The sequence below is a fragment of the Coffea arabica genome, chromosome 6e (genome assembly GCF_036785885.1).
Source record: "Coffea arabica cultivar ET-39 chromosome 6e, Coffea Arabica ET-39 HiFi, whole genome shotgun sequence".
NCBI lineage: Eukaryota > Viridiplantae > Streptophyta > Magnoliopsida > Gentianales > Rubiaceae > Coffea > Coffea arabica.
The window spans coordinates 10096229-10161868 of record NC_092321.1 but is presented as its reverse complement, the minus strand read 5'-3'; the positions used below and the strand labels follow the sequence as shown (position 1 = coordinate 10161868).

Below are 65640 nucleotides of genomic sequence, written 5' to 3'. Positions count from 1 at the left end.
GGAGCTTCCGTGACCAATCGAGCTGCCCAGGTGGGACTATAGCACTACCAATGTCACTTCGTTACTTTTGAAATACAAAGCTAGTTATGGATACAAATTTCAAATAATGACTACTACCAATCCAATGTGTATCACGCTTGGTTACCATCAAAACCAAGGTTTATCACACTTCGTTACAAATATATTGTCGACCTAAATTTAATTAGTTAATTAGTTAGTTGTCACTTATTTCCATATTTCTTTTAAAATTACGTTTAACAAAGTTCTTTCAGACATCTGTATATTGTCGACCTAAATTTAATTAGTTAGTTAGTTAGTTGTCACTTATTTCCATATTTCTTTTAAAATTACGTTTAACAAAGTTCTTTCAAACATCTGTACAAATTTTTTTTTATAAAAAAAATAGAACAAATAAAATAGTACTACCACATCCAATCTATTTGCAGTTACTTAGTTAATTAGTTAGTTAGTTATCACTTATTTGTAGGTTGCTTTTAAAATTACGTTCACCAAAGTTCTATCACATATTTCTACAAACTTTACATGTACAAATTTTTTCACATCATTGAAAATATCAAGGACAATGACATAAAGGATATGTAGTATGAGTAATGCACCATATGACAATTTGGAAGTACTTACATGTTATGGAAAAATGGTGTGCATTAATTACAATGATGTCATAAACACAATGTCCAGGCAAAATGGATTACTATTGTAGAATATTTTGAATATTAATTTAACAATTAATATTTATTATATCTCATAGAAATAATAACTTTTATATTTTTATAACAAAATTTGGATCAACATTACTATTAGGGATTCAATTGGCCACATACAACTTAACCTTTATGATAAATAAGCAGAAATGATCCTCTGTTGCTTTTCAGCTTATTTAAAAGAGCTGAAACTAAAGATAATTTCTATCATACAAAAATCAATTGTCACTATTTTACAGCATAAATCTTACATTTTTACACTTTTTCTTTTTTACTTCAGGAAAAGTACTGTTGCATGATATTACTTCAATACATGCAATCATGCAAAGATCGTGTTTTCATGTTTACTATCCAACTCCGTCCTCAAAGTACAATTCGATCACTAGATCCTCCCCCGTCAACGCGACATGTTTGAAGATTAAATGGTGCGAAGGAAGAATGCTTGAATCTTTTGATAAGAATCACAAATTCCGACAATAATTAATTTTTGTATATCTTTCCCAAGCCTCACAATCCATTTCATAGGGAATTGCATTTAATTCTACACAATCGAGATAACTTTTCATTAATAATATAATGTTAAATACTTTATTCCAAAATTATAATTATTTGCACAGCACGGGGATTAATGGTAGCATGCAGAAAAAGACTCCCATACTATACATAATAAAAAAAAAATAATGTCTATCAATTTAGATACAACCATTGAGGTACTGGGAGGATTGAGAAAGCGAAATAACAAGCATCAAACTGGTGTGTTATTAATTGCTTAAGTACTTGAGATATCTTCACAGAAAACCTGCCGGGAGAAAAAATTCACCCCGAAACCTGAAATGATCGACCGACATTCCGGCCTGGCACCTGCATGCAGAGCAAGAGAATGTCTTTTACCCATTTCGACTCCCATTCGGTGCAGCTGATGGAGCAAGCTTTGTCCATTCCTCATTCTTAAATTTTGCAATTCCTCAACACCAAGAAGAACAAAGGATAAAATTGACTCTCACCAAAAAACCCAACTAAAATTTAATCCAGACTGATCTGTTGTGGGTTCGTCTACTTTTTATCCTCAGTGGCACAACAAGGTACGAGGTGAACCCCGTATTTAAAAAAACAAAAACAAAAAAAAAAGAGTGTAACAGTAGATGCTACTTTTTTTTCTAGCCTTAAGTTGGAGAGTTAAATGTTCAGTGATTAGAAGAGGATAGGGCTAACTCATGCTTCACAAAAATTGAATTGGAGCCGTCAACTCCAAGATAGAGCCATTTTCAATTGCCCATGCATGCAATTAGCGCGACTACGCATAATGCTTTTCATGTGGGTAACGTGTGTAATGTGTTCTTCTGTTGTTGTAGTGTTTCATTTGCCACTTAACCACTAGGATTAAATTAATTCAACGGTGGCTGGAGAAAGATTATTCTCAGTGCACTCTTCGCTATCAGGTTCGTGATTTCAATTATAGACTAACAGCACCCTTTTTAACTTACATATATCACACCAAAAAAAAAAAAGTGTTACGTTATTTTTTTCAAATAATCCCCTATCTAAATATTTTCTTGCCTGACTTGAAGATAATTGAACAAATCTTTGTTTGGAAAGCAATTTTTCAAAGAAAAATTGTTATTTTTTTCGTGAACACATTTTTCAATCACTTTTTTACCTCGCATTTATCAAATCGCTACAGTACAAAAAATTCAGATCCAAACAAAGCTATTAATTTATTTTTTTTGTAACAGATGTCTAATTGTTATGATATTTAAATCACACTCGACCTCTCTTATGAATACTCATACTAATAATTATTATTGTCTCTTAGATTTACATACTTTCTCTGATTTAACTTCTTTTTTTGGGTGAAAATTTTGATAGTTATTGAACTCTTAAACGTGTGTCCAATGGGTGCAAAAAAAAAAAAAACTAGTTTAAGCATAGAGGGCAGCTGTAAACCCCTTACTATTTCGTACTATCTGATTCTGGGAACCGTGTGAAGTTGAATAAGAGCCCCAGCACGTGGGGTAAAAGTGCACATGTAATCGAAATTCATGGAAATGAAAAAAACAAAGTTCGTAGAGTTTTCCCCCGCCGCAAGGAGTCTGACGCGATTCGAACAGGATTAATCGCAGACCGTAAAACGGATCCGACACCTATGATTTATATAAAAAAAAATAAAAATAAGTGCAGATGTAACGTAGTCCTAGTAAGATTCCAGAAACGGTTCTCTCTGCTATAACCATCAGATGACCTACCACAATATTTAATCAGTCTAGTACTGTTTAATTAATGGGGATGACTTGTCGTTTTAGCCCTCCACGTTTTATCCAAAGCTATTATTGTATTATTAAAATTTGCCTATTCTAAATTATGAATTATAGGACAAGTTGAACCTGGGATCGTATTTTAGCCCTTTGTTACCGTTCGGTCTTTACATTGAGGAATATGCAATTCCGATATTCTTCTTGTCAAAAAAATATTCCTCTTCACTATTTAATGTTTCGAACTAAAGAACTAAATGAGACTACCCAAAAGGATAAGATAGCTGTGACTGACTGAGTTCCCTAACCTTGCTGTGGTCAATTCCTTGTATCTCACTTTCAAAGTTTGTTGGGTCTATTCCGTTATGGCTTATGTCTTTTAAGGCCTCCAAAAATGAAAAAAAAAAAAAAATCCTATCAAATTCGACCAAACCCATCAACAAGGAGGTACCACGTAGCCTAGAACCAAAAAGGGCAACAAAAAATACCACACGAGAGACCAAAAGAACGCATGTAATTATTATAAAGATTGCATAAGACATGATGATGTTCCCTTTGATTGTTACCGTTCTGTAATAGCAATTAATGCAAAACTGAAATACGAGAAAATTTTCGGTGAGTTTCGTTTTTAAGACTCAATAGTCAATCTTGTGGACGGTAATTTTTTTTTTTTTTTTTTCGACACAGGGGTGTCCGGGCCTTCGGCCCGACTAATCCCCTGCGGCCCGAGAGCAGAGGCCCATTACCCTCGAACACGGTAACCCCAGGACTCGAACCGTGGTCGCCATACCCTAAAGAGGGGCAGCGAAACCACTCGAGCTACCCTGGGTTGGTCTTGTGGACGGTAATTACTACTACTAGTTGGTACAATCAGTGCAACGTAATTAGGGGGACCAAAAAAAAAAAAGGTGGAGTCTCGACTCTTTTTTTTGTTCGGAGAAAATAAATCTATTCTATCCTACATTAAGGGGGAGGGGACGGATCTAAGGAGGTCCAGGAATAATCCGGAGGGGATTGAACCATCACCGGATCAAACGGGTGCACAACACACCCGTCTGAATTTTTTTAGAAACAAGCCACTGAAATGTGATATTTTTGGTGGGAGGCAACGAATTTTTTTAGAAACAAGTCACTTAAATGTGGTATTTTTCGAACCCTTGCCTCCCACCTCACCAACTAGGTGGTGGCCACCAGCCTTTGGGCTGGTGGTTGGAGTCTCGACTCTCGACTGGCGAGATTTTACACCAACCAAATTGAAAAATTCTAGCAAGGAAATTGGGGTTGGTCTGTAATTGGTAGCCGCGACTCAAAGGAAGACTTTTGCAATAGTAGAAATTATTAAAATCCAAACCAAACGTACGTCCCGTCCTTCCGCAGTTTAGATGTCCCACCAAACGCATCTAACGATGGTAAGCACGAACCGATCAACACGCGAATGCCAACTCCTTTTTTTTTTTTTGTGGAGCTTAGTGTCGGTTGAAAATGTTTTTGGTTTGGTTCTCTCCAATTCCAAGTTCCAACCACTGTAGAATTTAGCAAATCGCCTTGTTTGGGTTATGATTTTTTGAAACAAAATTTTTAGTTTCTTTTTTTAAAAATATTTCTTATATAAATTTTAATCACTTTTTTATTTCATATCTATCACTGTGCCCTAAAACAAAACCATGCTACAATAAATTTTCATAGAGACGACTGAAAAATGCAATTCAAACGGGCTTGTCGTTTATCATTAATGCAACATACACGTCCAACGAGTTTTGCAGCAAATTGTTCGACAGCTTCTAAGGAATCTGGTTATTTTTTTAATATTTATGGGAGTTGTCAGACAATCCAAGCCCTGTTTGACAAATGAATTTTTTGGGTGTTTATCTAAAATTATACTGTAACTTACTGTAGAAGTTGTAAAAAAAAATTTTGAAGTGTATAAACTTTTGAATATTTTGAAATGTATTGTTTAAAAATTTTGAAAAATTTTTGAAATTACTATTATTAAAAAATTTATAACAGATAAACTTGGTCAAAAATTTATTTGACAAACAAGGCCCAAATTATTAGCGCTGCCTAGGCCGAAGATTCGGACACTGTTGAGCGAGATCAGCACAGGGGATCACCTAGACCTAGCCTAAGAGCCTCTCGCAAGCAGCCGGGCTCCATTTGATGTAAAACTTGACCTCAAAGTCCCAAGCTTTTTTATTGCACTGACGACCTCGCATGTTTAAATAATTGAAATCTATAGCTAACTCACACAAAAGCCTCTAGTGTGATTTATTATTATTATTATTTTGGTTTGAAAGTACATGGAGAGCAGGTGTGTTTGGAGAGAACCTTTAATATTCTACAGTTCCATGATTCCATACATTCCAATTTCACACCGGTGACGTCAATAGGTTTTTAAAACCCAAAATTAATAAATAAATAAAAAGGGGTAAGCCCTTAGCCTAAAAGGGAGAAAAAGAAAATTCTACCTCCACCGCTTTGCTCAAAACTCTGGAGTGCACAATATCTTCATCGGCCAAAAGGGAAGATGCAAGGCTTATGCGTCGACAATGATTAAACTAAAAGCAAAACAGTTAGGAGGAGAATAATTTAGAGAAGGCAATAATTTCATTAAGAGAGGGAGCAAGCGGTTGCAACGCAAAGATACAAGAAAGCAATTATCTACGCACTAAACTGAGAGTGCCTAACTGGGGAAAATTTCCAATAAGACGCAAGAATTTGGTAGATAAAGCAGTACGGAAAGAAAGAATACATAGCCGACTGATGAAACTCTGGTAATAGCAATTGCTGCCGCCACATAGCCAGATGATGGGAGGACACCAACCATGCAGGATTCAATGATGAAACGCAACATGTTACATAAGATCGCCATTTCCAGCAATGCAGCTCACTCTAATTCAAGTCCGCAGCACCAGTATGTATTGCCATATCCAATATTTTAGCTTTTTGAATAACTTGAGCGAGTATCATCCAGCAAAATATAGCTACACTGAGGATGTAATAATTCGGACCTACGGTAAGTGCTCTAGGCATTATAAAAACAGCAACAGCAGTTGTATCTAAAGCCTTAATTGTGGTTCCTTATTTTTATTTTATTTTTTTTCAGATAAGTGGAAGGTTTTGAATCTAAGACTCTACGTACAATCCCTTCCACTTACCACCCAACCCAACCCTCCCCCTGTAATTGTGGTTCCATAGAACTACTTCAGACTGGCAGAATTGGATCAGAAGCATCGATTTGGTTCTTTAGGCTAATTCAGAATACCAGGGCAAGACAATGGAGGGGCAGGAGAAGAGTCTAGAGGCAGCCACCCCCAGGAAGGTAAAATATGTTCAGATCTAAATCAGAAAGATTACAAAATCCCAGTGTTAATTCCTCCTTCAGATCCATCCTATTAACTTAGCCATGTGTGTAATCCGTAAATTTGAATATTCAGCGACTGATCTCTACCTTCAGAGATATTCTCCAGAAAAACATCAATGCACAAAGTAAATAAGCATAACAACTTTATATGACCACGAGCAGAGATAGAACTTTTCCTACAAACTCCCTCAATCTGAATGTTCTGCTATTTGAGAGTTTCGCCCTTCAATCAAGTGTTGAACTCTCTGCAGCCAAATCCACATACAAGATTCATCAGCAGCAGGAAATGCAAAATTCTAATTCAATCAAAGTAAAAAGACTTCAAACTTAAACACCCAACCCCTTCCCAATCCATCCCCACAAAAGAAGCAACTTTGTGTCACCTTCACTGAACTGCCAACCTCCTCCAGCTTTTGCAAAATTACCCACTCCGGAATATGAGAAGAAGAATCATGCCTGAGGAATTTTGAGGGGGACATCTGGAAACCATTCAAAAGAGCACATGAGAGACCAAAAACTCGAATATGAATGGAAAAATTAATACTTGATTAATAGTAAATGCAATAATTTCATGAGCTTTTTAAACTAACTTACCGAAGCAGTTGATGATTGAGCTAGCCTTGAATTTGTATCTTCCACAGCAGAAGCTTGTCTTGAGAATGCCTGACTTCTTATATTTGAAAGACGCATCAGAACAGCCTGAAAAAGTTTTCCTAATTAATGTAATTATCCCAATGAACACAGAAGAATTGCTCAGGGAAATCACAAAATGAAATTAAAGTATACCTTCCTAAAAGCATGAGGATTAGCAATGCCTTGGATTTGAAGATCATCGCTTGGTGGCCTTCTCACACCAACATTCTCAATTCGTATTGAGTAGACACCAAACTTAGACTGTAGATATCCTGACAATATCTCAAGGTTAGAGATGCTGCATACAGTAATAACCCTATAGTATGCATAACCAAATGCCAAATGACATCACAACTAGCATTTTCTTTTTCCTTTATCGATAAGTATAGGAAATACAACCCAAAGCTGGAACAGATACTTTAAATAAAGAATTAACGGCCAACATAAATCTTAACCAGTAACTTCTTGTAACTATTAGACTAATCAATCTTCAAGCGGCCAACATAAAATTTGAAACACCATTTTTCCGATTTTGATAAATAACAAAAAACTTACTGCACCATTTATATCTTAACCAGCTAAGTCGGCCAGGAAAAAATAAGGAATTAACGATTGCCCCTGTGCCAATGAAAGGCAATGAGATGCTTTTATCATCAGTTGCACTCATCTAACACCATGAAGCTCCTCAACCAATTAAACCATGCATTACTGCCTAGACCAAATCTTTCCAAGAAACATTCTTTATAAAATTCCAATTTTTAAGCAGTCTAAGCAACCATCTCCAATGAACAAAAACAAAGAAAAGAAAAACAACCTATTTAAGCACTTAAAGGCGAATCACAATCAGCTAGGTAATTCATCCACCCAGACCCATTTGTATCTCTTCCAAGCCAGATGTGTAGGTTATCAGCAGACTAATTCATACAATTAAAACAATGTAAGTGGGGGAGAAAAGATGCCCAAGCTTTTTACCTTGTTCAATCGCAATGTCAGCTACTGAAGGCAGTACAATATGCTTCTCTCTTTTAAAAACCCCAAAACAAGGGAATGGAACTGGCTTTATCACCTAACCCAACCCAAACCCGAAAAAAAACTGCATTAATTTGATTGCTAAACTTAATTCAAATAAAGAGTGTCAAAAAAAAGAAAAAGAAAAAAATTACTTTGTAGACAATGGCGTTAGGGGTGACGTAGAGCTTTCTGGAGCGGATATGCTTACGCAGGATATATCTCCGAAAGGGCAAATAAAGCAGCATGAAAAGCCCTATCCCCCATGCCAAAATCAACAGCAATGAGTACAATACCCACTGAACTGTCTCGTAATTTACGAAATTCTCTTCGGCCTCCTCGAACGACGCCGTATACAGCACCGGTTCTTCTTCATCAAAATGATCGGTCTCCTCCTCCTCCTCGTCGTTCGCCGATTGGGAATCCACGCTTGAGCCGCTGCTGTCGAGTAATAGCCCCCTTTCTAGCCGGTCTATTTCCTCTCCTCCGTTTCTTACTTCCATCTGAACATTAAAAATTGGAATCTAATGATCAAAATTAGTGAAGAATATATTAAGCATGCATGAATTTGGAGGAAGAAAATAAAAAAGAAAATTACGGTCAAAAGATATTATACTTCCGAAAATAAGTAAATAAATTTTGTGAAATGGAGATCGCGGATGCTAACTGCTAAGCCTCCTTTTTCGGGCTGTTCCAGGAAGGTAAATGCTGGTAGCTGGTGGTCACCTGCGCAGGCATCAAACCACTTTTCAAACTTCAGACGGTGAAATGGTAGGTTGATTGCAAAATACCCCCTTCAACTGCCTCCCTTTCATATTTGGCCCCCCAAACTATACAATCTGGGTTGATTATCTCTAAATGTTTGGATAGCAAGTTTTTCCAAAAAAATTTTTCGTTTCCATCATAAACACATTTTTCAATTCATCTTTTTATATTTTCAACTATTTTTTTATTTCACATACATCACATCACAAAAAGTGATACAGTAAGTATTTCAAATAATTATTTGGAATAATGCTCCATTCAAACAAAGCGGCAGCGCAATTTCAATTTATGTGAAAGAATAGTTGTTATTTGAAATATATACCTCTTAGTATCCTTTTATATCTTTGTTAAGTGAATTTGTACATTTTCATTTGATCCTTGTTAGTTTATTTATTTATTACACATGTTTATAATATCAAACAAGATAAGTTATAGTATTGGACATACAATTGAAAGTAATTTGTTTTCCATTAATCACTAATGTGACGGACATTGCCAATACGAAAAAGTTAATCTAATCTAATCACTTTGTAGCTCTTAAGTAGCAGCAACAAACAAAATTCTCACCAGATCAATATAGTTTGATATGTTACTCAAAAAAAGAAAAAAAAAATAGTTTCGCATGAAAATTTCTTTCAATGAAGGAAGATTACAAAGGTTCAAGGGTGCTCGACAGTCCTTTTAGAATACAATAATATTATTGAAATTAAATTCATGATTGGATATAGAATAAGAATTATTAATTATTAAATTATTTCAAAAGTTTAAATCACGAAATTATGAAATAAGACGTAAATGAATTAGAATTATAGGTACCATAGCAAAAAGAGACGGAGCATTTTCCAAAGATTTGCCGGTACTTGCGCAAATGTGATTTGGTTTAATAAGCGGTTAAGTGGCGTGCTTCTAAGACAGCCCAATTGCCCATGAGACGGGGGCTATGAAACAAACTGAAAAGCCCAAAAAAACAGCGGGACAATCACGACTGGGATAACGGGTCTTACGGCAGCAGGCTCACGACGTCGTTTAGCTTAAACCCTAGACCCTATTCGAACACCGGAAGAGTTTTCGCGGAAAATTCTCAGTAACAAAAGGCCCAAACGATCGTTAGTAAGTAGTATTTGATTTGAAACAAATTTAAGAAAATTCAGCAAGAAAAGGCCCAAACGATGGTAAGTAAGTATTTGATGTGAAACAAATTTAAAGACCAGGAAGAAGAAGCAGCAGCAGGAAGATGGAGGTCAAGAAGAGTAGCAGTAAAGTTTCTTCGGAAGAGGTGTTCGCTTCTTGCTCCTTCTCTAGCCTCGGCCTCGACCCTAAGTTATGCGACCAGCTCAAAGGTTTCTCCTTTTCTTCCCCTTTAAATCGGCCTTGAACTTACATTTATTTTTGTACATTCTACTAAAATTGAGGTATAATTGGAGTTCATATTTTAAGAAAATGTTTCATTTACGTCAACAGAGAGGCTAGGATACGAGGTCCCAACTTTGGTTCAAGCTCAGGCAATTCCTGTCATTGTTTCCGGTCGACATGTGTATTTCTCTCTGCTCCTTGGGTTCTTTTTGTTTAGCTTTTTTTTTTTTTGATGTTGTAAAATACTTTTTGTTTATAATTTTATGATTGTGAACGCGGAAAATGGGATGGTAGGCTTGTGAATGCGGCAACTGGGACTGGGAAAACTTTGGCTTACTTGGCTCCAGTTATTCATCACTTACAAAAGTATGAACCCAAGATTGATAGGTCTGATGGTACTTTTGGTAGGTCTTTTTCTTTTTAAATTTTTGGAGTTATATTATTACCTCAAAGTTTGTTGCTTATCCTTACTTTGATTTCTTGTTATTTCCATTGGTTGCGCCCTCTTTCTCACAATCCTGTGTTCGGGAGCAACCTGGCTGGTTTTTTTTTTTTTCTTTGGAGAAAATAATGCTATAAAAGGGAGGGGTTGGAAAAACGAAGCAGGGACAAAGATCCTTAACCACTAAGCTATGTCTGATTCTCAACATATGGAACTTGATTCTATGTTGTGTTTTTTTTTTTTGGGAATGCGAATTATGGATAATATGAGTTATGTCTTGAACTTTTCGTGTACGTCATTGAAGTACTTTCATTTGTAATACTGTACTTGATTTCTCTTGGATAAGTTTTAAGTAATCATTGCTTTTCTTTTGGAGTGGGAATGGGGGCAGGTTTTGATAGGCAGGGAAAGCAGGTTAATGTGCTCATGAATATAATCTTTTTGGAGCTCTTTAGGCTATTTTTTTCATAAAAATAAGTGCACACTTTGAAATGTTCTTGCAATAATTTCAAAAGCTTGTTGATTGGTAAGAGGAATGATTAGGGGGTACACTATTTCCTGTGAAAGAAAGACATATAACTGGCCATTTTGCAGGCTCCTAAAAAAAAAAATTTGTTTGCAGGCCCCTATTTTTATGAACTTTTACTACTTCTCATGGAGTGTGAATGTCTTTTCTTGTGTGGAAAAGATTATCTTGGATGCCTTACTTAACCAGCACCTTGCTGTTACGAGACATTTTCTTCTGCTTCTGCTTTCCCTTTTCCCTTTTCCTTTTTTTTTTTTGTCTCTTTTATTGTTTTCTTTTTTGCCTTTCCCCTCTTTTAAGGACTCTGTATTTTAATTTTACTGATTTCTTCACTATAGCGTTGGTTCTCGTACCAACGCGTGAATTATGCATGCAGGTGCTTGAAATCTTGCAGAAGATATTGCACCGTTTTCACTGGATTGTTCCTGGATATATAATGGGTGGGGAAAAGAGGTCAAAAGAGAAAGCTAGGTTGCGCAAAGGTAGACATATTATGTGAAAACATCTTATTTGACAGTGTCAAAATTTCTTCAGTTCTCCAGTTCAAAATCTTTTTAGTTTTCTTCAATTTACGTAGCCAACCTCCTGTGAGATCCAATATTTAAACTTTTTATTCTATTCTACCTCCATTTGTTACTTGGCATTTATACTAGTTTTTAGAATGGATTGAATGGATAAATGCCCATGCATTTCGTAATGTGATAACATGTTCATATTCAGTGAAGGGAGCTTCATAAACTCAGAAGAGTGTTAGAACTTTCAGACTGCAGTATTTAAGATTTCAGAAAGCAGTAGAAGATATTTGTTGATATGACAATCATCTTTGGCGCTTCAACTCTGTATTATGTTTGGTGTCATCTAAGCCACTAATTACTGCCAGACTAGACTATCTATTTGACTTTCTTTTGATAAGACAATATGTCCTTTAACTAGGATTGTTTGTTTTTCTTACTCTGCAGTTTTTGTAATCTTTACCACTGTTGTCGGTAGATGTTAACATGTAGTTATTCTTCTCTCTCCAGAACACTTTATGTGTACTTTAAAACTTGATGTTAACATTTTTAGGTATATCCATCCTTGTTGCTACTCCAGGACGTCTTTTGGATCACTTAAGAAATACATCATCATTCCTTTACAAGAATTTACGTTGGGTAATATTTGATGAAGCAGACAGGTATTGTTCACACTGCTCTATCATTGCGGTTATTATGTGAGTTACACATTTTTTATGATTTAGTTTATTGTTTTCAACCTGCATTTTAATTGTACACCATACAGAATTCTCGAATTGGGGTTTGGAAAAGACATTGAAGAGATACTTGATATTTTGGGTTCAAGGCAACAGAGTGCTGTAGCCAAAGATGATATTACTTCTAGGTATTCTCATTTCCAGAGGCAGAATCTACTTTTGTCAGCTACACTGAATGAAAAAGTGAACCATCTTGCCAAAATTAGTTTAGAAAACCCTGTTTTGATTGGTCTCAATGACAAGAAAGTGCAACTCAAGTCGTTTCATGAGCATGTGGGTCCTGTAGAATCTGACTTGGAGAATGAAATGGGCAATTCTGGTGAATATCTGTGTTCTTCAGACGAATTTAAACTTCCTGCTCAACTAGCTCAGAGATATGTAAAAGGTACACAAGAAAAGATATTCTTCGAATTGTTATTTACAAGCCTGGCCAGTAGAGTATTCATGATGTTCAAATTAAATTGTTTCTGCAGTACCCTGTGGTGCTCGACTTGTTGTGCTTCTTTCTATTCTAAAACATCTGTTTGAGAGGGAAGCTTCACAAAAAGTAAGTGGACTGTTACATGATTTCTCTGGTTGCTGCCTCTCATTTTCAATCTTGGTTGTCTGATTTTTCTACACCGGTATTTTTACTGTGAACAAGTTGTGTTATGCATGTGGTGGTTTTAACATTTGCAAGTTATTATAACGCAGACATGGCATTGAATAAAAAGCAAATTTTTGGTCACATACTGACTGTGGTACAGTAGTAGTTAATTTCCAATTTTCACAGCCCTGTCTACTTGTCATTTATGATTTTATTCCTTCGAAAGTTCTCAAAACTGTCTCATGTAACTTGTTTTTAGTTATTGCCATTTTTTTTACTCTTTTTAAGACTAAGAGTACCAATACTGCTCCTGCACTTTTCCACAGATTGTGGTATTCTTTTCAACATGTGATGCTGTGGATTTTCATTATTCACTTGCAACTGACTTTCAATGGCCTCCGAAGTCACAAATGGAAGCAGAATTCAGGCAGATGTTTTTGGGATGCAAAATTTTTCGCTCACACGGAAAAATGGATAATGAGAAGAGGAGAGCTACATTTCAGGCTTTTAAATCTGAAAAATCTGCTCTACTTTTGTCTACAGATGTTGCTGCTAGGGGCCTGGATTTTCCAAAGGTCAGATACATTATACAGTATGATTCTCCTGGGGAGGCAGCTGAGTATGTGCACAGGTGTGTCCTTTTTGTATTCTTATTTGGTACTTTTCACCCAAAGTTTTCTTTGCTCTGTATTCATCTATTCATCAGGTTCTGGGATACTATTCTTGGTGCTTAAGTATGTATATCTAGCAGACTCATGGTGCCATCTAATACCGCCTTTCTTAAGTATTTGGATTACCTGTTACCTCCTACCTGGTAAGACGTGCGTGTCCATAAGGAGAAGGGCAAAACCTTGAAAATTGTGAAATATTATCAATTCCTTTACCTTGAAGTTGGAATTACTTATCATCATTCAGCAATGCACAAGAACCTGCAAGCGTGTTTACTGACTTCCACTGGCAGAGTTCTGTAGAGTTCTGATGCACTGTTAATTCCTATTGCAGGGTTGGAAGAACTGCCCGTTTGGGTGAGGAGGGTGAATCTTTGTTGTTTTTGCAACTGTTAGAAATTGATTACCTGCAAGATCTGGAGAAACATGGAGTTGTGCTTGGAGAGTACCCTCTCCTCAAAATGTTGGATGGCTTTAGCGTGCATGGAGTCAAGAAACAAGTGAAGAATTTAGTTACAATAGAGAGGCACCCCTGGGTTCTTTCTTTGCAAAAGGCTCTAGAAACCTTTATTTCAACAACAGTAATGACTCTTAACTTTATTCTTTTAAATTTGTGAAGCTCCAAAACTTTAATTGCTGTGCTTGTACTTTTTTATTACTTGTCTTTTTCATTCTGCTTTCTGTTACTTACATTTTATTTTTTTGGTATCACTATTCTTTTAATTTGCGGTTCGTTAAAAGTTCCTTTTCATTTCTGTAACTGGGAAACAATGTTCTCGATTAGAGACAAGAAGTCTAGAAGTATTGTACTAGCATAAATTAATCAGGTCAATATTTGATAAGAAAGCAAAGGATGATTTTAATGTCATGTATGATTATTAATAGGTTATCCAACAGAAGCATGAAAATGGTATGTTTGTATTTCCAATGCAGAATGGATGAATGCATTTCTGTTGGGCATGACCGAAACTATGTACATTATCTTTAAATAGAAATTTTTTTTCATAAATTTTTATTTCCACCTCTCCATCTCAATAGTTGAAACCAAAAAAAAAAAAGAAAGAAAAAGTGGTAGCCTCTTATGTTTCAGTTTTACTTTCAAGTGTAAGGTCACCAATACTCGCACATGTTATTGACTTTTTAAACGATTGTAATTGAAACTTCCTTAGCAGAGAATCTATATAGCTGAACAGGTTGAGGGTTTTTGTTCTTTCTCTTGAAAGAGGGTTCAAGTCTTACCGTCTATTCCTGTTTCAGTTTCTTTTTTTCCTGGTCCCCATATTATTGGTATTGTTATCCTGTAACTCCCCCTTTTTATGCATGCAAAGCTAGGAGGTTCTATTATTTTTCGATTGAAGGACATGTCTAAAGGAGACGCTGGTAGGAAGAATGAGATATCCTTGTTAATTTAAGACACAGTAATATATGCTTGGAAAAGAAAGCATTCCAACTTGTCTGATTGTTTTATTGATCGATTGCTATTGTCAACTGCACCAATAAGATTGGGATGCTGAACATATTTGGAGGCCTTGATTTGCACTTGTACTAATCCTTTGCTGTTTGGCATAAAAAATTTTGCACCTGGCTGCATTGGATGGACTTTGTCATCTCTTTCACATATCCCATTATGTGATTGCCAATGATTTTCTCCTTTCATATAGTTCAACGTTTTAGAATTTAAAAACTGATATCTGAATCTTGAGAAATGTTGTTTGAATCCTGCCAAATTTACTCTTCTTGATCTTTCCTCCCCTTTGTTTGTTTAAAATCTAATCTGTTCTCTCTCTCATTGTTGCTAGCCAAAGATAAAGAAACTGGCCCAGAATGCGTTTTGGTCATGGGTTAAAGCATACTCAACCCATCGTGGTGAGCTGAAAAGGATTTTTGTGGTGCAAAAACTTCATTTAGGGCATGTGACAAAAAGTTTTGCATTGAAAGAACAACCCTCTCTGGTTAGTAAATCAAATCAAAAGGAATTTAAGAAAAGGAAGAGGGATGAGAAACAGAAAGGAATCTCAAAGAAGAGAAAATTTGCTAAAAAATCATGATGCTCATGTTACTGGGAAGCCGTGTGCTCTCTCCTTGAATGTGCTATGTAGACAAAGCTAAAATTGTACAGCATCCTCATTCATACAAGCTCGTGTTGACCTTGTCAAGGTATGATGTGGAAGCCTTGAGAAGCTCATGGGCTTTTCTTTCCTGCCTGTCCAGCGAGAGTTGCAAATGCTGGTGCGGATATGATTCTCTCGTCAGGTGAAGGCGTGTTTACCATTATGCCTTGAGTGCCATGATATTTTGTAGAAAATTACCTACGGCGCAGGTTTCTATAGCCATTTACATTGTCGGCACTGTAATTCCCAAAATCTAGTGCTTTCTGCCGTGTTGGTAGCTTTTTATTGCATTATATTCTTTATATTCAAATGAATACTGTCAAACCGGGACGGGACGCTCAGGTTTTTACTTTCTCAGCTAGTTATGTTCTTAGTGCGGCAGGGCTGGACTGAACAAAGTTTGTTTTCTGATTGTACTGGATCTTCACGTGGACAACTGTTAAAGGTAAAACGGTTTGTCTAACGGATGTTCACGGAGCACTTGTTAAGATATATTTTATGTGTTATATTTTTGAAAATATAAGATTAATTAAAAAAAATAAATAAATACAAGAAATGGTAGGCAAGATTAAATATGGAAAGTATATAAATGTAAGGAAGGAGAGTAATTGTTAATATCTGTATTGCATATATTTATATAATAGGTTAAGTGAGTACTAGATCGCTAGAGAAATCTAAGGTAAAATTGGTCTCTTGGCATAATGGAACCATCGATGTCCCACTGTAACTTTTTAGGTGCAAAGCCTCAGAATTCAAGTTCTGATGATGTGATACTATTCTGCTGCATTCCACCAGGATTGCGTCTTTTGACATGGTGGGCAGGCTAGTATATACCGTCGCTGTAATACGAGGAGCTTCCGGTGTTAGCTGCCAAGATTAAATTAACAATCTAAGATCCGTAATGCCAAATAAGATCACATTCACAAAATCTGTGGGCCTTGATTTTGGTTTCCATCAGCACCACCATCGTGTATGGACCCATGGGCTTTGACGAACCCTCTAGCCTCAACCAGTCACCCTCCAACAGTCAGTTTCCAACCAAAAACATACGTGGGCCCTCACAGGACCCAGAGAGACTGAGTTAGATTAGCTGCATCCACAACCACAAAGATGAGGTATGCAATCTCCCACGTCAGGTAGGTCTAGCATCTCCTGGTTGGATCTCTTCTGGGCCCGCAACAAAGACTTGTTGAGTATCGATGGTGGGCCAATGTGCATTAATTTGCAGGCCATGCACTCGTGACTAGGCCCACTTGAGGTCCTCAATGTCCGGCTGTGCCTCTTCCTTGCACACTTTTTATTCCTCCTCCCCCCACTCAAAATATATTGGCTTTCCAAGTTCCAACATGATAAAGATGACTATCATGGTTTCAATCAATTCGTTATCTGATCTGCTAAAAAAAGGAAGAATATTACTATTATACTTATGGTAATTTGATGCGTAGAAGAAATGTTGTATGGCATTAAAAGGGCATTTGGCATAGAGTGCTGGAAAAATGCAGAAGAATGATATAAATAAGGTAAAATGGTCTTAGCAAGATGATTCAGGAAACATGACTAAATCAAGTTTTTCTTTAACCAAGTTGAGAGGGGGCGGTGCTTGCATGCACCATAACTGTTTTTAGGGGGGCGGCTGGGCAGTGGCCGCTGGAAGTTGGGGTATGGAATTTTATTCACAAAAGGTTTAGAGCCTACTACTTTCAAGTACAACTGGTTCCATCTTTATTAGTATGGAGTATAATAATCCTCTGCAATGACGACTCCCACGTGGGATGACAATAATAGAACATTAATTGCTGAAAAATAAAAAGAAAACTGCTAAGAAGAGGAATATAATAGCAGCAGCAGTAGTAGTGAATTAAGAATGGAATAATTTGGCGGTGTGTCGGTGTTAAATGCATTTCTTGGTTGATTCTAATTGACAGACATATATATATATATATAGATGCATGCATTTCTTGGTTGATTCTAATTGACAGACATATATATATATATAGATGCAGCAGCAGACTTCTGCATGAAAATAGGGTTAGATGGATTGTACGAGGGTGGCTGATGATGGAAATAATAACGACCCCCAAAAAAAAAAAAGAAAAAAGAGAAGAAGGAAATCCGAAATAGTAAAGAAGAGTTAAGAAAAGCAGGTCAAGGAAGGAAGGACGTCCCTTCATCCTTTAGCATATTGTACATGGGCACTAGTCCTCAATTATTCATGCCGTGAATCTTGTTTCCTGTTTACCTTTCACTGTTTGTATAATGTTTTTCTGCCTCTTTGTACCTTCGTTGTCTGCTCAAATCATCAATTTTATAACGACGTAAAACGCAGACAACCATCCATGCATTGAAGCCGAAGATGCTTCTGTTTAAAAAAGATACTACATACTACTAGTAGTATTAAATACTACTACTATTAGTTAAGGTGGTTAGTTACCGCAACCTCTGTTTGTGCATGCAAGCAGCAAATCAAAACTTCAAGAAACTGTTAATCCTTAGAATGACCATCGACATCTCTTGATCGTCAGTTCCATGCATCTCCATCACTACTTACTTCTGCTGTTTTTGTTGTACATTACAAATGGAGTACAATCTACCTAATCAGTGATGTACATCACGCAGTTTCTCCCTGATGGAGTTCCTAAACTCTACAATTTGATCTGCTAGCTAGCAGTGTTTTATGCTTGCTTGTCTTGCCATCAAGTCGTCCGATTAACATTAGGATAGAGTAGATTATACAAATGTATCGTTGCTGACAAAAAAAAAGTGGCGATAGATTGATTTATTTTCATCAAGGAGGAGCTAAAATCCAGCACAAATAACAAATCTTTTTGATCAAGTCCAATTAACTTCGCATATAACAGGCAGAGTTTAATTAGATGGACGTTAAGCATGATTGTTAGTCACCCCACATCTGCTAATTAATGATAGACGTAACTTGTAAGGGGTCGGCAAACGTGCTGCTCAATCCGGTTAAAGTAAGAGATATTTATCGACCACGCTTCTTCAAGAGTAATCATCATCTACTCGTCTCTCCGCTTTCCCCATCTGAAAGCTGGATCACTACTGTCCAGGCAACTTCAGCTGTTCAACTGATGAGACTTCAGCTGTTCAACTTAGAATTAATGTTCATATTAATTAATCTTTCATCATTAATTAAGTTCTTTGATCCATTTGAAATTTGTGTACATCAAAATTCTAGTGATGCATATAGAAAGTCAAATATAAATGACCCGAAGTTTCAACATCGTCAGAATACCACAGTTAAAAATTATTCTTAATTACCACCATTTACAGTGGCAGAGCCACGTACAGGTAGGCCTGTCAACGGTCCGGGTCTAAATCCGGATCAGGATCGGATCCGTGAAATTATTGCGAGTACGGGTAGGGATTTAATTCCGTTATCCGGACCCGGATCCGGATCCGTTTTGTCAAACAAAAAAACGGGTCGAATACGGAATATAGTATTCCGACCCATATTAGACCCGGATCCGGATATAAATGAATTAATAATTTAAAAAATACAAATTTATCAATATAATTTGATTAGGGTGATGTATTTGAGTAAAGTCAATTTGATTTCTTTTCTTATTTGATTTTTTTTTTGTATTAGTTAGAAATTAGTTTACAAATATATTTTTTTATCATTTTTATTAGAAATTGTAAGTTTTGGTATTTTTTTTCGGGTAGACCCGACGGATCCGGATTCGGAACATAGAGTAGAAGACCCGTCAGGTAAATAGGTCCGAGTCTGCGTCCGATATGGCATGCCGGGTCCGGGTGCGGAATAATGAGTTCCAGCCCGGACCTGACCCGTTGACAGCCCTACATACAGGCCAGCGGGACATGTGCCCTGGCAGGCAAAATTTATTTATTTTTTGCATTTTTAGGTATAATAAATTTTGTAAATCTTGATTCTATCCAACTAATTTTCAACTGTGCCCCTGCTGGTCCAATGAGAATTTTTGTGTTGGAATTTAGGAAAATTTTATTTTAACCCATAATAACGTGTGAAAAGTCAATTTACATATGTGCTTATACGTAATAAATTTCATGGGAATCTTAACTAAAGAAACAAATACTAGATATATATATATATAAGTCATTATTTTAATATCGGTCACAAGTCTAATTCTATAAGGAGCTTAGTCCACTAATAAGTTTTTTATACAAGAAACTCTTCTTATATTAGTGGATTACTAACCTCTTCTTATAGTAGTACATTTAATGTGTGTATGTTTGAATATTATTGACGTGCGTATAGAATAAATGTTAATCAAAAAAATTTTTTTTTTGTATTCTTCGCTATAATACTCTTGTAATATGAACAAAATAATGATTTAAAAAAATGTATTTTAAAAATTTTCCTATCATTAGTTACGAAAAATTATCTATTTCCGAACTAAAATAATTATTTTCTTTTACTTGTGCCCTACTGAAATTTCATCCTAGCTCTGCCACTGATCATTTGTTAAGACGTTGATGTTGTATCTTTTTCCAATTGATGAAGATAACAACACATCATGTGGAACCATGCACACGTAATTATCAGTGGTGTAGTAACAATAAAATGAAAATTGTAGAAAATCACATGACTTTGGGGTCAAAGAGTCACTCGCACTCACACAACTTTCAATCACCTTCGTACATAGGTGTAGGCCAATCTGTTAAATATATCCGTATATATATAATTATGGGCTCAAGTTGAAGGCCAGAGTGGAAGATGATTGATTGAACCCCACCTTATAATGGTGCAATTAAATGCAATGTCCCACATATGAAACATATGTAAGGTGGCTTTTCTTTTCTTTCCTCAGTAGATAACCAAAAAAAAAAAAAAAAAAGGAAAAAGATTTCCAAACTTCTCCAGCATCGATCCCACAGCTAGCTCCTAAGAGATGAGATATTGTTGTATCACCTGCTGGATGTTGAGCTAAGTGCATGCATGGCTCCATTCTCTTTATTATCAAAATCTTCTCATCTCTCCCTGTAAAATCATGGACACACTCATACTAGCATATCAGCTCGTGTTTAACTAGTAGTCTCTGCACTATATCTTATATGTAGACCCTACTCGCCCTTTTCTGCTCATCTTAGGTGAAAAACTTGTAATGAATCACTACCCTCAGTTATATTCCTAAGTGTTTATAAGAGGTAGCTGAGTATAAGATGCACTGTCTGTTTCGCAAATGTTCTACTCCATGGGGGGGGGGGGAAGGGGTAGGGGGGTTTGGTTGCTTGGTATATAATTGAGGAGGAACTCCTATACAAGAGAGTGGAATAAAGTCCAACAATAAGGTGAGTAAATTGGTACAACTCCTCCTTTAAAGCCTTAGCAGTATCAATGTATCATATTATTACAGACATATACAGTAACAGTGATCTGTAACTGGATCATCTCCAGAGCAACTTTCTTGAACGCATTTAATTAATTCGGATATATATATATATGTAGGGCCTCTGATGTTTTAACAGCAAGCGGATTACTCGGAGGGATGTATATGTCCCGTCGTTGTCTTCAAATATACGAACATAAATTGCCATAGTGCATTGAACTTAAGCAAAGCTGTCCAAATTTAAGGTAGTTGAACAAAGGAATAATCTTATGATTAGCTTGTTAATTATAAAGGCACTTCATTCGAAAAGATGCCCCAATGATTTCATGCATCCTTTTTGCTTTACTTCCTTCTCTCTCTTTCTCTCCAACCAAACTTTAAATGAAACGTTGTTAAACTTTAATGGCGATGACCATGTGCTAACCTAACCAGCTGCTGAGTATCATTCAATAAGCATGTTTTGTGCCGACGGAGTCATTCCTCTGTTCTACTACCACTCATGTTCAATCTGTAACCACCTTTTGAGATGATAACAATGACAAGTAGGCCCTTGAATCGATTATTTTGACTAACATATGGAGATCATCACTCAAGGGTTTGTTCTTGATGGATTCACAGAACAGGCTAGTGATATTATTGTTTGTTTGGAAGATTTAGACAATATTCTGGATTCCTGCGTCTTTTATCTGATTTGGATCGAAGCACTGAAGCAGCTTTTGCTTTTTCTTTTGAGATGCTATAAAAAAAGATAACTTTTTGGAATACTTTTCCTACTTGAGATAAACTGCCTTGAAAATTCCCGAATTACAAATCCAGTGCAATTTCGTTGACCCCTTTAAATATCCTAATGAGTGAACATACATGATATATATAAATATTTTTATGAGATCATCAAAGGGTACCTGAGAAGTTGGGGGGAAAAAAAAAGACAAAGACTCTCCATAAGTTAGTACAAATGTTATGGCAAGGATCTTCTGCCCTCACGGCAAGATATGGTGACCAATAAGATATAATCGTGTGTTTTTTTGAAGTGAGAAATCAAAATTGCAACTTAATTTGTAATCTTGTTATGGTAGGTGATTGTACGTAAACAACTTCATATTCCCCTTTTAGGACTAGAAGACATAATCCCATGTATGTATGACTAAGCATTAGTGATGTCTTGTCTCCTTTATCCAGTTTAACGAGTGCTGTAAGTTTTGCTTTATGACTAAATACAATTGTAATCAACTGTCGCGTTTCCCAAACTTCCAATGCCATGCCTTTCATCATATATGCGATGCCAATCCCATCAGAAATTGCATATACCAAATAAAATTGCCGATGGATGATTGAGCTTCCTCATTCGCGCGTTGAGAAACAGGAAAAGAAGTTAAAGCTGCAGAGTGAAATGAGTCTGGTTTGGGCGTAATAAAACAGCTGTTCTCCCAGTGATTTTTCTCTACGTTCGTAGTCATTAATTTATTTGTTTTTCATTATGAATGTAACTAGTTAAACAATTAGCTAGTAGCTAGTGAAAAATTTTCATGAATCACATCAGTTTACGTAGTTGAACAACATTCATGATTTACTAGCTACTAGCTAGCTTTCTTCTTCCTTTTTTTTTAGGATTTTTTTTTTCATTAAAACCCTATCAGAAAAATAATAGTGCAATTTTAATGATAACCGTCAATACAAAATTCTTCCTTATGTCTTATCTTTCTTTAAAAAGAGAGAGAGAGGGAGGGAGGGACTTTCAAAAAGATTCCTGAATCCGGAGTTGATCTTTTCATACAGCAAATTAAACCCTAGAAGATTTTGCAATAGAGGAGATAGATACCACTGGAGCCGAAGTAGGCGACATGCCTGGACTGATCGTGGAAGGGGAAAGTGGTAAAGGAATCTCCAATTCTCTCTGGATTCGATCCTAAAAAACCTGTGAAAATCTCTCAACATGCATGCATGGTTTTACTGATAGGTTTTAAGCATATAAAAAACTGCACCATCCAGAAGAACCTCAGTACATGCTGCTGCATAGCAACTTACGCCAATTAAAGAAAGAACGACAATAATAAAATATTACTCCGATGCATTGGCAAATACCAAAACTACAAACTAGTACTACTGTAACTAGAGCACACTGCACCTTGTCATCATTGTCAGCAGTGATTAAAGAAATTCCGTATTCCGTACAGCCAAAGCAGCCAGAGCTAGCCCAGTTGACGATGTCCGTCAGGTTGAATTTTTTTTTTTTTGGTTTTAATTTCCATTTTTCTCTTTTCAATAAAAGTACTGGGTTTTTGGGTCAGAAAGAAAGAAACTGGGGTGAGATAGAGGAGTAAATGGACGAACCAGTGATTAAAAAACAATAAATATATTTGACAAAAAGGAGTAGAAATTGAACCTTACATCCTGGTCGGAGGTAAGGCGGTAGTTGGCCCGACAAAAGCTGCAAACCCTCACATGCTCCCCTTCTTGGATCATCGATTCTTGGGACTTCTGCATGCTGCTGTTGCTGCTGCTGCTGCTGCTGCTGCTGGTGGGGTGGGGGAGCTCCTTCTTCGTCCTGCGGCTTCAAACTTGAAACTGCAGCCGACTGCAATGTGCAGTTTGCATGAGCACAATTGCCGTTTGAAAAATTCCTAGGCGGTGGTGAAGATACAGGATCTATCGCCACTGTACTCCACTGTAGTAAGTAATTTATGAATCACATTTTGGAACAAAATAATTACAAGACGGGTTTTCGATTTTATTAGTCACCAAATGAAGAGGATTAATTTTAATCATTTAGTAATAAATTGCGACTAATAAATATGTGAAATCACATCATACCATAGTATCACGTAATAATATATATGCACAATACCTTCCACGATGAAATCTCTATTTACACGCACCTCCTCGTACCATTTCGACCACATGCATCATGGAGTAATCTTGATAAAGATAACAAAGATGAGGAAGAATCGTGCATCATGGATTAATCTGCATCGATCTCTTTCATCTTAGACGATGCATCATGGATTTTCCCTTACTTTCAAGGATTGACGGCTTCCTTGTGATGCAGACATGGGCCATTACAGTAATTCAATTTCTGATCATCATCTGGTGTATTAATTGACGAAGCTTATTTAATCATCTGATTTCAAGGTAAACTATATCCATCAAACAATGACGAAATTTGACATGCATACTAACGTTGCTTAGCTACATGGTCCACAAGTTCTTCTTTTTCTTTTTTCTTTTTTGAGGAAAAGAATAAAGTTTTTTTTCCCCTTCTCATTACTTTAAGAGAAACTTTTTCTTGTTTATTTAACAATCGAATACAGCCCAAAACCTATCAATTGTCAAAACACACTGCATCAAAAAAAAATAAGTTTTTATCTATTTTTATGCAAAGTACTGCTAACTTTTCTAAGTTGATGCTCGAACAACTTCTTTTTGTGTACTTTAATTGCGTTGAAATATTATTATTATTATTATTATAATGTCCAAACTCCATAATTTAAGGCATGTGAAAAATCTCCGGTTTTTGCGGCTTTGTGGCTAATAAAGTTCGTTTTCTTTACATTTTTCAATTAAGTTAAACATTAATTAATTTATGATACGTTATCAAAGCACTGCTGCATTCACAATTTAAGAATCATAATAACCATATATGGTGTGTAATTATTATTGTTACTCTACTCTTGGAAAAATCTTTTGCAGAGGGAATTAATAATTTTGATTGATGTAATAGTAAAAAGTTGCAGTACTAAAGAAAGATGCAATGTGGTAGAAGCGTGAAGCTTTCTCCAAGTGAAAAAGGTTTTTCAAGAAGACTAGAGGAGACAGCATAATGCTTGTATTAAATTTAGTCCTGCGGTTCCCAATTAATTGTGATGTTCAAGTATTTTTCAAAGTGTCGTCAAAGGAATCCTTTGCGTGTATCGGTTGGGATTATTGTTTGTCCAAAAAGCCATTAAATACCAGCAAAAGTTGAATCAATTCATCAAAAGTTAAATTAAAAAAAAAAAGTAAACTGTTCAAGCCTTCTGTTCTTCTAGGTACATATATAATTATTCTTGGAAAAGGGATTAGAAGAACAAAAAAAAAACATATAAATGTAACCATAAGATGAGGATGATTCATGTTAATTAGTAGCATTAAGAACATTTTGTAGGCTTTCATTGAATGGTAAAAGCTAATAAGGGATAAGTTGTACAAGCTAATAGGTTTCTTCTTTGTTTTTCCTTCCACTTTGTTTCTTTTTTAAAAGTAGAAACTTAAAAGCACTGAGAACAATGGATTTGAAAAGCTATCGTTCTCAAATTACCCTTTCGTATTTCCCTTGATTTTTACTCCATGCATAGCTGGTTTTGCCTTGATTACAACAATATTTGATGGATAGGAAACAAATTCCCAGAAACTCATCCCCTACCAATAGAAAAGACAACACGAAAACTTACCTCGTTTGGATGCTAAGTTTTTAGAATTTTTATAGAAAAATGTGATGTATATGAGGTAACTAAAAATATGTTGAGAGAATTTTTTGTAATACTTGCGGGCCAAACAAGTTATATATATATATTTTTTTTGTCGACGCAGGGGTGTCCGGGTCAATTCTTACGGGGCCCGACTAATTCCCTGCGGCCCGGACCCGGCGCCCTAATCCGGCCCGAACACGTTAAGTGCGCGGAGGAATCCAGCGTAGCGGGACTCGAACTTGTGACCTCAAGGGTCACTGGTGAGAGGCGCTGCCGCTGGACCATTCACGCGGGGGCCCAAACAAGTTACATAATCCCAATAAAGTTTTGAACAATAATGCAAGGAGCACCTCATTGCAGAGTAACATATATATAAAGAATTATTCTGCAGCTTTTTAATCCAGCAAATCTGACCCTTTATTAGCAATAATTCTTTTCCAATGATTCGAAAGAAAAATTAGGACCAGTTGCAAAATAATAAGTTGTTAATTCACATCCAATCTTGATTAATTAGTTGAAACTTTAACATTTTATGGATCGATTTCAGCTAGTAAACTTCCTTCCAGAGCTAAAACAGAAAACTCATAGACAAGTGTCTCAAAACCAACATCTTAATTGAGTATCAAAACAGAAATCCCTCATGATGTGATTGTGAAAATATTCTCAAAAGTTCAAGTTCTAACTTCATTAAATATCAGCTGGTTGTTTCATTATAATTCAAACTGATTTTAGTTAGTACCATATTACTAGTATGATGTAATTCGTCTCTACTCTCTACATGTCTTTCAAGCTACTCTACGTGTTTAAATTAAGAAATGTTAACAAATTAGTATTAGCATATGTAAGTGAGAGGTCATATGAAAAATTTTGGGAGGCTTAGATTGTTTAATTTCTTTTAATTTTGAGTAGTTGTTAGTAATGTTATATAGTACTAAGCCTTCCATATTAGTGCTTTTTTTTAGAAAAAAAAATATAAGCAAGAGATTCCGAATCATTTTCTCATCACCCAACTCATCCTTCCCCCTCCCGAGCGGGCGTGGGGGTAAAGAACAATAGTGATCAACAAATGTCATCTCAGAACAAAACACGGCTTAAAATTCCACAACTCATTAAACCAGACTTTGATAAATAACCTCACCAATAATATTCTAAATAATGATGTCGGCCTATTCTTTACAAATTACTATACCCACGTTACATCACAGCCTTACAATTTAAATTTTTTTTTTTTTTTCAAAACTACCACAACCTCACCATAACTCCGACATAAAACAGCATCCAACACAATTATTATTATCATTATCTTTTATTTTTGGGCACTACAAAATTATTGTTATTATTATTACCATTGTTAATTACTGCTCCTTACAGTTTATTATTATTCATTAAAAGCATTAAGCATTTCCATGTAAAAAAGTACTTACATCATAACTGCTGTTATCAATCAGCACTCCTACTACTCTTATTACAAAACTGGCTTGTCGGAGCACTAGTATAAACTATAAAGCAGGTCCGGTTTGATTGGCGTCAAAATTTCCGGCGAGTTTCAAGATTCCCTCTCCTACCAACGTGATCTAAGCTGCTCTGCCTGATCCTGGATTCCCGCGCCACCACGGGCCACTCTTACTTGCTCAAATTCTGTTTGGTTACGTTTATGGGACATCCTTAGTTTGGTTCAGGGCAGCTTTCTACTTTCGGAAACTTTGGGTCTGCTTTCATTCTCCGGCGGAACTTGCCGGCTGTTGGGACTTTCAGCGGCTGAACTGTGATGGATTTTTCGAGTTCTAGCGGAATTCGGCTTTGTATTGGCATTTTCAGTTGTGTTTGGATGGTGGGACAAAATCTTTCAGCTGCGGAAGGTTTATTTCTTTTTTGAAAGAGAAGGGAAGTTTTGTGAAACTTTAAGGACTAAGAAGAAAAAGAAAGATTGAATAGTGGTTTTTGTAGATTGAGAATTTGAAGAAAAGTTTTTTGGATTCTTGGCAAAGTGGGAGTTTGTATAATGTCTTTGAAGAGTTTCAAATTACTGTTTTTGCAGAGCAAAGCAGTTTCTTTTGTGGGATTTCAGAGTCTTTTTTTGTCAATTCTAAGAGAATACGTTTTCTTCCATTGCAGACTGATTCCAGTTAATAGTATCTGATTACTAGAAGATTTTAATTAGTTAGATTGTGTAGATTGGTGTTTGTGAATCCATTTTGCTGAAAAATGAAGGCTCCAACAAATGGTTATCTTGCTAATTCAGGAGAAGGTAAGCCTCATTTGCTCAATTGCATCTATAGTTCTTCAGTTTTGCTAGTCGTTCCTTTTAATCATTTTTCTTCTTTCTCAGTTTTGTCTGAATTTTTATTTTTGACCTTCTTTTGATGTTCATGAAAGAGGCTTATGGAAAGTTCTTGTTCCTCTGTTAATTCATGAATTCTAAAATTTTTGAAAGATTTAATTTTTACTATTTCAGTTCTCTTACAAACCTAAAAGCAACTCCCGTGCCTTTCCGTAGTGTGTGTCATCCCTTTTTCACCACTTTCTGATTCTTGCAATTCTGGAGATTGTTTCCTTTATGCCCTGGACCAAATTTTAGCTTCCTAATGTATCATAGTTTTCGACTACGTTATTCAGTTGTGGAGTTGATCTTGTCTACCGGAATAGTATTTTTTTTTGGTCTAAGTTTAATTATATATCGGAGGCTTGGCTAGCGAAGACAAAAAAACAAAAACAAAAAGAAAAGAGAGCTGGTTTGTGTAATGAATTGTGATCTGAGACTGCATGTCTTTTTGTGAAACTCTTTTATTACCCTCTGTTAACATTTGTTTTGGTTGGGCAGATATTCTACTTTGGTGGCTACATCTGGACTCACTTTATAACTGATATGTTTCTTCAATTGAAATTTTGAACATGTAAACTAAATTCTTTTGAACAATTTTAAGGATTTTTTTTTCAGCCAAACGCATGCTAAATAAGCCTGTTTCTTTTTAGCTTCTTGTAGTATTATAATTTCTTGCTCTGGAGGAATAATTGATTTGAAGAAACTTATATATATATATATATGTATATATGTATGCATGTATGTATGTATGTATGTTATTTTAGTCCCTCTTATATCTGTACTGTGGAATGGCTATGATTCTTAACGTTGATTTTCCTAGAGTAGCTGTAATAGTTTCTACCAGTTGGGCGGATAGCTAATTGTCAGCTTGATATCTACGTTATAGGGTTTTTGACACTTAAAACTGAAATCTAGCAGTAGTGCATCTAATGTCAATGACATACTCTTTTGAGAGAGAAAATTAGGAGGAGCTGATAGAGAGGTTCTAGAAGCTCAAATGTTTTTGTCTAGCACAGAGAGAGAGAGAGAGAGAGGGAGTAATGCTCTAGGATAGCAAATATTTTATTTAAGAATTTTCAGTTAAATTTACAGGTTCATCTTGCATGAAATACCATTCAAGCTATAACCTATAAGCCTTTTGACCTTCAAACTCAAACTTAGTAGCTTCTGCTGTATCAAATGTCAGCATATACTGTTCTCAGTAGTAAAGTTGTGGTGCAACAGTCTTTCTTATTGAAAAATGCATCTTATAATGATCTTCTTGTCATTTTGTGACATTCATTATCTTGTGTGGATGTGTGATTATATCCTCCTTAGCTCTTTCTCAATGTCGGCTAGAAGAGCCACTTTTTATTGGTGATCTAGATTCATTATGGAAAAGAAGTTGATCTTGACGGCTTTAGTTTTTAGGCATGAAATGCATTTATATACTCCTCTGCATATATGATGTTGGCATAGCAAGTTCAGCAACATGAATTGTTAGAATTTTCTGGAAATCTCATTACATTAATGTAGTTATCATGTTCTCCATGTTATAAATTTTTAGGACATTAGACAAATTAAAACTCACTGGATCTTGTAGTTAGTCTTCTGATATTGCTGTTTGGTCTTCAACAGGAGAACGAAAGGCAATAAATTCTGAGTTATGGCACGCTTGTGCTGGTCCACTGGTTTCTTTGCCTCCTGTTGGAAGTCTGGTGGTCTACTTTCCTCAGGGTCACAGTGAACAAGTATGTTATCTTTATGTTTATTCTGAAATGCTGCAAGACATCTGTCTCTAATCAGAGATTTCTTTATATGTATGTTCTCCAGGTTGCAGCATCTATGCAAAAGGAGACTGACAGCATCCCCAGTTATCCTAACCTGCCATCGAAGTTAATTTGCTTGCTGCATAATGTAACTCTACATGTATGAGAACTCCTTGCCATTCAGTGAATAGGACATGAAATTGTCACAGAGTGTTTTGATTGACATATTCACCTGTTTGGTGATAGGCCCATACCTAAATTTTAAGACTTGTAAATGGAAAGTGCATATTGATGTTAGATTACCATTTCTTCCAGGTTGTTCATGATTGTCTTATGCCTTAACGTGTTGCTTTATTTCTAGGCTGATCCTGAAACTGACGAGGTCTATGCACAGATGACTCTTCAACCTGTAAATAAAGTAGGTCAGCTATGTTATGTCAGATTCAATAAAGATATTGTAGTCTAAAATCTGGCTTTTCTTGCTTTGGAGCATAACTTAAGCAGAATAAACACTCTAAAGAAGCATTGGAAACTTTTCCTTGTTTGGCTGACAGTATGACCAGGAAGCGTTACTCCTATCAGATATGGGCCTCAAGCAAAGCAGACAACCTGCTGAATTTTTCTGCAAAACTCTTACAGCCAGTGACACAAGCACACATGGTGGATTCTCTGTACCACGTCGAGCTGCTGAAAAGATTTTTCCACCTTTAGTATGTGCAGTAACTGCAAATCTCCATTATTGTGTTAAACTTAGTACATGTATTGCTTGTGGTCTTGTTATTCGGCTAATGCTGATGGTCTTTTTTAGGACTTTTCAATGCAACCACCTGCTCAGGAGCTAGTGGCTAGGGATTTGCATGACCAAACATGGACATTCAGACACATATATCGAGGTTCTTATTTTCCCATAGCTTTTTGTCCAACCAAACTATTTCACTTTCGTATGGTTTTGATGCTTCATAAGTTTCTGTGAAGCAGTACTTGTAGACTGGTGTGGTCCTGTAGACGTTAGATTTATTCATGCTATATAGTTTGGTTCATATTTTAGCTTTAATGAAGCTGATAATCTTTAGCTGTTTCTTGACTGCCAATATTGGTCGATAGCGAAAAACTTACTAAAACTGCTATGTCATAACCCTAGGTCAACCAAAAAGACACTTATTGACAACAGGGTGGAGTGTCTTTGTCAGCTCTAAAAGACTGGTGGCTGGTGATTCGGTCCTAGTCATAAGGTATGAAGAGATTGCTAAAACTTTCTGGTTTCAACAGTATTCTCATCGCTAAAGTGAGAAAGTTTCATGTAGAGATGAAAAGTCGCAGCTTTTATTGGGTATAAAGCGTGCTAATAGACAGCTGCCTGCACTCTCATCATCAGTTATATCTAGCGATAGCATGCACATTGGAATTTTGGCTGCTGCAGCTCATGCTGCTGCCAATAGCAGCCCCTTTACTATTTTTTACAATCCAAGGTAGTAAAGTGATGCCTTGTTGCTCCAATTTGAATGCCATTGGCTTATATCAAACTTGTGGAGATTACCGCTGACGTGATTTTTTTGATTTTAACAGGGCTAGTCCTTCTGAATTTGTAATACCTTTTGCCAAATATAACAAAGCCATGTATACACAAGTTTCCTTGGGAATGAGATTTAGAATGATGTTTGAGACTGAAGAGTCTGGAGTGCGTAGGTACATGGGTACAATTACTGGTATTGCTGACTTGGATCCAGTCCGCTGGAAAAGTTCACAGTGGAGAAATCTTCAGGTATGTTGGCTTTGGTTGCTGAGTCCATGAAACATAGGTTAGATGAGTAGCAGTACATACCGTGGTGATGCATCATAGCTCCCAAGAAAGGAAGTCAGTAAATGCATTAAAAGTACTGAATTTGCAATTAAACCCAGATCCATGCATCTAGAACTTTCGTACATGAAGTGGTTATTCACACTACCAGTATTGATGTTTTTAGTATCTCTGAATCTCCATGTAATTGTTGAATTGCATGTCTCCAATTGAATTTTTGTCAGAAAGTGAAAATTATGTTTGCATGCTGATTCAAGCCTCTTGATGTATCGTGTTGCTTGCAATTCTAATCTGATCTTGTGGGACTTTTCTCAAGAGCTGGCTTTGATGAAGATCATGATTTATTGTTCTTGTGTCTTACTGTTGTCTCTTCACTGAATATAATTTTTAAAGTTCAACCTGAACAACAATGCCTAGATGAATAAATAATGTAACTGTCAAGTTCGGACTTCTCTAACTTGGTCCACTTGTTTTTCTGATACTTTCATATCACAAGTTAGATGTAATAACCCAACACTACTCGGTTGTGAAGAAATAAGGCTGTTGATTTTCACTTTCTTGCCTGTATGCTCAGTCTACTGAATTTCCAATTACCAAATTGAACATTCTAGGATGAAAGCACCGATGTACAGACACATGTTTCTAGATAAGGTTAATAAATGATATATATGGACTTATTATCCTTATCGGCACTAAGATTTATGGATAATGAATTAATGACCTTGTATTTGGTAGGTTGGATGGGATGAGTCTACAGCTGGGGAACGTCCCAGTCGAGTTTCAATTTGGGAAATTGAACCTGTTGTGACTCCTTTCTATATATGTCCACCCCCATTTTTCAGACCCAAGTTTCCGAAACATCCAGGCTTTCCAGGTAAGAAAAGTTCATATGTAGCACATTTCCCTTATCCTGTTGAGTTTCCAATATTTAGACTTTATATACTTTCCCCATAACCGTCTGTCCCTAAGTTAACATATTCATCAACTTGAAAGAGGATACTTGTTATAGAAAGTAGAAAATTCACAATCATTGGATGACCAGAAATTGAAATCAGATCCGACATTCTGTTATTCAAAGCACATTTTTTGGATCATGTAATACTCCCTGCTGCAAGTTACATCTATCCATACTCTGTATCTTGTTGAAAAGCTTGTCACCTCTTCAAACCAGCAGATTCTCTGCTCTGAGTCTGTTTAAACGTCTGCAAAGTGCAGTGATCGATGCTGGAGAATTGATTGTCAAGGAGGAGCATTGTACTTGCATTTGGTAGATCTTATCACTCACTACTTCCATAATGTGCCGCTTTTGCAGATGATGAATCTGACATGGAAAGTGTGTTTAAGAGAGGCATGCCCTGGCTTGGAGATGATCTTGGCCTCAAAGATGCCACTAGCTCTGTATTACCTGGCTTGAGTTTGGTCCAGTGGATGAACATGCAACAGAATAACCAATTATCTGCTGCTCATTCAGGAATTTTTCCAAGCGCCTTAAATGGTAATTTGAGCACAGAAGATCACTCGAAGCTGTTGAATTTTCAATCCCCTGCACTTGCTGCAACAAATCTCCAATTTGGGAAGACAAATCAATTCAATCAGCAAACTAATCAACTCCAGCAGACATCTTTGGTGGGGACCCAACCACAACAGCTGCAGCAGTTGTTGCATTCTTCTGTGAATTCCCAGCCGCAACAACACCCACAACAGCATTCAATCCAGCTTCGGCAGCAACCCCAACTACCACAGCATCAGCAACAGTGTCCTCCACATTTGCAGCAGCCGCAGCAGCTGCAGCAACAACAAAATATGATGCCGTTGGCTTCTGTTAATAATGGTTCCTCTGTAGCAACCAGCCAGATTTCAAATCAGAATTTGCAGCAGCCTGCATTATACTCCCAGCTTCAACAGCAACACTTACTGACAGGAAATACACAACCACAGCAACCTGCCTCATCTAACAAAAGTTCTTTAACATCCTTACCCCAAGACGTGCAGTATCAGCAACTGGAACACCAGAATAACCTATTGCAGAAGACCCAGCAACAGCAGACACCTATGCTTCAAGCTCCACTACAGACACTGCAGCAAAATTTAATCCAAAGACAGCAAGTACAACAGACATCACAACAGAATCTTTCAGAGCAGAACCTGCAACTCCAGCTACTCCAAAAATTGCAGCAGCAACAGCAACAGCAACAGCAACAGTTGTTGTCCCCGTTAAGCAATCATTTGGAGCCTCAGTTGCCCCAACAACAGCAGCCTCTTCAACAAAACCGGCCGTTCCAGCAAGCACCAGTTGCTCAACAGCAACCCAGTGGCAACAGCTTTTCAACATCTACGCTTCTGCAGTCACCACAACATCCTGTTAACCAACTCCAAGGTCAGAACAAATCACGTATTTTTGTCAAAGCCTATTCTGGACCAACAGATGGAGATGCTCCATCATGTTCAACATCACCTTCAACAAATAATTGCCATGTGTCCTCATCAAAGTTCCTGAATAGGAACCAACAAGGGCCAATCACTCAGGCAGGAGAATCAGTCATTGATCCTTCCCCTATCCTGGTTCATGAGCTTCAGAGCAGGTCTGATGTCCGAGTAAAGCATGAATTATCCGGCTCAAAGGGAGCAGAGCAACCTAAATTCAGAAGCAATACAGAACACTTGGATGCAGCCTCATCTGCTACATCATATTGCTTGGATACTGGTGGCATCCAACAGAATTTTCCACTGCCTGGCTTATGTTTGGACAGTGATGTCCAATCGCATTCTAGGAGCACTCTGCCTTTCACTTCCACTGTTGACTCATTGGCGCCTGACGCTTTGTTATCAAGGGGTTATGACTCAGGAAAGGACATCCAGAATGTGCTTTCTAATTATGGTGGCAGCTCGAGGGATATTGAGACAGAGTTATCTGCTGCTGGTTTTGGAGTTCCAAACATGTCTTTTAAACCAGGCTGTTCAAATGATGTACCCATTACTGAAGCTGGTGTCCTGAATAGTGGCCTGTGGCCCAACCAAACTCAGCGCATGCGAACGTACACAAAGGTAACTGAGTTCTTGCAGGCATATCAAAATTTTCTGCTCCTACATTCTGCAGAAGAATTTATTATTATTATTATTATTATTTTTTTTTTTTTTAAGCAGGGGAGGGGTGGGAACTTGAACCCAAAACCTTTAACTCCTGAGGTTTCAACCTCAGCCACTAACCAAGGCCTCCTCTGCAAACATTTTGCAGAAACCTGCTATCATGGTGCATCACAATAAACTAGATCCACTATTGTAGTGATTAGCTCTGTTTCTTCTGTTAGACTTGCTCACAGAGATGCAACAAAGTGGTTCAGTTTAGGATATGCAACTTCTGCCCCTATTGTTTAACTTATTATTTCAGAAATAACAGTACCATCTAATACTGGTTGAAAAATGGAAAAGGTTCAAAAACGTGGCTCTGTGGGAAGAACTATTGATGTCACACGCTACAAGGGCTATGATGAGCTTAGGCATGACCTAGCACGGATGTTTGGAATTGAGGGACAGCTAGAAGATACACAAAGGATGGAGTGGAAGCTTGTCTATGTAGATCATGAAAATGATATACTGCTCGTTGGTGATGACCCATGGGAGTAAGTTCTGGCAGCTTGCCAATTAAGTCCAAGTTAAATTAGTATAATGTGCTAACAAATGGTGCTAACATTCTTCACAGGGAATTTGTGAGCTGTGTCCAGAGCATAAAGATTCTTTCCTCTGCAGAAGTACAGCAAATGAGTTTGGATGGAGATCTAGGCAATCTACCTGTGCCGAACCAAGCTTGCAGTGGGACTGATAGCGGTAATGCATGGAGAGGACACTATGATGACAACTCAGCCGCCTCATTTAATCGATGAGAGCATTCTGTAATCCCAAATGAATGTAGACCTTCAGCTCCCAAGGCTCCTCGGCCTTTAGCAACTTGGATCAAGCCCAACTCATTTTAACCACTAATGTTGAAGAAGGCTTACAAATAGAGTAGCAAGTGACAACTATATCTGTGTGTTAGCCCCTGGCGCTTCGTAACTTGAATTTGCCTTAGACACGGCTGAGAGTAAACTCATGTTGGTGTGCTTGCTGCCTGCAGCTTCTAAGAGTTGAAATTACTCTCCCGTGCCAGTTGGTTCAAGTCTGTACCCTCCTGCAATTTATACAGCGAATTGTAAAGGCTTACTCTAGAAAAGATCAGATGATGTAAATCTCATTTTCTGTAATCATTTTAAGTAGGTTACTAAGGCGTCAAGCTGTTGATAATATTTAGCTTGATATAGCCGCCCCATATTACATTCTTGGATGTTACGAGGACTTTCCAAGATAAGGCTGCATAGCTTAATTCACGGACTTTCGAACACCAAGTAAATCCTTTCTTTGAGAACATCCTTCAGTGCAGACCTGTTTTGTCTTCAAGACTTCTACTCCGGTGGAACAGTCTCTTATACCTGCACTATTCCACTATTGCATGAGTTGTTACGAGGTATGAAATTCTTCCAATTGTTTGCGTGACCATTTCTCAAATTTGTCTGCTTTAATTAACTATCGATTTAACCTAGTCCCCGACGTACATACCTCTCAAAAACATGCTACATACTCGAAAAAGTCAAGCGTTTGATGCTGCACTCTACGGTAAGCATGCAAGCACGCCGTTGTCAGAATTGGGCGGCCATGGAGCCAATCATTTGACTATAGCGCAAACATTACTCGTACTAGTTCAAGAAGGAAATGTGATGATTGGTAGTGCAAATTGTTACTTCGAGCGGAAAAGCACTTAATATGAAGTGCTTAAAGCCTACATGCATTCAACAAAAATAAAAATTAAAAGCTCAAACTTCATTTGATTATCACCTATTCGGGCAATGTAGATACAATTCGGGAGGTAAATGCCTCACCCCGCCTGATCTCGCTTTCCTTAGAACTGAGCAGCACTATCTTACCGTCACAGAGAAGATGCACATACCAACCAAAAACGCAGTTCCCCATGCGGATTCTAGAAAAAGCAATTTTCACTTATTGAACAACATTCTATTAACTGTAGCAAATCAATCAAGGATAATCATTTAAGTTGAGACTTCTCTAACTCAACATATCAGAAATCTCAATTTGCCAAAAAGTGATTGCAGAACCCCAATGATGAAAAAGAGCAACTCAACCAACTACAAGGAGAGAATAGACACAGATAACACAATCACTAGCTTGCTAAAAAAAAAATATTTTTTGTTGATGTGATTACATCCATGTCCTCACATTTAAAATTGCTCAAATTTTCCGGATGAAACCAAAAATGCATACATATTCAATTAGGCAATCTAGGAGAGGACAGCCATCACATCCGATGCCCTCAATGCAATATAGCCTGAATCATCACTGCCCTTGAAATCATTACCAGCATATTTGGAGTACAACACTGTATTTCCGGGGGATACTGACAATGCCTTCCTGTTCCCTTCTTCATCAAGAGGACCAGGCCCGACAGCTATTACCTGTCATCAAAAGGATGGCGGAAATAACAAAAATATTAGCTCACTACCAGAGAGTGAATAGAAAATGGAGAAGCAAGAAAAACGGATAAAACTTAAAAGAAAAAAGAAAAAAAAGGAACGAGGAACATGGGAGGACCCTATACAGAAACAGGAAAAGAGGGCACAGACTGGGAAGAAAGGAGGAAATTTGTTCTCTGCTAAATGAGGAGAACAAATTTCACAAGGACTAGCAAACTAATTAGCTCGTTAGGTAGTTCTTACTGTGCCAATGGAAGGCCTCTCCTTGGTTGCCTCTGTCAGCAACAAGCCTCCGGCTGTTTTCTCTTCAGCCTCAGCTACCTGATTTACAATAAGACAGAACAAAGCATGAGCCATGCCAGTCCATCAAGAGGTGAACCTAATGCCTAAAAAAAATTGCAGATCATGGCAGCAGTTGATTTTACAACTCATTAAAACACCCTGGAGTAAAAGTGGTAAATGATACTTCACAAAATGGATGAATACGCTCATTCCAACACTAAACCCGAAAAGATGCTACAGTTGCTGGTCTTAAGCTTTCCTAGGTACGTCTCTATTACGCAAATTTCTTTTAAGTTATCAGGCCTTGATTATTTTGATAACAAGTTAAAACAGAGGTCCAGTTCTTACAATTGCATATTTTCTCATGGATTACATAGCCCAGCAAAGCAGCAAAGAAAAACTAATTAAAGGTGAAAACAACTATATGAAAGTCGACATGAACCTTTATCAGCACTCTGTCATTCAGAGGCTTTATGTCCTTGACGTCATCTGTATCAAGAATACCAACAATGTCATCTTCCTTCAATATAAGATGATTTGATCCATTAAACTCGACCTCTGTCCCAGCATACTTGGAGTAGACAATTTGGGTCCCAGTCTACATGTTAAAAGAAGAATCAGCTTTCAAGCCCCAAGAAACACACACAAAAATTAATTCAAAAGTGTTTAGCAATTTACCTTGACACTGATGTCCACCTTGCTCTTGCCAATTATGCGACCCTCTCCAACAGCTACAACCTCACCTCCTTGAGGTTTCGTCTGTGCACTTGTTGGCAATAGGATACCACCTACAGACTTCTCTTCTGGAACCTTAATCTTCACCAAGACTCTATCACCCAAGGGCTTCAGTGAGGTGTACTACAACACAGCAAAAGATCCGGAACAGGTATCAAGTAACACTACAGAATACTCGCAAAAGCAAATCACCCAAATTATCAAACTTAGCAGCAGATGTAGCTTACCACCAAAACCCTGTAATATGTCATGAAACTTCTTTACCTATGTACGGGATATTGTGTACTATTATCCTATTGACAAATTCTTTAATTCCTTCCAATTTCAAGCAGATGCATTCAGGCATTTTCAATTTGAATTTAAATAAATACCTGAACAGCATATAAAACTCAAAGACACAAACAAGAGACAAAGGCCTCTCTCCATCATTATACCGCATTTACACATTGTTAAGCACATAGCAGATTATGACAATGCGTAGCACTGGAACATTTGGGTGTTCCCTTCGACAATTGTGAACTAGCAAAGAGCCCAATACTTTTAACCCTACTTCAACCACATACCCTTGTGTGTAGCAATCAGTTTGACCTTCACTAAAGCATCTAATAAAGAATTTCTTCTTTCGATCTTCTACAGTGCATAAGTCAACTAGATTTCAAGAGGCCTAACACCTAAAAATAAAAGCAAGAAAACACAACACTAAGCACGACTCAATTAATCCAAAAGAAAAAAAATCAGAAAAATGACTGCTACATAAATTTCAGCTAAAATAAGATACCTTAGGGGCAACAACAGTGGCAGCTTTAACAACAAGGCCACGGAAAGACCTCGTAGAAAGGCCATTTTGCCTCAGAGGTGCAAAAGTAGAGGCTTTGACTGTGCTAGAAGAAGCCCTTAAGCCCTCAAAGGATACAAACCCCTTTGCTGAGATTGTTGATGCTGTCAACTGAGCTGTTGCCATTTCTCTGCATTCAAATATCAAAGCAAACCCATAGACTTCAAACCCTTAACTGAGAGGGAAAAATATAGAACTTTACATCATAATTGAAATTGAAGATTGGTAAAATTGGTGAAAACTCGAAGATTGGTTAAATTTCGATTAGCTAGTACAGAGGAGATTGAACCTGCTTACACGTTGGAGGAGGGTTTGATGCAACCGAAGAAACTTAGGCGTTTGAAAAGGAAAATGGTATAAGCAGTAGAGCAAGGAGATGGATAACAAAACCCTAGAACCTTCTTAAGTAGCGGAGTGTTTTTTACGGGGTTTTGGATGGAAGATAAAAGAGTGTTCTAGAACTTGTTGGATGGAGCCCTCTTTTTTTCTTTTTCTTTTTCTTTTTTTTTCTTTTTGAAGCATTGGATGGAGCGTTGTTTACTTGTTTTCTTGTCCATAGGCGGGATTATGTAAAAGTATTTATTTGTCTTTTTTCTTTTTCTTTTTTTTTTTGAAGGATTTCTACAAATCTCATATCCCCAGTGAAGGACATTTTAATGTGTAATCAACATGATATACGCTCCTTACCTAAGAGAGATTGCAAACATATGCTGTTAAAAGACACCCAAATATCGATTAGGTACATCACCTCATCAGCAGCATCCCAAAAATGAAGATTTTAATATTCGTTTGGATTGCTATTTTTCAAAATTTTTAGTTAAAAATTGTAATATAACAATTTAATGTACATAAAATAAAAAAGGTGATTGAAAAATATAAAATATTTTAGAAAAAAATTGCAATCCAAATTCAAATATTAGTATGCATAAAAACCATCTTTAATAAATTTAATCCCATAGCAGCATAAGAATAAGTTATTCATTAACAGATTAGTATAATATATTATTTTAGTAAGTCATAATACATATGATAAGTAGTTATTAACATACAAATTCAATAATTCAGTCAATAAATAGAAATGCGAGAATCATTGGGCGACTGACAACTGACTGAAGGTCATTGGGCCTTACGAGGGGTGGGTTTGCAAGCGGACGCAGTCATTATAGTCTGCACAAGCGCAACTCCTGAACTTTGGGCTTATTGAAGAGGCCCCCTCAACTTTTCACTGGAATGCATCACATACCACGATAAACAAAAGAACATGTAAGCATCAAAGCCCATTGAAGAGAAAAAGCACAAAAAAGTTCAGGGCCTGTAACGTCTATTTCAGAATGGTTGCCCCTCGCATGTTGCACACCTGTCAATTTTTTGCCCTTCTATTGGAAGCGGCTTACCATTAGCGAAACCAATAGGTGGAAGGAGAGAAAGCCAACTCGACTGTGACGGTGGTTAGAATATTTGAGTCAATGAAAAACATTAAACCAATAATATTTGAAAGTAGTGTCCAATTTTTGCCTTAGCATCCATGGAGTTGTAATAAAATAAAGAGAAACAAGAAAAAAAAAGGGGTGAAAAATCGTTCAAAATGAAAATCTAAAACAGACTCGAATCAAATTTTTGGTATCGGACTTCTAATGTTACAATAGAAATAGAAACCAACTGAATAGTGAGTTATTCGTACAAGTTTATTTATTTATATTATCAACACATTTTTCAATTATATTTTGTTTCACTTATATCATATCACATAAAAAAAAGTGTTACAGTATTTTTTTTTTTCACAAACCTATCCCAAATAATAACTATCCAAACATGCTCGGGTAGAACCAGAAATTAAAACTTTACCTAATTTGGAGAGACTCATAACAAGGGCGAGAACGAGATTTCAGAGGTTGAGCCAACCAGATTCTATTACCCAATAGCAATAAAGTGAAAAAACATATTAAATAACTTTTTCTAACCTAAAAAACTCCGCATTTTTTGGGGAAAAAAATACCGAGTCTCGTAGGGTAGAAAAAAGTTTTTAGTTTTTTTTTTTTTTGGGGGGTGCTTGTCATTGTATTACCACGATTGAGAACAACAACCAATTGGAGTTTCTCAAATTTGTAGGTCTAAAATTATTGATATCCAAATGGCCAAAGCTTTTTGTTCTTGTTATTTTTCCGTTTTAATTAGGAGAAAGGTCAGCCAGCATCTGCTGCATGTAATTCAGAGTTTTGATTGAACAAAATACGTGATTTAGACAGCGTTTATGTGAATAGAACTCCTCAAGAAACAGTAGTAGTGTTGGATGGAAACTCGGGAGATGCAGAATGCGACTAAAGAAGATGATTCAACGAACAGGAATGTGGTAGTGACCAATGACTCTTTGACAGAATTCAAAGAGTAGTCAGTTTACAGACACTACTGATAACGTAATTGATAACGCATTCCGACACCCCTCGCAACTACCTCGAACTAGAAGAAGCCTATGTATGTAAATATGCAGCTGAAAATGATTGGGCATCTTGGTCCGAAATGATGGTCATTAATTGTTTTTCATTTGTTCTGGAAAGAATTGCTATTAAGAGACAATTATGTACTCTACATAAAACTAAAAGGGGTGCAAGACTTTTTGAAAATCTATTTCTTGATTACGTGCAAAATAAAGCCCGATGAGTTCTAAACTTCGTACAGGAGTTGCTAATCGAGTAACTTCACTTCCTTATGGAATAACACTAAATGGGAACGAGATGACTCGATAAATAAATAAATAAATAAAAACTAAAACCAAATAACATTTGAAACTAGCGTCCAATTTTGGCCTTATAATTCATAGGGAAAGAAAGAATATAATACGTTGCAGGAAAGAAAAAGAAAAATTAATAGTCAGTCGACGTAATATTGGGAAGGCTCGAACTCAATTGGATCGACCTCGAGAAATTGGCGAGCTCGATATTGAGCTCAAGTACTCGAACTCGACAAACGGTTAGGGTTGTAAATATTGCAAATAATCAACCTAAAAAGGTAATTTAATTATTTATAATATATTAATTAAATATTATATCGAATATTCAATAAAACTCAACGAGTTCTCGAATATATAATATATACACTTGAACTTGACGCGAAACCTCAATCGAACAGTTCAAACTCGACTTGAAGTCGACATTGACTGAACTCCAGTTAAGCAGTTGATCAAGCTACTTGCGAGTTCAAGTTAATCTACTCGATTGAATTGCACCCCCACGCAGGTGCATGAAATGGAAGCGAAGGCACGTTGCATGACATAAGCACTGAGGTGGAGGACAGAGAAGAGTGGCACGGCAGCCTTGGACGACATTCAACTCTTTTGGCCGTCGAGAGTTTAAGAAAGAAAAGGCAACTAAAGTGCACTATGGAGTACCGTACTTAGGATTGTATTGTATCAACGCGTAAAAAGGCTTGAATGTTGAAGTTAGTTTGACGCAGACTTAAAACGCTTGCAACTAATCGCAAACAGGTTTTTTAAACCGGACCCGTGATTTTGAGGGGACGCAACTGGGACCCTGGCCTTACCTCGGGAAAACGACCTCTTAGAATTGTTTTCAGGCTTAATCGTCATCAATGGAAGTGGATCATGCTCAAAAGAGCATGATCCACTTCCATGTCAATTTTATTGCTCCCCTAGTTTTTTTTTTTTTTTTATGGGAATTAGTAGTTAACATTATTATTATTATTTAAACAATAATTCAAGAGGAGAGTTAAATCCTTTCAAGCTGGAAGTCATAAAGGGGAGGATTTAAGAATCGCATTAGGGACCTCTTAATCACCTTGTCTATGTCTTTATCCTTAACTCCGCTTAGGGACAAATTAGTATTAGTAGATAAATTTACCTCTTACACCACGTTTGTTTGGTATACAGGAATGGCCTTGAAATGAAAGGCTTTTCCAACTCGATCGTTTCGTTCCAATATTTGGCACCGGTCATTTTAGTACAAAAGCTCTTGTCCCCTCAATGCTCATTCAAACTTTTTTTTCCCATAGAATCCCTGTGTCTCCAAAAAACTTGGGGGAAGTTCTTTGCAACTTTTTTACTATATCACCATATTTTAAGATATTAGTGTCCCTAATTAATAATTGAATATAATTTTCTAATAATAAATAATTTTTCTTATGTTTACAATAATTTTTTATACTAGCAAAAACATGTTTTAAGTTACTTTATTCTTCCACTTTTAGACAATTGTGCAAGAATTTTTTGAGTTTCATATCAAAAAACGAAAATAGAATAAACATATATTATATTTGTTTGGCTTCATGTAATATATAATTTATATTGCTAAATGCTAATTATATTGTTAAGGGATGCAAAATTATAACATAAAATTTTATATGCTAGAACAAATGAAGTATTACTATTGAAGTTTTTTATATCAATCCTCAATTATTCTTAATGCCAAAAAAGTCAAAAATTCTACATAAATAGACAAATAATATAGTAGAACAAATAAAAACAAAAGTAATAAAACATGTTATGTTTATAAACTAATCTAGGGTAATTAACTCAAATTTATATTGATTGTATTCCATTATGATATTTAAATATTGATTATACCAAATATTAAAAAATAAATAAAGATTTCATCCTGATTTGTGTACCAAACATTGAAATGATAATTTTTTTTTTGGCATACCATTCTGGATGACAAAACTTTTTTTTGGCATACCATTCTGGATGACTAAATGAGGAGTACTACTGTAGTAAGCATGGCAAAATGGCAGGATTGGCTTGAGATGGGCTAATGCCGAAACTTACTCATATTCACATTAGGACTTATTTGAGCAGGACCAAAATGGAATGAGACTCGATCGATCTTTCTCAAGTACCTGAATTACTTATTGTAAATTTATTGATGTTGACCCAATACATCTATTGTGTTTTTATAGTTGCTTATTTTATTTTGATTCTTTTTTTTTATTATTGTTCGTTCTTTGTTTTCTATATTTATCTTTTCATAGCTTTGATTTTAATGATACCAGAAATCAATTTTCGTCCAAGTCTAAAACGAATGTAGATGGATTTGAAATCTAAAATATTTTAGTTCGCTTTCAGTTATTTTTCACCAGTAAGTGTGAAAGAAGCCGAGGAAGAATCAAACAAATATGCGCATTTAGTTATAGTATTACATTATTGTGTAATAAGTGAAAGGGGACGCAGCTCCAGGGGACCTAACAACAACCTAGGAAGCCCACGTAAACATGCACCTGATAATGATGGAGAATCTGGGTGCAACATGGGTGATACTAGGGTTTCATTTGTTCTGGAAAGAGTTCCCAAGTTAGGAGACAATTGTGTATATCAAAACCATAAATGCGACTGAAGATTTTGAAATTCCATTCTTTGATAACAGCTGAAACTAGTTTCCAATTTCGGCCTTATCATTCACAGGGAAAGGAAAAGAAAAGGAAAGTGCCAAAAAAAAAAGAAGGGGGGGGGGAGGGGGGGGGCGAAAAGTTGGATAGAATTTTCTATACCAACGCGACATTGAAACTGAAAGCACGACAAAATTGGAACAATTTTCGAATGAAAATTTTGGAAGGTCATAGTAGAAATCATCTTGGGTAGAACCACAACGTAAAGTTTTGACTAAATTCGGACAGTGAGCCCCCAATAGAGAGTGTGAACAATTTTAGAGGTTGAGTCAAACGAAATTCTATTAGCCAATAGCAATGAAGTGAATATTTGAAGAGCACGAGTGAAAAAATCAATTTTAGTACAGTTTACCTAACTTTTCCTGGATTAGTACAAAAATCATTTATAAATATGAAAAAAAAAATGAAGACATCAACAAACTACTAAAGAGACTCGGGAGTCTGGATCGAGTTGCTACATCTTAGGAAGTCAGATAAAGAAGGGAAGCAGCGGTCAAAACTCTCAAGTCTCCAGTGATAACGTGTGCGTCTAAATATATATATATATATATGTATATATGTATGTATGTATATATCACAATTATTTATATCAATTTTACGATTTACTTACGACTAATCATTGTTCAAGTTAGATCCGGCTCCTTGTGAGAACAATGATCTTCTCATTCTTATGGATTTTAAACTTAAAAACTCATGATTAAGAAATGCAGATCCCTTTCACTTGCACTAATATCCATTGGGTTGGCAGTGATAACGTATATGAAAACATAGATGCTGATGTTCTAGAGACGATATTCTTTGCAAAACCAAGCGACGCAATAACCTAGAAAGCCTCATGCAAGCAATCATTTAATAATGATGATCAAGCAAGGTTGATTTGACGGACAATTGTGTTTGCCATAACCGTGGTCCATTTGGGCAACGGTTCAGTACAAATGTGGCTTTGGGTGAGTTGCTCTCTAATATGGGTCTCTGTATGACAAGTGGTTCGCGGACACTTCTCAAGAAACACTGAGTTTGTTTGGATAAGAATTTATTTGGATGATTTATTTGATCCAGTTACTGTAGCACTTTTTATGATGAGACGTATGTGAAATAAAAAAATGATTGAGAATTGTGTTTATAATGCAAGTAAAATAAAATCTGAAATTTTTATTCCAAATTCTTGTTGTCCAAACAAACTCAGTAGTAGTGTTGGATGGAAACTCGGGAGATGTAGAATGCGAGTAAAGAAGATGATTCAACGAACAGGAATGTGGTAGTGACCAATGAGTCTCTGACAGAATTCAAAGAGTAGTCAGTTTACAGACACTACTGATAACGTAATTGATAACGCACTCCAACACCCCTCGCAACTACCTAGAACTAGAAGCCTATGTATGTAAATATGCAGCTGAAAATGATTGGGCATCTTGGTCCGAAATGATGGTCATTAATTGTTTTTCATTTGTTCTGGAAAGAATTGCTATTGAGAGACAATTATGTACTCTACATAAAACTAAAAGGGGTGCAAGACTTTTTGAAAATCTATTTCTTGATTACATGCAAAACAAAGCTCGATGAGTTCTAAACTTCGTACAGGAGTTGCTAATCGAGTAACTTCACTTCCTTATGGAATAACACTAAATGGAACGAGATGACTCGATAAATAAATTTAAAAAAAAAAACTAAAACCAAATAACATTTGAAACTAGCGTCCAATTTTGGCCTTATAATTCATAGGGAAAGAAAGAATATAATACGTTGCAGGAAAGAAAAAGAAAAATTAATAGTCAGTCAGATTATTCTATAGCAACATGAGTCATGACATTGAAACAGAGAGCAAGACAACAAAACTGAAACAAATCTTCGAGTGAAACTTGGAAGGTCGTCGGAGGAAGCTTGTAGGTGTAGCAACTGGTCAGAAGCAGGACGTCAAATTTGAAAAATAGAATTCAGAGGTTTAGTCAGACGAAATTCTTCGAACATCATTACGAGCCAAGAAAGTAAATTAAGTACAGCTTAGTCATTCAAATTATCACCTAACAAACTACGGTGGAGACACAAAAAAAAAGTGTCAGGATGGATCGAGTTCCGACGTCTATGGCTGATGCAATGGCTTACGCTTATTTAGGTGCGTAAGGTATGTGTCAGCTGCGTGTTAGGATTAGGAAGTGAGTTTGACTATGTCGAAAAGTCTCCAGTGATAAAAGTAGATGCTGAATTGCTGATGTTATGGAGTTGACATTCATTCCATGTACGAAGCCTCGCGCAAACAAATCACTTTGATAATTATTGATGGTGGAGCCAACTTGAATTGACGAACTACCTAATTATTATATTGCCATAACCGCGTTCGTTCGATTTGGCCAACCATGGAATTATGGATCCATTTGAATGGATTTGGATGGTGTGTTTTTTTAGGAGTTTGTTTACTATAAAATTTTTATAGAAGCTTTCGTGCATTTTGTGTGTTTGGGGAATGGATGAAAATTTTTTCTAATTTTCTTTTCTTTTCTCTCTTTTCTTTCTCTTCCGCCCCTTCCCTACCACCCCTTCTCCGCCACATCTTGTCACCCCCTCTCTCCTCCTTTTTATGTTTTTAATACTTCGTTCATCTCATAAAAAAAATGACTCACTTTTCTTTTGTGTTTGTTTTACATTATAGCTAGACCTACTTATTCTTTATAGTTGATTTATAGTATTATTAATGTGTCCATATTTAATGTACATTTTTATCAACAAATATGAATCATCTAATATTAAAGAGTGATAAGTTCTAAAAATAATTTAAGTTAAACTTTCTAATTAAGTAACAAAATAATAGTAGGTCTATCTTTAAAGTAGTACTAAATAAAAATGATTGCTCAAATTATGTTAACTGACACTTTCTAATCTATGTCGAATTAATAGTAAGTCTATCGGATGAAAGAGTACTTTTTAACTGATGCACTCAGTACAACAATTCTAACTACGGCATTTTAAACTTTCTAGGAATTAAAGTTTGCTTTAAGCCAAAAAAAAAAAAAGGCTCAAAGGGTTGCTGAAGTTGTAACAAGTCGTGAAAGCAATGCTTTGATAACATGACATTCAAGATTCTAAATGAAGAGCAAATACAGCCTGGAACGTTTGTCTAATCGAGGTGATTCTTGCACTAGAAATTGTAGCGAATCGAATTTGCCCGTGTGTATCTCAAATGTGACCCCAAATGTTATCAAAAGAAGCGACATCATGTGTGAGTTCAAGTATTATAGGGAATTTCTAGAAAAAAAAAAATGTTCTGCTTTACAAACAAGCCCCAAGCTAGTTAATCAACTTCTCCCAAAGCACAACGAATAAATGATTATCACGGGAAAAAAAAAAAAAAATCTTTCGGTGAGCCACAGAGATTGCCTAGAAGCTAAAACCAGCCAACTAGTTAAGTCAAGTTTATCCGACCAAATTGAAGTAGAAATTTGAAACTTGAGCGCTCGCCTACCTGGTAGCCGCGTACCCCACCATTGATAAAAAAATACTAGTGAGTGTTTACGTTGATTAAATAGACTGATAGACAATAGAAATTTCTTTACACCCGAGGAATTAAGAAATTGCATTTGTAACACATTTTTTTGTAGCAGGGGGCTGACGCGGATCTAGGGGTGATATCGAATCGAGTCGAATTCGAATGTCATCGTAGTCGAATTCGAACTCGATGCCTAGTAACAATACTCGACCTCAAGCGAGTTGTTTGAACAAAGCTCGAGCTCGATTCGACGTAATATTGGGAAGGCTCGAACTTGACTGGATCGACCTCGAGAAATTGGCAAGCTCGATATTGAGCTCAAGTACTCGAACTTGACAAATGGTTAGGGTTGTAAATATTGCAAATAATCAACCTAAAAAGGTAATTTAATTATTTATAATATATTAATTAAATATTACACCGAATATTCAATAAAACTCAACGAGTTCTCGAATATATAATATATACACTTGAACTTGACGCGAAACCTCAATCGAACAGCTCAAACTCAACTTGAAGTCGACATTGGCTGAACTCTAGTTAAGCAGTTGATCAAGCTACTTGCCAGTTCAAGTTAATCTACTCGATTGAATTGCACCCCCACGCAGGCAATGATGGAGCCAAGGGGGGACAGAGGGGGGCCATGGCCCCCCCTAAGTTTTGAAAATTTTAATTCATAATATGTAAATATGTGTGTAAAATAAAATTGGCCCCCCTTAAATTTTTACAATTTTAGTTTATATTATGAGAGTTGATATATATATATATATATATATGAATTATTTATCTTTGAATTAATTTTTTTCTTCAGAAAAAGTTGTTTATTTTTTATTGTACTAATTATTTAACTTTCAAAAATTAAACATATAATTTGATGTTCCATAGTAAATTGACCCAATGTGATGTATTAGAATAACAAGACCCTATTCATAATTGTTAAAAGCAAGAACTAGTACGTCTAAGAATAGAACTTCAATATTTTGAGTTCGACATTCCAAATTATCATGAATTGCAAGAATTATCTGGTATTCATGAGTTATGTCAAGACTTGGTGAAGATAAGAAAATCAGTGATATATCTTCTTATTGACAGATTTATTAGACTTGTTATTACTCTTCCTATATCAACTGCAACTACAGAACGGCATTTTCAATTATGAAAATAATCAAGACAAAGCTCCGAAACAAGATGTAAGATAATTTCTTGAATGATTGTCTAACTGTGTATATAGAAAAGGAAGTTGCTGAAAAATTTAGCAATGATTCAATCATAGATGAATTTAGTTCTATGAAAGAGCGTAGAGCTCAATTTACTTCTAAGAAAAGATATTGAAATTTCAAATTATGTTAACATAACTTTTATCTTTTTTCAATTGAAAATAGTTACATTTATATTACATGGTTATATATATATATATTGCATAGGTGACATATTGGAGAGCATCTTCTCATAATGTGCAAATTGAATGGTTTGTGATGTTATAAGATATTTAATCAAAAATTATCTTTTTTGTTAATTTTTGTTATGACTATACCGCATATTTATGAATAGACATACCTTTATAATTAAATTTAATATTTAATATTTTTAGATGTTATATATTTAAATTGAAGAAAATTATTTTGAACATAATATATTAAGATAATTTTATTAGAAAAAAAAATTTTGACCCCCCTCAACAAAAAATCCTGACTCCGTCACTGCACGCAGGTGCATGAAATGGAAGCGAAGGCACGTTGCATGACATAAGCACTGAGGTGGAGGACAGAGAAGAGTGGCACGGCAGCCTTGGACGACATTCAACTCTTTTGGCCGTCGAGAGTTTAAGAAAGAAAAGGCAACTAAAGTGCACTATGGAGTACCGTACTTAGGATTGTATTGTATCAACGCGTAAAAAGGCTTGAATGTTGAAGTTAGTTTGACGCAGACTTAAAACGCTTGCAACTAATCGCAAACAGGTTTTTTAAACCGGACCCGTGATTTTGAGGGGACGCAACTGGGACCCTGGCCTTACCTCGGGAAAACGACCTCTTAGAATTGTTTTCAGGCTTAATCGTCATCAATGGAAGTGGATCATGCTCTTTTGAGCATGACAGGTTCCATATCAAAAGATGCAACATAGAGTCCGAATATGGTTGAAATTTTCAGCTAAATAAGTCCCTAGTTGATCAACTTCTCCTGGATTGAGGCAGGACGAATTCATGACTACGAAATCATATAAATCTTTAAGTGAGCTACAGGAATTGCTCAGGGACTAGCACTATCCAACTAGCTAGTTTGGTCAACTCTACATGCTTATCCCAATATCTCAATGAGATTCACAAAATTAACGTAGTAACTGATTGTTTACCCAAACCACGTAATATATATGGATCTTGTTTTAATGAAATGATGCCATTTTTATTTATATTTAAAAAAAAACTGCTTACACCAAAAAAAAGGGTGCAAGCAACCACCAAACCTCAATTAGAAGTTTGAAAAATCAAGCTTAAAATAACTCCGGGTTATATCCCTATGAATTTGCCCCTTGAACATGGTAGCATTACACTTATGTGAAGATTGATTATCTTCTTCTTTACCCATTTTTCCAGATTTCCAATATCCTCCATTCATGGTCAAATAAGAAAGCATCCGAAATGGTACAATATAATTAGAATCAACAATCTCTGAAACCGTATTATATGTACATGCCTTATTCTCGATTATTTTAAATTTTACAAAATCTGATTATGAAAACTAATTACGGAGAATAATCAGAACCAATAAAAACTACTCCTTAGGTGATTATAGATTTTAACTTTTTCTATCATTAAAAAATCCATAATCAGAATATAAAAGCAATCGAGAATGTCACAAAAATTGATTATCCAAAATCAATTAAAATAATAATCAATCAAGAACAAGCTCACAAATTTGTGAATCGATTGCTTATTAAAACTAGATAACATATGGGTATTGTACATATCCTGAAAATCAGATAAGAATTAGAGCATGCCTTACTTGACCAATTAATTAAGGAACGAGTTCAATTACAATTTCAATCCATGCATGCGTGAAGGGTAGATATTTGAAACTTGCACGCAATTATAGAGTTACTCCACGCCTAACCCACCGCTAAGGATAAGTACTAGCTAGCAAGTACTGCTTATTATTATTGATTAACTAAGACTGAACATTAGAAATTTAAGGAAATGTAACACATTTTAATTTTAGTAACTGGGCTGACGCATGCAGTTCCATGGAGAATGACGTAAGTGCTGTCGTGGCCGGAGGACGGAAAAAACAGATGAAAGGCAATGGCGCAGCCTCAGACATTCAACTCCTTGGCCTTTTCATGCCTTTACGGGCAACCGCCACTACACATAAGACTTGTATCAACGCGTTAAAGGCACTTGAGAGTCGTAATTGTTGAATTTGGTATGACAAAAGTTCTTTAAATCCGACTTGTAATTTGGAGGGAAGTAACTGGGACATGCGTGTTACGTCACGAAAACGACCTCTCAGAAATTGTTTTCAGGTGTAATCGTCATCAGTGGAACTGGATCTATGTTGCTACATTGAGTTTGGCACATTTTTAATGGTAAAATAGTTTAAAATGTCCCTTATATTTTATCAAATAAATTTTTTTATTTTTTACTCCTAAACTATTAATTTTACATCCCTTATAAATTCAAATTAATAAAATTTGGTTTCAACTTAAATTTTCAATCATTTTTTGGCCTGAAATCACCACGTACCCTATATGCAATCATTTTTCTGTATTTAAAAAAAAAAAAACCAAATTCCACTTTGTTAGTGGCAAGAATAAATTGGGTGAGATTTTACTTTTTTAGAAACAAATGAGTATGGATCAAATTATTTGTTTAATTACAAATGGGATCTACTTTTTCAGATTTACTGTTGCTGGACCAGATCTGACCAATTTGGAAAAAATTATGGAGTCTTGTATGGCGATCTACCTAATTGAATTTTAATATAAAATCACCAGGCAATGCTGGAGTAGAGAGCACTATTGTTTGATAAGACAAACAGAGGATTTAAGGAGTCTATCAAAACATGGGCATGAATTGAGTTTTTTTACGAGTAATTTATAGATAGTTAGCCACACATATATTAAAATTGCGTATTTAGAAAAGTAAAGAAAATAAAATGCATAACACCAAAAGAATTAGCCGCCCATACTTAATTACACGTAACTATTTGTGCCCTCTCACATATAAAAAAAAAAAAAAAAGGCTATTTGATCCGAACGGTCTCCCTTGATTGCGTAAGATAGCTAGCCCAACGAAATATCATCCCGTTGTAGTCTTTTTACTCAGCTTAACCCGAGCGCTGCCGACAAATTACTTACAAAAGGGAAAAATATTCTTCCTTTTTGGTGAGACACAAAAAGGAAAATGTGATATATGACACAAAGAGGATGGACCACAGAGCATGATGTAAACTGCTACGGTAGCAACTAGCAACGTCGAAACAATTCTGATAATTTCAGTTTGTCCCTTCAAAATGTCCCAAAATTTTAATCGTGCCTCCAAAATTAGTAAGCTTTCAAACTTGCGCTGCAATAGAAACTTCAGTTTAATTTAGCCCTTGCTTTAAATTTTAATATTTTTAAATGTCAAAATAAATCAAATTATCGTAAAACTAAAGTTGTCAACAGACAAACTGCTCGTGAACAACTCGATCAAAGACTCAACTTCAAACTCAGTCAGCTTGATTTATAGGCACTCTAAGTACCAATGGAGAAATGGATGCGAAATTAGTTTCAGAATTTAAAGAAACATTATTGAAAATGATTTTACTTTTACAACAGACTCAAGTACAATAGATGTCATGTAATTTCAGATGGCCAAAATCACGTTAATCGAAAGAATTTAAAAAACATCACCAAATCCTTAAGATTTGATGGGATAGAAGGTCAATGATTTAAAGCTTACCTCACAACAATTACTATAATACTAGTATTTTGGCCCGTGCTATGCACGGGTTTATATGAGAAGGAGGAAAAATATGGTCGAACACAACATTATTACCATTTTCTCTCATATTCTCCCATTCGTGCCACTTTTTCGACATTTCAACCTCCTCTCTCCTCGATATTTCTACTACTCTTCACTACTCTCCTTTTCACTTTCTGAATTTAACTTTCTCGCATCCCTACAACCTTTCGCCGTTCCTTCAAATCTTACCCAATTTTTTTGTATCCCTACAACCCTTTCTTGTTTTATCAAATCCTTTTTTCTCTTTACTCTATTTCGCTCCCACCCAATTATCCTATCTCTTATCCAATTTTACAGTCCACTTGTCTCCTATTCTACTATTATTTTAATCTATTTATAAATGTAAATGATAATCTATTTACTTGGCTCGCCTATTAACAAATAAGTTTGCGTGTGTAATTTAATTGGATTCAAATGGGTGACCAAATTAACCCATTAATTAGTGGGTATGAAATTGACAGATTTGGATCACTTATTTTGACTTAATTAAATTAGACATAGATTCAAACTCAATCATTAGTGGGTAAATCTAAATGACTCTAATAATTATATTCTAATTTTTACAAAGATGTATTCATCGTTTTTCCTCTTCTTTAATTTATATTATTTTATTTTTTAAAATTTAGCCTACTTCTTCCATTCCTTTCATAAAAGTTTAATAAATTTCGTGAATGTTAATTGATTGTTTACATTAATACCTAAATTATTTTTAAATTGTTGTATAGTGACAAAATTTGAAACTTACTATGATGATCATTTTAGGCTCCTTTAAGCAATTTTTTATGTTTTTTAGGCTCCTTCTTTAGGTAAAAGTTGATTTATTAACTTGATATGTTGATATGATTTACTATTTTGTTGCTAAATAAAATATGGATGAAAAAGTAAATAAAATTTAGTAGTGAGCCGTGAATGGGTGATTGGATAATCCAAACTCATATAAAACTATATTCATTGACGACTCGTCCTTTTTGAACCATTAACTAAGTAGAAATATATAGATTAGCCTAATTATAACTTGCCCAAACTCATATGAATCATCAAATTTGATAACTGTTCCCTAATCTTTACCTTCCCTAACCCTGCAGTTCTATCTTTTTAATCCTTTCACTATTTAGGATTCATTATCTCACTTTTTAAGTGTTTTTGGACATATAAAAAGTTAGAATTATTTTTCCAAGTTGCTATCTCATTTTTTAAGTGTTTTTAATCAAATAAAATGCTAGAATTGCAATCATCGAGAAAAAGTAAACTTTCAAATGTAAATTTGGTGTAATACAACCTTTTTGTCAAAATTTTGCTAAAATACCACCAAAAGCAACCTTTTAAATACACCTTATTAATTTAAAATTCATACATAAATTTTTCTTTGCATGCACTTTTTGGTGTACATGTGCTAAATGAAAAGTCATCTAGATGCTTGCAAGATATTAATATTGAGTTTATTCTAAGTGCAAATAAAATGTCATAATTGTAATTTACATATTCCAATTTAATGTTAAAGTATAATTTCAACATTCAAATTTTAAAACTTTAAAAAAAAACCTACTGAATAAAATCCAACATAAAAATATAAAAATTATAAAAGTGCCCTAAACTTGCTGAATACAAAAAAAAAGAAGATAAGTTTAATACCACAAGAAATTTGATTTAATAACTGTAACATAAATTATCAAAAAATAAGAGCAATCGAGTATATCATTAGAAGATTTTGACAAATGATTATTGTATCCAGAAGGAAAGGGATAAAGAAATAATTGGGTGAATAACTTAAAAATAGGACTAATCACATTATCTCGAGGATTTGGCTAGATAAATTAATCTTTTTTAATGAAGGAATAAAAAGGGCTAAAGTGATAAAGATATAATAGGGTGAATAATTTTAAAATGAGACTAATCAATTATCCCTGAGAATTTTGGCTTGACAAATGTATTTTATTTAATTAAGGAGTAAAAAGGACTTACAGTATAAATAACAAACTATAAACGGTTTATGAAGGAGATAATAGGAAAGTTTTAAATTTTAAATTTGACTTGTGATAGGATTAGTTATAACCCACTATTTTAAAGTTTTTAATTAGATTTTATGTATTAAAATAAATACAAAAATCTAAAAAAAAAGAATGAAAAGTTTGGAAGTTATTGAGAAGGTTTATGCTAAAAATCCTCCCTGCAATACATATAGATATAAATGTGGCATTTCTAAAAAATTCAGACGAGTGGATAGCGATGGTAATTCAATTTTCATTGATCTCTCGTGGGCTCAATTGAATATCTCTCTTGGATTACGGTAGAATAGAATATTATAGAAAGAGTGAGATGATAAAAAAAGAGGAAAGAATTTAAAAAACACTTCCCATCCGGTGGTTTCCGCGACGACACTCAAATTATCCCACGAGTTACTACACGAACACCACGTGCAGTCATTTCTAGAATTCTTTATTCTTACTCAAATACTACCGCGTAAGCCCAAATGTCCTATTACATTCATTCTTCCCCGTGGCACTCTCACCCCCTAACTTTTCCTCTCTGGACCGGTACGATCAACGCGCCCTGTTGACCCAATCCAGCCCCACCTTACTGTCACTCTCCTACTACACTCCCTCAAATTATATATATATGCACACCCCAAGCCGCCAATCCTCCTCAAGTCCCACGTCCAAAGTCACCAGCAGTAACAACAATCTCAACTCTCAAGTCTCATCCAAAGAAAACGTCGACTACAATAACGAATAATTAAGGATTCTAAATATCTGGTTAACCCCGGTCGCAGATGGTGAAGCCCGAAGCCCAGAAACGATCTTCATCTCCACCCTCAACAGCAGCAACGTTAGAGAGATTTAAGGTTGCCGGTGATCACTCGAGTAGTAGCATTAAGTACACGGGTGTCCGAAAGCGCAAGTGGCGGAAATATGTTTCCGAAATTAGACTTCCCAACAGTCGGGAGAGAATCTGGTTGGGTTCCTACGATACGGCCGAGAAAGCGGCCCGGGCTTTCGACGCCGCGCTCTTTTGCTTGCGTGGCAAGTCGGCCAAGTTTAATTTCCCTGATAACCCGCCGGAGATTGTCAACGGAAGGTCAATGACTCCGGCGGAGATTCAGGTGGCCGCCGCCCAGTTTGCCAACTCCGAGCACCGTTTGATCGGGGAACCGGCCCGGATTGACAATTTGGTTTCGGATAATTCTTCCTCTTCCATTTCCTCACTTGAGCTCCAGGCGGAATCGCCCTGTCCTTCGGTTTCGGATGGGGTGGTCCAGTTGGAGAGTGAATTGCCCGAAATACCACTGGACAACGCATTCTTGGACATGTTTGGAATATTCCCTGGGTTCGATGATTTTTTTGTGCCACCCATGCCTACCGTTGATCTGGATGGAGAAGAGAATTTTGAAGGATATTTTTCACAGGATTCAACTCTTTGGAACTTTTAAGCAGCTTCCAAAATCAGTCGTCACAATTCTGCAATTTTTTTTCTGCTGCAGGAATTGCTGACTTCTTCCCTTCTTTTTTCCTGATTCTTTATCAAATTTTGGGTCGTTGATGGACCAATTTTAGTATGGCCATCGACTCTTTTTCTCCTCCCCTTGGCTGATTCTTTCATTCTTTCGGAGGTTTCATCATTCACTTATAGGTGAATTGCGGCCTGTAAGGCAAATTGTGAATGGAGTTGTAGAATCATTCTTTTCATTTTTTTACATATATGAAATGTGCTATTCTTTTTAAAACTGTTCTTACTTAACGTTTCTTCGCTTCATCAAGTTATCTATCAGAGATCCAATCCAGATGTTTATATTCTCTTGTAATTTCCTTAAAAATTCACAGGTAGAGAGTATGATTCAAGGTCAATTACCCCAAAAAAAAAAAAAAATTACACGAGGGCAGTTACGGTAACATGAAACATATATCCGAAACGGATCGTAAAGGACATAAAAGGGCCTCCTCTCCATGATGAAGGGATGCTATCATGCATGTGTGTTATTGAGAACTATACTCCTAATACTCCCCGTACATTAGTTAAGGAAAAGCCCTAATGGATAACGAGGCCGATATGCTGCCCATATGTTATTGGTAATAGACTGGTGGTTCCCGCAACGTATCGAACCATAACCGGACCAGCCAAAAGCTGAAATAAATTATTGAGTTTTGAGCATTGAGTGTTAAACATTCGGCACATGTCAATTTGGTCACCTAAATGGTAGGTAATCTGTCAAGTCATACAAGATAGCTCTGCAGAATCACATGCATGATGAATTTACAAGCGGAGAACTCATCGAGTAATCACTATGGCTGCGTTTGGATTGAGTGTTTTTGCACCTGTTTTTTTAAAAACTGTTTTTCACATTCCAAATGCTACAGTAATGTGTATTTCAAAAACAACTTCAAAAACACCCATATCCAAACAATATATCAAAAACAACTCCAAATATATTTCAATTATGTATATTTAATTTGTATATTTTAATAAGTATATTTCAATTTGTATATTTTAATTATGTATTTTAATATGTATATTTCAATTATATTTTAATATATTTTAATATGTATATTTCAATTATGTATATTATATATATATTATATTAATATAAATATATTTATTTCAATTATGTATAATATTATATATATTATATCAATTGAAATAAATATTATATATTTATATAAATACATTTATTTATATATAAATTTATAAATATATTTATTCAATTTTGTTTTATAATATATATTAATATGTATATTTCAATTATGTATATTATACATAAATTATATTAATAATAATGTATATTATATATATTATACATTTCTAATATTATATATTTATACATACATATTATAAATATTTTATTTCAATTATAATATATTTTTATATATTTATAATATATTTACATAAATATTATATGTTATATAAATTATATATAATATAATGTATAATATATTATACATTTATACATAATATATAAATATTTATGTTTATTTATAATATACATTTATATTATGTATAATATATAATATAATACATTTATACATTTATATTAATATACATAATATTAATTTTACATTTATACATAATATTAATACATGTATACATTTATATTAATTATATTAATACATTTCTACATAATATTAATATATATTTATAATTTATTAATTTATACATTTATATAATATTCATTTATAATTTATACATTTTTAATAATATACACTTATACATTTAAATATACATTTATATTATGTATTATATATATTAATACATTAATACATTTATATTAATATACATAATATTAATTTTACATTTATACATAATATCAATACATATATACATTTATATTAATTATATAAATACATTTCTACATAATATTAATATATATTTATAATATATTAATTTATACATTTATAATATTCATTTATAATTTATACATTTATAATAATATACACTTATAATTTATAATATATTTATAATATTCATTTATACATTTATAATAATATACAGTTATACATTTATAAATATATTTATATTATGTATTATATATAATATAATACATTTATACATTTTTATATGAATATATAAATATATTTATTTATAAATATCTATAAATGTATTATAAATGCATATTTATATAAAAATATAAAAATTATAATTTATACATTTATACATTTATATAATATTCATTTATAATTTATTCATTTATAATAATATACATCTATACATTTGTAAATATAAATGGATTATAAATGCATAAATGTATATTTATATAAAAATATAAAAATTATAATATTCTAAAAATACTCAAAAATATGTTTCCAAAATACCTCTAAAAATAATCCAAAAAAATCTACAGTAAAAGTTTTTCATATAGTTTTTGAAAAACAACCCCAAAAACAACTAATCCAAACGGACTTGTTTTTCAGATTCAAAATGCTACAGTGGTGTTTTTGAAAAACAAACCCAAAAACAGCTAATCCAAACGGAGCCTATGTAAGTCTGTACAAAAAGGGACTAAATACCTGCAACAGAGAACAAATTCAAAGAAGGTGTCAGAGTACCTTTTAATCTAGTTAAAATTGTATATATATTAGCTCTTTATATAATTTTTTTAAATTTTCTCTTTTTGTAGAATTAAATAAATTAGGTTACATAGATGCTATCATTGCGAGGAAAAAAAAAAAGAACTCATTACGTGCAACTGTTACACCTCATTTTATTAACGCATCAAATTTAAAAGTACTCGCATATCCATCACATCTTGGGTTCTCCACTTCTCGAATACTTTATCCATAAAACCAACTTACTTCTTTGACAGAAGAATCTAGTTGCCGGTGCCTGCATGTCCTCTTATACATCTCAATCTGTAGAATCCATGTTACACGCCTTATTTTGATGATCGGGATTATTTCGTAAACCTCTTTTGAGATTTTTGATGATTTTATTGAGTTTCTTTGAGATTTTAAAAATTACACTTCCCTTCCTTGATTTGACATGTTTGGTAATCAAATTTTAAACTTGATCAAAAATCTATATGAACAACCTAAAATGCCCTCGATTTATAAAGTTTAGATTACTTTCCAGAACAATTGTAAAATATATAGCACAAATATAAAGAAAAAGCATCAATTTTTTAATATATATATTATTGAATAAGCAATTATTATAATAGTTTTATCGTGACGATAGGATGATGTAGACGGTGTTTTACTGCAGATACATATTCCTTCAAAGTTGGAGCAGAAAGTATTATCATAATTCTTTAGAGTTCATAGATTTTTGAATTGTTGGAACTATTATAGTTTAGTAGCAGTTTTGCATAGTTTTTTTTTTAAATTATTGTTGCTTTTGATACAAAGAAAAAAAATCAATAAAAAATTGGATGATATTCAAAATTGTCAACCAAAAAAGCCACTAAGTCAACATTTGGTAATGATATTTTTTAAAAAATATGAGAGGGATAAGACGAGAAGCGGAAAAGAAAAAATAATTATAAATCCCATTCTTTCTATATGTATATCCAACAAGGGAGTTTTTATTAAAATGATAAAGCTAATATTGTCATTTTAGATGAGGGAGAGAGATAAGTGTAATTTCTAAAATTTCAAGAGAGTTCGATAAAATTGTTAGAAATCTCATGAGAGGTTTTTGAAATTATCCCTTGATGGTAAGCACACTCTCTCAACTATTACAATAACAATTCTAATTATAGCTTAACCAAGCAACCCATGTATTTATGGATTAAGATAACCGATTAATAAGGAAAAATTCAATCGTCTCTCTCTATCTCTCTCTCTCTAGTCCAGGATGTTTTATTTTGATACAATCCTTTTTGTCTATGAGTTATGAGATACCATTCTTTTGCAATTCACCCCAGTCGACGCTTCAAGGCAGTAGACAAGATTTAAGTGAGTAACTTGCTAGAAATAGTGTTGTACCTAAAGGAAAAAAAAGGTTACATGCTATAAAGCACAAGTTAGAAAACCAATTTCAATCAAAGCAAGACTAATGCATGAGATTAGAATCAAGAATCATTACTCTTTTTACAAAATGAAGGATATTGCTACCTTATTACAAAAATTAAATGGTGATTAGGTGCCAACAACAAAAGGAATGAGTCAGTATTGCCAATCACGTGTGATTGCCGCATTGTTTTGACTAGTCATGACTTGTGAATACTTTCATAAGTAGAAAACAAATTGTGAGTAAACTTAGAACACTCAAGGTGCTCAAAGAGCTGTTTGTTGAACAAATGATTTCCCAATATGGTTAATTGAAACAGCTAGGAAGAATGAGAGGGCTATGACCCCTTTTTATAATTAACTCTTGTATTATCAAATGTTAATATATATAATGATAGTGCTGTTTGTTGGAAAAAAAGAGTAAACCTTATATACACTAACGGTGTATACACTATTATCGTTTGATTAATGACATATGTGCAAAAGTTAAATTTTAAATTTAAATTTTACATAATTGTCATCCATAAAACGCTGACAGTATATACACTGTCAGTAGAGGAAAGATTAATCCAAAAAAAGTGTGCTCAAAGAGCCAAAAAAGAGTTTATTCACTTGAATAATTTGTTGAAAATTTTGTCTACCATTAATGAAAGACGTAATCTAACACCGTATATACACCACTAAGATTGAAGTTATCGAATCAGAAGTTTAGAAAGTTTAAAATTTTAAAAATCATCTCCCGCGAGATTCTCGTCTTGGTATATGAAACTCTTTCCTTCCTCTTTCTCCTTGTAATGATTGGAGTCCCTAAGTCAAATTTGATAAATCATTTGCAATTCGAACCAAATTAGCTGATTAATAGGGGGGAAAGTTAGATGAGGACCATGATAGTTAGATGGGGGAAATTTTGATAAAATCTTTGAAAGAGTCTCATGTTCGACCGTGTGGACCAAGATTTTTTTGTCGGGCTAGCGGGCCATTGTCACACTGGAACTTGAACCCCGTCACATCAGGTAATTTCACTAAATTTTCCACTATGTGGACCTAGATGTTTGGGGAATTGGACCAGCACACCACTTTCGCTGTGGCGGAAGTAGCCCGTCACCCATCGGATATTGTGGGCTAGAATCTGACAGGTTCCTGTTTATGCCATGTCTAATCTGTTGCCAACAGACTAGGGAAAAAAAAAAATCCGTTGTCATCAGAAAACAGAACACCTGTGTGCTAGCTCTGAATGATCAATGTCCGAGGCTTTAACATCCTAGTATCTAAAAAGTGAACTCCTTGAGGCTTGAGCATTCATGCTTGGACAGTTAGATGTGGGTTTCTTAGCCTGGGTTTAAGGTTCTCAGGAGCTCTCGTCTGCCATCAATTGGTTGGATGTGAATTTTTTAGACTATTCTCTAGTCGTTTAGCCGTTAACTTCGTGAGCATGTCTAATACTCTAATATAACAAGGTGTGTGTGTACCTGTCGTTTCGAGTGTGTGTGTGAGCATTCATGCTTGGACCGTACAACTTTGCAAATTGTCTGGTGGGAGTACTATTTGTTGAACACTATCAGGATTGCGATAAAAAGGGCTGGAAAGAAAGTTTTCAAGAAATGGGTAAAAATACTTTTTTTTGTGCTTTTATTAAACGAGAGAAACGAATGGTAACAGGAGAGTTTAAAACCTCACAAACACAGTCTAAAGGTACGTCTAATAAAAATAAAATCTGAAATTTAAATTTATTAAATTATTGAATTATTAAGTACTAAAATATGATACATTTAAGTATATATTATATTAAATAATAAGTAAATAACTTATCACTTATTTTTAAAAATTTGATGCCGCTTAATTAATTCGGATGTTCTATTTTTTGTTATCAAACGCTCATGAACATATTAACATTTGAACATATAAGTTTAAATAATGAATTGATTTATCAAACAGTACCTAAGTTTTTGCTTTTTCTTTTTCTCCCATAAGTGGGATCAAATGGAATGAAAATTTAAATAGCCTAATAAGCAAATTATGAAATTTCACAATGCACCCTTAAGCATAATTTTAAAAGGTCTAAATAAAGGGTGCATAATAGAATTTGGATAGTAAATTTATCCAATATATTTTACTTGTATCACAAACATAATTTTCAATCAACATTTTATCTTATATATCTCACATCACAAAAAAATGTGATTATTTTAAATAATATCCTATCAAAACACATTGTTTCGGGTGGATATCTAGCTGTCTAATTTGACTTCGACCTTTGCTTAATCGGTGAAAAAATTTAGGAAAAAAAAACAAGAAAAGTTACTTCAAAAACACGGTTGCAAAATCATTTTCTTATTTCGTATTATCATATAGATCATATTACAAAGATATTATATTGTTACTTGTAACTAAAATGTGGAAAAGCATTATTGGTTCTCTTGAAAAAAAAATATTATTATTTTAATAGTTCTGTTTGATTCAAACCGAAGTGTATAATTTGACCAAAATACCACAAATGTACAGCGGAAAATTCCACTTCGAATATGTATTCAAGGAAAAATAAGATAAGATAGATTAGATTGGACTATTAGAGTAAGCTCGATAGAAATACTGCAACATACACGCATATAGAGTTTGTAAGGAGCCGAATCGAAGCGAATACTTGTTTAGATTCAATATATGAACAGGATTCGAGTTCGGCTCATATATTAGACGAATTATAAGTATTACTCAAATTCGATTCCTGTAGTGGGGCAAATTTCCCAGTAGCCACGTGTCAGTTCGGACATGAAGACCTGTCAGCTCGGCCAACTAATCTACGGATGCCACATGTCAGCTCGACTGTTGTGATATGGCAGCTCGGGCAGAGCAGGTCGGAATAGAGAGAGGTCAGCTCAGCCGTAGCCGCCGCCTCTCCATGAAGTGGGCCTGATGGGCCGCCGCCTCCGGACCTTTAGGGGTTGTCATACGAAATCCTAGAAGGACTCCGAACCCTAAGGGGACTTTGACTCCTATATGGAAACTACTACCCATTAAAGCCTATATATACAGCGCCACAAGACGACACAAGGTACGCCATCTATAGTACTCTCTACTGTTGTTCTACTCTTGAGCTCTACTGACTTGACCGTCGGAGCTATTCCAGGGACTCTAGTCCCGCCGTCGTTCTTTCTTCGCAGGGCATTCTGCTCGGTCTTCCCTTCTCAGCTCGGCGGCTCCCAACCAGCTCGGTTGAAGCGGCTCAGCTCGGCCCGCCGTCTGTCCATTTGCAGGTCGGCTCGCTCACCTCGCCAGCTCGTCCCTGACCAGCTCATTCAGCTCGCAGCAGCTCAGCTCGGATCTTGTTTTTGGCCGTCGCATCAATTGGCGCCGTCTGTGGGAAACACGTTACTCTTCTTCGTGAATTATGCCGAAAACTAGGTCGCAGAGAAACGCTGACGGATCCAAGGGGACGGAGCGAAACGGTCCCCAAAACTCCCCGCGGGATCCAACACCTGGAGAAAGAGGGGCGGGGCCTTCACGAATTCCGCCTGAACAGCTGGTTCAAACGGTGGCGGAAAACCTGCCCACCTTCGAGGCGATCATGAACTACCTCAAAGGGCAGTCGGGAGGTCAACCGGACAAGGAGCCTAAGGTCCAGGGAGCAGACCTGTCAGAGTCCCGAACTGGGAGTTCCAAGCACGGGGCCAAGCGGGCGCACCGGGAACTCACGCGTGAGCAGGTCGAGGTCGTAGAGCCCTCTCACAAGAACTCCCGAACTGAACACCCGGAGCTCGTCCGGAGGCTCCCCCCCTGAAGGAACGACAACAGGACGAACTGGACCTACTGCTGGACCCGGAGGCGGACAGGTACATTGCTTCCCCCTTTGTGCTCGATATCGAGGAATACCAACTGCCCGCGAAATTCAAAATTCCAAACATGAAATCTTATGACGCAACCACGGATCCGGAAGACCACCTGTTCGTATTCATGACGCAGATGCGTTTACAAACCGCCGCGGATGCGGTCAGGTGCAAGACCTTCCCGATGTTCCTAGAAGGAAGGGCCCGGCAGTGGTTCCAGGCACTTCCCCCCAGGTCGATCAGGTCTTTTACCCAGCTCGCACGACTGTTCTCAGCGCAGTTCATCTCTTCGCGAGCCTTCTCTAAAAGCACCGCTCACCTCATGACCATCCAGCAAAGGGCCGGGGAATCACTGCGCGAATACATGGTGCGATTCAATAACGAATCCCTCCAGGTCCGCGACCGAGACGACAAGGTGGTCATGGCTGCCTTCATCAACGGACTGCGCAAACAGAGACTATATACCGAGTTCGTGGAGAGACCTCCCAAATCAGTTCGGGAGATGTTGGACCGAACTCACGAGAAGGCTAATGCAGTGGAAGCTAATCGCCTGAAAGGTGAACAAGAGAAATTACGAGGTCAGAGATAGTAAAACTTCTCTGTTCGGCCTCAAAACAGAGAGAGAGTCTCTTTCGGACACAGGCCACCAAAGCAGCCCAGGCCGAACTGACCGGAGACGCAGCTGAGGCCGAACAGGCCGGAGAAGTTGCCGAGGTCACACAGGCCACCAAAGCAGCCCAGGCCGAACTGACCAGAGACGCAGCTGAGGCCGAACAGGCTGGAGAAGTTGCCGAACAGGCCGGAGAAGTTGCCGAGGTCACACAGGCCACCAAAGCAGCCACAGGCCGAGCTGACCCGACCGGAGACACAGTTGAGGCCGAACTGGCCGGAGAAGCTGCTGAGGTCACACGAGCCGAGAGATAAACCCAGGCCGAGCTGACCGGAGATACAGTTAAGGTTGAGCAGGCCGGAGAAGCTGCCGAGGTCGTACATGCCACAAGAGCAGCCGAGGCCGAGCTGACCGGAGACGCAACTGAGGCCGAGCAGGTCGGAGAAGCTGCCGAGGTCATACGGGCCGCAGGAGCCGACAAGGCCAATTTGACCGGAGACACAGTTGAGACCGAGCAGGTCGAAGAAGCTGCCGAAATCAAACAGGTCGGAGAGACTGTACAGGCCGAAGAGACCAAGGAGGTTGCCGAACAGGCCATCCCAACCTAGACATCGTATATCGATAGAGCATCAAGCAAGGGTGTAGAGTCGAAGTCCTCCTAATCAGCCCTACGGGGGAAGAATTGGCTTGAATCTTGAGATTCGACTTCAGGGCCTCCAATAACGAGTCCGAGTATGAGACTCTTTCATTAAAAGTCACTCACACTGTCCATACATGACCTGAGTTGTTTGGTCGCGCATGGTCCTATCTTCTCAGGCCAATATATGAACTATTTTGCATAAGTTGGAAGTTAGTTCGCGCGCTAGTCCGACATCTGTTCGCGCAAGTGTATTTAGACAGCCTGATAAGAAAGGCATGAATGAAAAATTTTGCTAAGTATAGAAGAAACAAAAGTCTATTCAGTCCATAAGAGTCTATTTACAAAGTAGGAGTTCATACTAAAAACGAACTGGTCCTACTCAGTTCGGTCTTACAAGTTACTCGAGCAAGGGCCGCAATCGTGGAATCATGGGTCTCACACCGAACTGACTCTTCGCCAAGAAACTTGGTCTAGACTCACGTGACTCCCCAGTGACTCTAGACTCAAAGGGGGGCTAGTGTAGTGGGGCAAATTTCCCAGTAGCCACGTGTCAGTTCGGACATGAAAACC

At 36.0% G+C, this 65640-nt stretch overlaps 5 protein-coding genes across 9 annotated transcripts; 3 read left to right on the top strand and 2 right to left on the bottom strand.

Annotated features, from left to right (window-relative positions):
- Positions 1 to 6239: 6239 nt before the first annotated feature.
- LOC140004534 (uncharacterized) lies at positions 6240 to 8769 on the bottom strand. The gene is made up of 7 exons (XM_072055164.1): positions 8641 to 8769; positions 8129 to 8476; positions 7938 to 8031; positions 7119 to 7237; positions 6927 to 7031; positions 6716 to 6811; positions 6240 to 6577 (listed from the first exon to the last, which is right to left on the bottom strand). The coding sequence occupies exons 2-7, from the start codon at positions 8474 to 8476 to the stop codon at positions 6521 to 6523; spliced, it is 819 nt and encodes a 272-aa protein (XP_071911265.1). The 5' UTR covers positions 8641 to 8769; the 3' UTR covers positions 6240 to 6520.
- Positions 8770 to 9709: 940 nt separating this feature from the next.
- LOC140003967 (DEAD-box ATP-dependent RNA helicase 17-like) lies at positions 9710 to 15983 on the top strand. 3 transcript variants are annotated; one of them, XM_072055162.1, is made up of 11 exons: positions 9710 to 9848; positions 9945 to 10078; positions 10200 to 10272; positions 10386 to 10495; positions 11398 to 11541; positions 12125 to 12233; positions 12338 to 12693; positions 12782 to 12855; positions 13221 to 13525; positions 13897 to 14143; positions 15362 to 15983. In XM_072055162.1, exons 2-11 carry the CDS (start codon positions 9973 to 9975, stop codon positions 15608 to 15610), a joined length of 1773 nt encoding a protein of 590 aa, XP_071911263.1. In that variant the 5' UTR covers positions 9710 to 9848; positions 9945 to 9972; the 3' UTR covers positions 15611 to 15983. The 3 variants fall into 3 exon arrangements, with proteins under 3 accessions (XP_071911263.1, XP_071911262.1, XP_071911264.1); XM_072055161.1 differs by having other exon boundaries at positions 9826 to 10078; XM_072055163.1 differs by lacking the exons at positions 9710 to 9848; positions 9945 to 10078; positions 10200 to 10272 and having other exon boundaries at positions 10380 to 10495; positions 11436 to 11541.
- Positions 15984 to 26866: 10883 nt separating this feature from the next.
- On the top strand, positions 26867 to 35718 carry LOC113691402 (auxin response factor 19). Of its 2 annotated transcripts, XM_027209527.2 has the most exons (13): positions 26867 to 27696; positions 29389 to 29501; positions 29584 to 29679; positions 29881 to 29937; positions 30074 to 30229; positions 30328 to 30412; positions 30661 to 30751; positions 30824 to 30988; positions 31086 to 31281; positions 32053 to 32191; positions 32630 to 34362; positions 34747 to 34937; positions 35018 to 35718. In XM_027209527.2, exons 1-13 carry the CDS (start codon positions 27654 to 27656, stop codon positions 35196 to 35198), a joined length of 3246 nt encoding a protein of 1081 aa, XP_027065328.2. In that variant the 5' UTR covers positions 26867 to 27653; the 3' UTR covers positions 35199 to 35718. The 2 variants fall into 2 exon arrangements, with proteins under 2 accessions (XP_027065328.2, XP_071911259.1); XM_072055158.1 differs by lacking the exon at positions 35018 to 35718 and having other exon boundaries at positions 26907 to 27696; positions 34462 to 34761.
- Positions 35719 to 36505: 787 nt separating this feature from the next.
- Positions 36506 to 39140, bottom strand: LOC140009479 (20 kDa chaperonin, chloroplastic-like). Of its 2 annotated transcripts, none has more exons than XM_072055160.1 (6): positions 38986 to 39140; positions 38632 to 38818; positions 37797 to 37976; positions 37561 to 37716; positions 37080 to 37157; positions 36506 to 36818 (listed from the first exon to the last, which is right to left on the bottom strand). In XM_072055160.1, exons 2-6 carry the CDS (start codon positions 38812 to 38814, stop codon positions 36645 to 36647), a joined length of 771 nt encoding a protein of 256 aa, XP_071911261.1. In that variant the 5' UTR covers positions 38815 to 38818; positions 38986 to 39140; the 3' UTR covers positions 36506 to 36644. The 2 variants fall into 2 exon arrangements, with proteins under 2 accessions (XP_071911261.1, XP_071911260.1); XM_072055159.1 differs by having other exon boundaries at positions 38978 to 39117.
- Positions 39141 to 55224: 16084 nt separating this feature from the next.
- On the top strand, positions 55225 to 56245 carry LOC140010039 (ethylene-responsive transcription factor ERF017-like). The gene has a single exon (XM_072056409.1). The coding sequence runs from the start codon at positions 55334 to 55336 to the stop codon at positions 55988 to 55990; it is 657 nt and encodes a 218-aa protein (XP_071912510.1). The 5' UTR covers positions 55225 to 55333; the 3' UTR covers positions 55991 to 56245.
- Positions 56246 to 65640: the final 9395 nt, after the last annotated feature.

Coding starts and splice junctions, on each gene's coding strand:
- LOC140010039 (XM_072056409.1), top strand. CDS start 55,334: ATGGTGAAGCCCGAAGCCCAGAAACGATCTTCATCTCCACCCTCAACA.
- LOC140009479 (XM_072055160.1), bottom strand. CDS start 38,814: ATGGCAACAGCTCAGTTGACAGCATCAACAATCTCAGCAAAGGGGTTT. Junction 37,977..38,631: donor CCACTGTTGTTGCCCCTAAG/GTATCTTATTTT, acceptor GCTGTGTTGTAG/TACACCTCACTGAAGCCCTT. Junction 37,158..37,560: donor ATGACAGAGTGCTGATAAAG/GTTCATGTCGAC, acceptor ATTGTAAATCAG/GTAGCTGAGGCTGAAGAGAA.
- LOC113691402 (XM_027209527.2), top strand. CDS start 27,654: ATGAAGGCTCCAACAAATGGTTATCTTGCTAATTCAGGAGAAG. Junction 30,230..30,327: donor AAAAGATTTTTCCACCTTTA/GTATGTGCAGTA, acceptor GGTCTTTTTTAG/GACTTTTCAATGCAACCACC. Junction 30,413..30,660: donor ATTCAGACACATATATCGAG/GTTCTTATTTTC, acceptor TCATAACCCTAG/GTCAACCAAAAAGACACTTA.
- LOC140004534 (XM_072055164.1), bottom strand. CDS start 8,476: ATGGAAGTAAGAAACGGAGGAGAGGAAATAGACCGGCTAGAAAGGGGG. Junction 7,238..7,937: donor TGACATTGCGATTGAACAAG/GTAAAAAGCTTG, acceptor AGATATTGTCAG/GATATCTACAGTCTAAGTTT. Junction 7,032..7,118: donor ATCCTCATGCTTTTAGGAAG/GTATACTTTAAT, acceptor AAACTTTTTCAG/GCTGTTCTGATGCGTCTTTC.
- LOC140003967 (XM_072055162.1), top strand. CDS start 9,973: ATGGAGGTCAAGAAGAGTAGCAGTAAAGTTTCTTCGGAAGAGGTGTTC. Junction 10,496..11,397: donor TAGGTCTGATGGTACTTTTG/GTAGGTCTTTTT, acceptor TCTTCACTATAG/CGTTGGTTCTCGTACCAACG. Junction 12,694..12,781: donor AGCTCAGAGATATGTAAAAG/GTACACAAGAAA, acceptor TTGTTTCTGCAG/TACCCTGTGGTGCTCGACTT.